The sequence below is a fragment of the Thamnophis elegans genome, chromosome 2 (assembly GCF_009769535.1).
Source record: "Thamnophis elegans isolate rThaEle1 chromosome 2, rThaEle1.pri, whole genome shotgun sequence".
Lineage (NCBI taxonomy): Eukaryota > Metazoa > Chordata > Lepidosauria > Squamata > Colubridae > Thamnophis > Thamnophis elegans.
This window is the reverse complement of record NC_045542.1, coordinates 1,030,979-1,103,067: the sequence shown is the minus strand read 5'-3', so window position 1 is coordinate 1,103,067 and position 72,089 is coordinate 1,030,979. Positions and strand designations below refer to the sequence as shown.

Below are 72,089 nucleotides of genomic sequence, written 5' to 3'. Positions count from 1 at the left end.
CCCACAATCAGTAACATCAAATGTTGGGACATGGAGGAGAGTGAAGTTGGATAAGCCACCCGCTTCTCAAGCTCGCCAAAGGTCAACAGCACATAGAATCAATGCCATCTCAGCATTGTAACCATATCTGAATCCCAAATGAAAGGGATCCAGATAATCTTCCAGGAGCCTCTTGACCTGCAGGTTGACTACCTGCCCAACTCTTTGCCAAGATAGAGAAGGTTGGAGACTGGATAAAAGCTATTCAGATCCACCACTAGCTTTTTGAGAAGAGGGAAGATGACAATGACCTTTCCTGCCAGGATGCATTAACCACTATATGTCATCTCAAGCAACCAGGAGGGACATCGAGCGGAAGATGTCCTCTATGCTTTAAACTCTCCTGAGTCAGTCTTACTCCTAGACATTCACATGACAACTATAAATGCGCGCATCTCCTGTTCTTCCTTTGGGATTGTCTGCTTCTGTCAGGAAGACATGCCACTCTCAAGCCCACCCTATAGACTAGAGCAATGTTCAGATTTATAATTATGTCATTAAAAGAAGAAAATGTGTTAAACTTTGCTAAACAGGCTCAATACTGAGGGTGGGGGAATTTTTGAGGAACTCAAAGCTTATGAAGCAGCAGGGTGGGGTGATGGAAGCATGCGCTTGGAGTCAGAATTATCAATGTTAGAACGAGAAGTAAATGGGTGGGAAATAACATTCTTTACCCTGCAGACAAACCTCTTCCTGTTCCAGTAAGAAAAATATCCCTCTTCATCTGACCATATGGACTGATAGACAGATCTCTGAACAATTGGCAACAGATCAACAAGGAACTCTGACTCCTTAAATCTGAACAAGAGTCCTTACAATAACTCTTTTATTTACCTTTTGAAGCAGGAGAGTTTATTTTCTGTGAAAAGTTCGTTCTTTTGCGCAAACTCCAGTTCCACTATTGAAAGTGAAACCCAAGACAGAGCAATTGCTTGGAGAGACCTCGTGCTTGGGAGGCACCCAGTTTGACGCCTGTCTTCCTCTTTTGCATCTGATGGTAGATTTCTGTCCACTCTGCAAAAGCAAAAGTTGATTCACACAAACCTTGATGCTACCCACGGCTGCCTTCAAATAGAAGGAATGAGGATATGTGTTCTTCTCATTATCTTCCTTAATGTACCTCTTTAACTTGGATTCAAATTCCATGTAACTCCTCCTCAATTTCTTTCGGTCTTAACTACCATCTTTCTTAATGTTTAACATAATTGCACCAGCAGAATGAATGCACACTGTTGGTTTCTAAGAAATATCTTGAAAGGATCATTGGAGTTAAACAATCTAAAGTAGTTTTGATCATCTGAAGCTGTACTGGACTACGCCATTTCTTAATTTATGTAATATAACCGTGAGGTTGGGTAAGAATAATGGCAACATTTCTGGATAGAAAAAAAATGAGAAAATGACATATCCTCTCAATATAGTTGAATTGCAGCATTTGAGTCTGGGGGCTGGGGCTGAAGGTCAACCATCTGGGGAAAAAACAAAACACCAGATTGCACATCCTAGTGATGAAAGAAATGTCCTTCTGGGTTCGGCTCCAAGTGGGGGAAAAGACACTGGAGACACGGAGGCTGCTTGGAAAGATGGTTTAATGGTGGACAGGGCCACGTGGCTTGAGCCCTGAACAGAAAAGGTGATCACATGCTTCAATGTTGGTGGAGAAGAAGAGAAGGGCTGAGGGAGGGGCTTGCTAGGCTTTTTATACCCTGTTCAGTCCCACCTCTCTGTTTCCTGTTCCTGTGTAAGAAAATGTATTCTGATTGGTTGTCAGACTCCCATGGGGCCATGCAGGGGGCTACTCTCTAGGCTGTTTTGAATCCAGGTTTGGTTGAGTTCTCAGATGCCATGTGGTCAGTTGAGTAAAGGGCCAATATTATCATGCCTTTACTCCCATCCCCCCTGAGGCTGCAGTGGAGGTCTTTATTATGTAAAGGGGACTAACTTGGCCTTCTTAATTGAGTAATTGAGTAATTTATTTATATGCCGCCCTTTTCCCTGGGGGGACTCAGGGCGGCTTACAACTCGAAAAGGGGGGAAAACAAACAATTAACACATAAGACAGTACATCATTAAAAGCACAACATTCATACTATTTGGGTGGGTTACAGTCTTTAACCCCAGGCCTGACGGGATAGCCAGATTCTGAGGGCTGTGCGGAAGGTCTGGAGGGTGGTGAGGGTACGAATCTCCACGGGGAGATCGTTCCATAGGGTCGGAGCTGCCACCGAGAAGGCCCTCCTCCGCGTAGTTGCCAGTCGACATTGACCGGCAGATGGGACTCGGAGCCCATTAACAGTGGGGATGGGCAGGAAGCTACAGGCAACTATTCTGTCTTTTAAAACATGTTTCTTTCTTTTCATATCCAGAGAAATATTCTGCCTTTTCAATATTTCCTAGGATATTTCATTTTTCTGGGAGCGGGCTGGATGATAACTTCCCACACTAGTTAAAGGGCATTGAAATTCCATTACCACCACCCCCACACTATTTCTACTTTAGCAACTGATTCATATGTCCATATGTAACCTGATTTGTTGAATAAACCACAGTTGGGGTGGTGGTGTTCCAGAACATGCTTAATTATACAAGACATGTTTACGAGTCAAAATAGCTGAATGCACAGAACACTCTGGTCTAAAATCATTTTATGGCCCAAGTGTATACACTGAAAATGTTGAACCTGAGCAAGATTAGTAACGGCAAAAATAGCAGGTACAGAACAATGATGCAGTCCAGATCTCCCACAAAGACATTCATGCAACATAAATTATTTATATTACGCTGCCTACAATTTACAAAAATATGGATCTTGTGGACGAGGCTTGGTTCTACTTGTTCCCACCTTTGTAACATTTTCAATAAATATTCTGGTTTTTTCCTCCAGCAATGAGTGATTGTCCCTCCATGGCACCTCAAATTGGGGAGGGGTCACTACAACGTATTTGGATAAGAACAACAGTACCTGAGAGACCGCCTCCTGCCGATTACCTCTCTCAGACCGATTAGATCGCACAGGTTAGGTCTCCTCCGGATTCCATCTGCCAGCCAATGTCGGCTGGCGACTCCCCGGGGAAGGGCCTTCTCTGTTGCAGCTCCGGGCCCTCTGGAACGAGCTCCCTGTTGAGATCCGGACCCTTACGACCCTCCCGGCCTTCCGCAAAGCCACCAAGTCCTGGCTGTTCCAGCAGGCTGGGGGGAGCTGAGAAGCATTTACCTCCACGGAAATTGTGAATGTTGGTTTTGTTTTTAATATGTTGTCTTTGTCTCGTTCCCCCATTACCCTTGTCTTTTGTGAGCTGCCTGGAGTCCTCCGGGAGTGATCGGCATACAAGACAAATAAATAATAATAATAATAATAATACTCCAGCTCATTTAAAAGATGTCACAGTTACTGAGGAGCTGCAGACAGCAAGCACTAACTAGAGTTTGTCAGGGGAGTTCAGAAGGGGGAAGAGGGGAGAGGCAGCAGAGAAGCTGTTCGTGTTGAGGGCTTGTGTGCTTAGCTCTGAGTCTGAAGAGCTGCTGATTGCAAGGAATGTGTCTTGAGTGTCCAGGACGAGCAATAAAACAACTTTCTCTCTGCTCATAGGCAAAGTCTGAGTGGGGAAAAGTTACCTTATAAAGTAACCAGGAAAGGCTCCCTGAGCAAGTGAACAATATGTCAGTGGGATACGGCAATGGTGGTTAAGAGAAATTTGGCTAATTTGGAAAGCCTATAAAGAAAAGATGAGAAATATAAGTCTGTCCAGTAGTATATTTTAAGAAAGAAAAGAGGCCTTGCCTGGTGTGAACTGTCACGGGTGTGTCCTTAAGCAAGTATTACCTGCTCCATATTGAAAGGGAAGGGCAACTTAATGGCCAGCAGTCTCCAAGCTACTGTGGTGTCATTGTGCAAATGTCATCATTTACCTAGGTACCTGCAGCCTGACACCTGAGCCAAGTCCATGTTATGGCAGTTGTGTGATGATCTCATCATACAACTATCACTATTTAGCACCATCCTTGACCTCCCATGTTTAAAACAAAAGTCAAAACAAGGACCAGCAAACAGGCACCATTCAACTGATGAGAGGCAACAAAGATTTACGGTGGAAAGAAAGGAGGCACACTATGATAGAAACTAACACTAGAACAGTGTTTCTCAACGTTGGCAACTTGAAGATGTCTGGACTTCAACTCCCAGAATTCCCCAGCCAGCGTTCGCTGGCTGGGGAATTCTGGGAGTTGAAGTCCGGACATCTTCAAGTTGCCAAGGTTGAGAAACACTGCACTAGAAGAAACTCTCTACAGGGATAGCAGTCAAACAAAAGAGAAGGCCCACTGGACAAGAATAACAACCAGATGCCAGAGGCATAGAAGATATTCTGCAAAAGTTGAACTTGGGAATTGTCTCCAGGCCCTGAGAGAACAAACAGGTTCTGAGTGTTCTAGGAAAAGAAAGAAAAAACTCTGTGGAACATGGAACAGGACAGGGATCCCTGAAGGGCAACGGGGATGCATCTGTATCTCACAAAACAACAAAATAGAAATGTCAAGAGTAATCACTAACTCATTGCTATGGGGAATCACAGCAAATAGATACCAAACAGACCCATCTATCAAGTGAGCCAAATCAAGGATTTGACGGAGCCACTTCAAAGATTTATCTACTCCGCACCTACCAAATCTATGACAGAAAACAATATTAGGAAAAAATAGTTTGTTTCATGACTTTGAGAGATTAAGAAGGAAGAGCAAGTTCTTTGAAATGAAATTAGGTTGGTTCTTCTAATCCGCAGAGGAGAACTAATAAGGGAAGGAAGACTACTGTAAATGAATGATGTCGACAGAAGATATTTGGTTTGGGACCACGGATTGAGTTATTTAGACGATAGACTTCTGGCTCAAGAGAAATTGCACCTGTGGGATCAGTAAAATATGTTTACATGATTCAGCCTGATTAAGAAGCCTCTCAACTGAATCTAGTGGGGATTTGGAGACAAAGTCCCTGAAGTGTGGGCCTCGGAGAAAGGCACTGCTTGTGCATTACGGCCAAAACAAGCAAATAAACAAGAAAGCTATGATGGGTCATTGGTGCAAAAACTGCAGTCTTTATAGTCTAGACCAGTGGTTCCCAAACTTGGCAACTTTAAGACTTGTGGACTTCATCTCCCAGAATTCTCCAGCCAGCAGAAGAAAAGATGAGAAATATAAGCAGAGCTGGCTGGAGAATTCTGGGAGTTGAAGTCCACAAGTCTTAAAGTTGCCAAGTTTGGGAACCACTGTTCTAGACCAGCAGTTTTCAAAATGGGGATTGGAGATGGCTGGGTTTCCCAAGAACCTTTCAGGACTGTCTGCAAAATCAAAGAAGTAAATATTTTAAAATGTCTCGATTTTAATTTATAACACAGAATACACAGACAATAGAGGCACAACCCATATAAACAACAGCTCTTTGGGGTCTTCAGTCATTTTTTAAGAATACAAAGAGGTCCTAATGTTGGAAGAAATGTCCTTCTGGGTTCGGCTCCAAGTGGGGAAAAAGACACTGGAGACATGGAGGCTGCTTGGAAAGATGGTTTATTGGTGGACAGGACCACACGGCTTGAGCCCTGAACAGAAAAGGTGATCACATGCTTCAATGTTGGTGGAGAAGAAGAGAAGGGCTGAGGGAGGGGCTTGCTAGGCTTTTTATGCCCTGTTCAGTCCCACCTCTCTGTTTCCTGTTCCTGTGTAAGAAAATGTATTCTGATTGGTTGTCAGACTCCCATGGTGCCATGCAGGGGGCTACTCTCTAGGCTGTGATGAGTTCTCAGTTGCCTTGTGGTCAGTTGAGTAATATCCCTTCCCCCTACAGCTGCAGTGAGGAGAAGTCTTTATTATGTAAAGTGGGCTAGCCTGGCCATCTTAATGGCCCATTAGCTGGGGATGGGCAGAAAGCTATAGGCAACTATTCTGTCTTTTAAAACATGTTTCTTTCTTTTCACATCCAGAGAAACATTCTGCCTTTTCAATATTTCCTAGGATATTTCATTTTTCTGGGAGAGGGCTGGATGATAACTTCCCACACTAAGACCAAAATATTTGAGACCTGCTGGTCTCTAGATTCTAATGCTGGAACTATAAGGGGGGGGGGGACTCAAAAATGCAAATATGACTTAACAAAAACCTAGCAGAATAAATTTTGTGCTAGAAAGACATCAATATAAAGATTCTATTTGTTCAAAAAGGACAGAAATAATAGAAAGGGAGAAGGGACAAATAAAAGCAACACTGTGGTTTGGGTTGACCCCCCTGCCAAGCAAGGAGAAGAAGATGGTGCTTTCTGAAAGCAATTTGCAGGTCTTTCAAGCCTGAAGTAGCAGGGATAGGAAACTTGTATTACCCCAACATCTGTTGGGAGAGAAACTCTGCCAAGCATCGTCCTTCCCAAAAATTCTTGACTCACGGACAACTTTCTGTTTCAGGGAGTTGAGACAGGCAGAAGAATATCTGTTACTCTCAACGATACTAATAGGCGAAGCTTACTTAGAATAGTGAAAGTAGCAGGAACACCGGATATAAGTGAGCACCAGATGCTGGTATTATTGATTTTAAGGAAAATTGAATCCAAGAGTAACACACAGCTTGGATTTTTTTTAAAAAAAAAGTGTACACATTGGACAAACTCAGAAGAATTAACAGGAGGCAGGAAAAGCTCAACATGAATGGGAGTTTCTTTAACAGGACACATCAAAACCACAATTGCCAACAGTTTCAATGTGATGCACCAGGAATTTGAGTCAGGTAAAGGACACAACTGAAGCTGGTGACTGGTAACTAGGGAATACTCCTTATTCAGAAGGATTTCAATCTCCCCAGTCAGATGAACAGTATCACGGGCTACTAAAGAAACTAGCCAATGGTCGGGCTGAACTTTTATCTTTGGAGGGCTAGATGAACAAACTGGAGAACAAACTTTGTCCTTAGGTTTTAGTGTTTTTAAAGGAGGGAGTAGTCAGCTTCATATCCTTATCTAATAAGAGTTTAGAGCAGATAGGAATCCATCAGTTTGCATATAAAAACAAAATACAAACATTACCAGATGGATTGGATTGCTATAAATCGGGGTGTCAAACTCGATTTCGTTGAGGGCTCCGTCAAGGTTGTGTTTGGGGGGGCGGGATGGGTGTGGCTGGGGTGGGCATGGCCAGCTGAACATCCCTTATGTCGGGGGCGTCTGTGGCAGCCCAAGTGCTCTTCCAGTGAAAACAGGCTCCCGAGCTCCATTTTCACCTGCGACAGCCTCCTGCAACCCTCGTCTGGCAAAAACAGAGCTCAGGAGGGCTGCCCACAGCCCTCATAAGCTCAGTTTTTGCTGGCAGCGGCAGTGTGGCAGTGGTGGGATTCAGCCAGTTCGCACCTATTCGGGAGAACCGGTTGGTAACTTTCTAAGTAGTTCGGAGAACCGATTGTTGGAAGAAATCTCCTTTTGTTTTTTCCACACTTCACAGGGCTAATCCTGTAAGGAAGACAGGAAGGAAACATTCTGGTGTTGTTTCTAGCCTAATCTTGATTGACCTGCTTACAGAAACTGCCTCTCCAGTTAACCCTTATTACATTGTAACAGCTAAGGCAAAGCGCCCATCGACCTGAGTGATGTTGAGTTGGCCATGCCCACATGGTCACATGACCACCGAGCCATGCCTACCCAGCTGGTCTTTAGGGCAGAGAACCGGTTGTTAAATTATTTGAATCCCACCACTGCAGTGCGGGCTGGTCCTTTGCTGTTTCCAGGGCCGCCCTGTGGGCCAGATCTCAGCACCCCGTGGGCCACATCCAGCCCCCGGGCCAGGAGTTTGAAACCCTGCTATAGATTTATCACCAAAACGTTTTTTAAAAAACATTTTTATTGAACAGTTTTGTCAGTTTTTTAACACAATTATCGTCTTTGCAACATTTCCACATCGGTATACCTCCATTATACAATTTTTGTCCATATGTGTGTACATATATTTCTTTTATACATAATAGTCTATTAATATATTAATTTATAGACAATACCTCTTCTGCTATACATATGTATTTATATATATTAGTCTATATTAGTATATACTAGTCTATATTAATCTATATTTATATATATTAGTCTACTAATGTACTAATTTATATACAATATATATTGTATATATATACAATATATCTATATGTACATATATTTCTATTATACATATTAATCCCTTAGTGTACTATTTCATATACAATGCATCTTACCTTTTCTACCTTGTTCACTTATGCAGTTTTCTAATTATTTTCTAATTTCTTAATCTTTCTTTCCTTAATGCTTTCTTATTCTTTACATCTTTCCTCTAGCTATTTATACCACATATTCCATACCAAATAATAATTGATAATAATAATAATAATCCTTTATCTTTTATTTCTTTTGTGAGTCTGTCCATCTCAGTGCACTCTAACATTTTTTAAATCGCATTTTCCTCTGATGGTATATTTTTATTCTTCCAATTTTGTGTGTATATGATTCTTGCTGTGGTAATGATATATAATATTATATATTGAATTGTTTTTTTCATAGTTCCCTGTAATTATCCCTATCAAAATAGTTCTGGTTTTAATTCTATTGGTTGTTCAATTATCTTGTCAAGCCATTTTTTAATTCTTATCCAATATTTTCTTGCTACTGTACATGTCCACCTCATATGATAATATGTTCTGTGGGTCTGGCTACATTTCCAACATTTTAAATTTTTAATCCTTTTATTTCCTGTTCTTGTCTAATTTCCAATAGTAGTACCTCTAAGGTTAAAATGAATAATAGTGGTGATAGGGGGCATCCTTATCTTATGCCTTTTGAAATATTGAATTTTTCTGTGACATCTCAATTTATTAGTACTGTGGCCGTTTCAATTGAATATATTGTTTCCACCATCTTCACAAATGTATCTCCAAATTTCATGTTTTTTTTAATTGTGTAGTAATGAATTGCCAATTCAAGTTGTTGAAGGCCTTTGGGGCATCTAAAAAAAATCAATGCCATTTGTTTTCCGGGATGTGCTTCTACTAAGAATTCTAATGCATTTGTAATTATTCTCACATTATTTTTCAATTGCCTTTTTTCACCAAAACTTTTCATTCACAACAATCAAATGGGTGCATAAGTGGCCCCGAAAATGTTACTTGGAAGGTCCTAATCCATGATGTACCCTAAGATTCGGTTCTGAGCCTTCTATTTTTCAAGATTGTGATGGGCTGGATGCTAAAGCAAGGTCGTGGCACACACTTGAAAGTAAATCAGGACGACTGTAATTGTGGGGGTCCATCTGGAAGGAACAAAGAATGCTTATCAACAGGAAATATGCAGGTTTAAAGCGTGTAGCAATTATGTTTAGTTAGACAACTTGCAGATCTCAGCTAAAAGTTAGGGATGGCCTGCAGCAAATGAAATGTGTATTAGATAACTCCAGGGGCATTGATTAGCCAAGGTTTAGGAATAGGGACAGCTAGAGACCAATAGGGTTCCACCACAAAACTGTGGAGGACAAAATCGCGCTCGACGAAAGCGCGCATTTGACGTCATCACAGCACGACGAAAAATGTAAAAATAAAGCGAAAACCTTACCCTAACCCCCCCAAACCTAACCCTAAACCTAACCCTAAACCTAACCCTTAACCTAACCCTAAATCTAACCCTAAACGTAACCCTTAACCTAAAGCTAAACCTAACGCTAACCCTTAACCTAACGCTAAACATAACCCTAACGCTCTAACCCTAACCTTAACCCTAACCCTAACCCTTACCTTTATGTGAATCGGCTTGCTTTAATTTTAATTTTATTTCAATTTTTAATTTTTTTCGTCACGCTGTGATGACATCAAATGCGCGCTTTCGTCGAGCGCGATTTTGTCCTCCGCGGTTTTGACAGGTCACGGACCAATAGAACAAATTGTAGAATTATTGCTAAAATGTTTATCAGAGAGGATATCTCGTATTATTTCACCTCCTCCCGCCTTCTCCTTTAGTGAAAATGTATAAAGTTTTCTTAATCCTTTGTTCTGGGTTTTTCTTGGCCTTTTGGCCAGGAACCCTTTTCCTTGGAGTCCTCCAATAAAAAAGCAATCAGAAAACCTGCACCTCGCGTCTGGCGTCCCTCATTGGCTTCGGCACCAGGCTCAGACCCGAATTGGGAACAACAATTGTAATCAGCGATTTGGGTGAAAAGATGGAAGAAATGCTTGCCTGAAGATGGCACAAAACTGTCATGGGATAAGGAATGCAGAAGAAAGTGGCCACGTGGAGCTCATGCTTCATCTTCGGAATGACGTAAGGAGGATTTTTTCGAGGGCTTTAACACCTGACAGGAGGAAGCTCAGAAGGTCCCTGGACAGCCTGCAATGCTTTAATCTTAAGCGCTACTTAAATAGCACAGTGGACCCGAAGACACAAATGGCCCTTTCCATTCTGATTTTATGGGGTGGGGTGGGGGGGGGCGATGACAATCTGCAATAGACCTGGCTCTGCTACCTACTAGAAGCGCTGAAAAGCTGCTAGGACAGAGAATGTTTTCCTCATTTCCAAAGGAAGAGCGGTTTTTCCAAGCCCCCTTTTGAGAGACAACATTTCCACTAAGACAGTGTTTCTCAACCTTGGCAACTTGAAGATGTCCGGACTTCAACTCCCAGAATTCCCCAGCCAGCATTTGCACATATTCCATTAATATAAGTATTAACATTTATTAGAGTAATTAGCATTCGCTGGCTGGGGAATTCTGGGAGTTGGAAGTCCGGACATCTTCAAGTGGCCAAGGTTGAGAAACACTGTGATAGACATTTGCAGTCCAGATATAGTGCAACTAATACATTGGTGGCACATATTCCATTAATATAAGTATTAACATTTATTAGAGTAATTAGCATTCGCTGGCTGGGGAATTCTGGGAGTTGAAGTCCAGACATCTTCAAGTGGCCAAGGTTGAGAAACACTGATTTAAAGCCTCAGATTGTTACATATTCAGTAGTTAATTTACATATGCATTAACACTAGCCAGCAACAGCCTCAAAACAGATACCTTCATCCTCTTCAGTGGAAAGACAGTGGCTAGGACAGTGTTTCTCAACCTTGGCCACTTGAAGATGTCCGGACTTCAACTCCCAGCGAATGCTGGCTGGGGAATTCTGGGAGTTGAAGTCCGGACATCTTCAAGTGGCCAAGGTTGAGAAACACTGATTTAAAGCCTCAGATACCTTCATCCTCTTCAGTGGAAAGACAGTGGCTAGGACAGTGTTTCTCAACCTTGGCAACTTGAAGATGTCTGGACCTCAACTCCCAGAATTCCCCAGCCAGCGAATGCTGGCCAAGGTTGAGAAACACTGCACTAAGAATGCAACCGATGGGGGGGGGGACATGGAACCCCCCAGGACTCCTTCGTGTAAAATGCAACGGTCGGAAGACGGGAGGATCTTCTTGGGGGGGGGGGTTAGCAACGGGGACCCTGCCGCCGCTCGGAGCCCGCGGAGGGTGGAGTCAGGCAGACCCGCTACTTCTCCCCCTCTCCCCCCCTCCAGCTCGCTTGGCCCAGGCAACGGAGGGGGCGCGGCCTGATCGGGCGGGGGCGGAGTCTCAGCCAGCCGCGGGGTCCCTGCTGGGCAAGTCCGCTTCGTTGGCGAGGAGCTCGGCTGGAGCTGGGAGCGGCGCACCGCCGGCGGGAGCGGCCGTTAAGGTACGCCGGCCCTGTTGACCGGCCCTGCCCGATCGCGGAGATGCTCGGCCGCTTCGCTTCTTGCCCGCGGGCTCCCTCCGCCCCTCTCCCAGCTTAGCGCCGCTTCTGCCGAGGCTTCCCCCGCCTTTGCCTTGCTCTCCCTCCCGCTCGCGGCCGGGGAAATGCCTCCGCGGACCGAGGGTCCCAAAGCGCCCCGCGAAAGGTAAGCCCGGACCCCTCCTCCGCCTCCTCCTCCTCCTGCCGCCGGTCCCGCTGGCTCGCTTGCGCCTCCGCTCCGCTCATCCCGGCCGCCCCTTTTCCCTGCGCTCCGGCCTCGGGCGGCGTTGGAGAAAGCGGAGCCCCTCGGAACTCCCGGGGAAACTTCTCCGCTCGCCTAAACCCTGTGCAAACTCCCTCGGCCGCTTTGGCTTGGCGCTTAATGGAAGGACGTCGCTGCTCCTCCCCGCTGCCCCCCCCCCCAGTCTGGGCTGGGGAAAGAGCCGAAAAGGACCGACATCATCTGTACATCCTCCGCCCGCCCGCCTCCTCCTTCCAGTCGCCTCTCCGCGCCTGTTTTGCGGCTGGAGAAAGGCGGGGCGGCGGTCATCTACAGCTGTTTGCCATTAGACTGCAATTCTGGGAGTTGAAGTCCACAGGACTTCAAGTCTCCCAGGTTGAGAAACACTGCGATTAGAGTGAGTTGCGCGCTCGCTCGCTGCGAACGGGGACGCCGGGGGTTGCAAACGGTCTTCTCCCCTTTTCCTGCTCTGCCTGTCAGGCTGACATCGCCTTGGGACGTCCCAGGGTGGAGGGGAATCTTGGATTTCCCGGAGTTGGCTTGCCCACAAGCGGTGGGGCAGGAAGACCACCATGAGCTCCACGGGTGGAGGGAAAGGCGTAAAATCAGGAGGGAGGGGAGCAAGAGGCCAGGTTCCTTTTAACCTTGCTCAGGGCAGTGAAGGAGGGGAGGGGGGGGTGCCTGCTGGATCCCCCTCCCCAAACGCCAGCTGGGCAATAGGAGCCACTTGGGAAGACTGGGGCTTTTGGTTCTCGGTTAATTTGGGGTAAGCCAGACAACCATTTGCCCCATCCAGTGTGTGACAACAATTTTGGTATTTAGTATTTAGTATTTATTAGGATTTATAGGCCGCCCTTCTCCCTGAGGGGACTCAGGGCGGCTTACAATCATTAGGGAGGGGGTGCAATTCAAAATAAACAATATATATAAACAATATATATATATAAACAATGATATTAAATGCCTCCCTTTGTCCCCGAACCTGGCAAAGGTGCCCAAGGATGGCTTCCTTTTCTAGAGCAGGGATGTCTTGAGCCAGAGCTCCAAAGCTTAGCTATTACTGTAACACACTCTACATGGGGCTGCCCTTGAAGAGTGTTCGAAGACTTCAGCTAGTCCAGAATGCAGCCGCGCGAGCAATTGTGGGTGCAATAGCAATAGCAATAGCAGTTAGACTTACATACCGCTTCATAGGGCTTTCAGCCCTCTCTAAGCGGTTTACAGAGTCAGCATATTGCCCCCAACAACAATCCGGGTCCTCATTTCACCCACCTCGGAAGGATGGAAGGCTGAGTCAACCTTTGAGGCGGTGAGATTAGAACAGCCGAACTGCAGAACTGCAGTCAGCTGAAGTAGCCTGCAGTGCTGCATTTAACCACTGTGCCACCTCGGCTCGGTACACCCACGTTACACCTATCCTCCGCGAGCTGCACTGGCTGCCTATTGGTCTCCGGATACGCTTCAAGGTGCTAGTCGTTACTTTTAAAGCCCTACATGGTATCGGACCTGGGTACTTGAGAGACCGCCTCCTGCCAGTTACCTCCCAGAGACCCATCAGATCCCACAGACTAGGCCTCCTCCGGATTCCATCTGCCGGCCAATGTCGGCTGGCGACCCCCCGGGGCAGGGCCTTCTCTGTAGCTGCTCCGGCCCTTTGGAACGATCTCCCCATTGAGATCCGGACCCTTACCACCCTTCCGGCCTTCTGCAAAGCTACTAAGACCTGGCTGTTCCGGCAGGCCTGGGGCTGTTGAATTATCCAGCCCCAACCGATATTATGACTGTTGTGAATTTTTAAATTGTTGTTTTTATTTTGTACCCCCTTCCCTTCTTATTTGTTAGCCGCCCTGAGTCTTCCGGGAGTAGGGCGGCATACAAGCCAAATAAATCAAATCAATCAAATCAAGTGTGACCCCCCCCTACAAGGACGAGTCCATTAGCCAGACACCTACAGTTCTGTAATCCTTTCAGATGTTAATCATGAAAAGCACCCTGGTTTGCCTTTAAATATGACTTTAAAAAAAAAAAATGTAAACAGCGGCAACACCCACACTGTGTAATAGAGATATTTTTCACCATCCAGTGCAAATTTTTCTCGCAATATTTTTTCATTAACCAGAACACCAATATTTGGTTTGAATTGGATAACAACACAAAGCCTTTGAACTTAATCATCTGAAACTTACCAGGATTTATACCCACAGCAGATAAAATTGTGTTGCAAATTATTTCCAATTCTGCCAAGAAATTAAAAACATTAGCAGTTTACTTTATGGGACCAGAAGGATCCTGTTTTCAATATGATATGTACCACCCGATCATAAAAGGCTGTGATTTCTTCAAATTTTAGCTTAATTTCAGGTTACTCTTAATGGAAAGCAGGCTAAACTTTACTAAAAACGTGTCGCATTGAAGAACAACAATTGCTGTTTGGTGTTTTCTAATTATAGTTAAGAGGGACATTTGGGATTTAGAATTGTAAGGAACAAACCCGTCCTGTCCACAACCTTCTAAGCGTGTGACAGATAGAAAGCAGACAGTCGGAGCCAGAGATTGGGTCTTGCCTCTTAGAAATGTGTGGAAGTAAATAAGGCGGCCAGGTATGGAATGGGAGAATCTGGCCTGTGTGGAGGTCCCCTTCAGGTGCAACTCCTGGGCGACAGGTGTGAGAGAGCTCTAAAAATGAGTAAAAAGGTAGCATCTCTTGGCCCCAGAGAACCAATTAGCAAAGACCACGCTGTCACACACACCCAGGCTGGCCTCAGGTTCTGCCCTCCTATGTGTTGGGAGCATACCCTTCTTCTGGCCACAGTTCTTGCTTTCCTCGAGTGATCAGCCTCTGCTATTGGCCTCCTATTTTCTAGCTGGGGTGTGGAACCAAGCTGGGGGGTGAGTTTAAAGGCACCAAGTTGGGGTCAAGTGAGATTCCTGCTCTCTTCAGTATTAGAATTAAGCTGACTGGTTCTGGCTATGCCTATGACAGCGTCTTAATGCAGATGTAGAAATACAGACACTCCTTGGCCTGCCCAGGTGTGCAGATCCACACACTTCCACAGGATTGGGTAGTTTCTGCCCAGATCTGGTCACCCTTCTCTTAACTGAAGGAGTGAAGCACAAGCCACACCAAATGGGCCGAGGTGGCGCAGTGGTTAGGGTGCAGTACTGCAGGCCACTTCAGCTGACTGCTATCTGCAGTTCAGCGGTTCTAATCTCACCGGCTCAAGGTGGACTCAGCCTTCCATCCTTCCGAGGTGGGTGAAATGAGGACCCGGATTGTTGTTGGGGGCGATATGCTGACTCTGTAAACCGCTTAGAGAGGGCTGAAAGCCCTATGAAGCGGTATATAAGTCTAACTGCTATTGCTATCTATCTATCTATCTATCTATCTATCTATCTATCTATCTATCTATCTATCTATCTATCAAAAATCTATCTATCTATCTATCTCTATATCTCTGTCTGTCTGTCTGTCCATCCATCCATCCATCCATATCTCTTATCTATCTATCTATCTATCTATCTATCTATCTATCTATCTATCTATCTATCTATCTATCTATCTATCTATCTACCTACCTACCTACCTACCTACCTACCTACCTACCTACCTACCTACCTACCTAGCTATCTATCTAGCTATCTATCTAGAGCCGAGGTGGTGCAGTGGTTAGGGTGCAGTACTGCAGGCCACTTCAGCTGACTGCTATCTGCAGTTCAGCGGTTCAAGTCTCACCGGCTCAAGGTTGACTCAGCCTTCCATCCTTCCGAGGTGGGTGAAATGAGGACCCAGACTGTGGGGGCAGTTTGCTGACTCAATTTGCTAAAAATCTGTAAACCGCTTAGAGAGGGCTGAAAGCCCTATGAAGCGGTATATAAGTCTAATTAATAAATAAAATAAATAACAGGGGAGGCTGCAAGTTGCTGTGAGTTTGAGATCCTCCTATAGGTATTTCTTATCTTTGAAATAATAGAAAATACTTGTAACTTGGGTTTTAGATTTTGGCAATGGTTTGCTCTCCAAGCTTATTTCAATTTAGTTCCTGGATGTTTCATTCAGACTAGGTAACATCATGGAGCAACTCCAAGTGAACAACTATCACACAACCCACTGACCAGATTGACACACAAGACATTTCTAAGCTAAGGAAAATAGGACAAGAAAACCCTGTTGTAGATGTTACCACGTCTGGTAACGAAACATTCAGAAACTAAATTGAAATAGGCTTGGAGAACAGACCAATTTCTTACCACTCTTTGTCATAAAGGTTCTGGAGCAGAGAGTCTTGGGATCTGTTTCTATGCAAGAGAATTTCCTTTCTAATCTCTAGGGCAATGCCACTGAGGTCTTCTTCTCCTCCTGGGTTTATAGTGATTTCATGAAAAGGCTTGCCATCTGAATAAGGCTACTTGCTTATTCTGTAGAGACCAGTCAAAACGGCAGTGCCTGCCAAGTATGGAGTGGAGTCTTGTTTCACTCCCTGGTGGAAACAAGTTCCTTCAATGCATTTTGAAGTGACCTATGTGACCATCTCCATACTGAGATTTATCTGTAGGGAGAGTTAAAAAAAACTAGATGTAGTTGTTGCAACCGTATGAATGAAGTTGCAGCCCCTTTCATGAGATTTTGGTTGCATTGCCATGACCACCATCTTGACCTTCTGCTCAATAGACCATGCCACTAGAGCAGTGTTTCTCAACCTTGGCAACTTGAAGATGTCCAGACTTCAACTCCCAGAATTCCCCAGCCAGCGAATGCTGGCTGGGGAATTCTGGGAGTTGAAGTCCGGACATCTTCAAGTTGCCAAGGTTGAGAAACACTGCACTAGAAAGTGCAGCTAGAAACCACTGGAGATCAACCAGTGCTTTATCCAACAGACCCAAAAGAAAAACCATTCCTTAAATGTCTGTCTAACTGAGTAAGGAGTTACAAAAATTCCCTGAACCAAAGGGAAGAGTACAGTGTTCTTATCCCGCTGCTCCCTGTGCTTTTAATACACGGCATGTGCATTTGGTCATTTTCTGGAAAACTGAATCATCGTATGCATAAAAGGAAAACTGACTATCAGGATTGCAATTTTCCTATATATAATTTCCCACTGGAAACTGGGGGTGGGGGTGGCAGGACAGGTAGTTTTGCAGGTGAGTGCTCTTCCCAACACTTGCAACCACAGTACAGGTTTCATGCGGTGTTGCTGAAATTAATCACTTGCCTAAAGGCAGAAATAAAGTCTGATTGTGCATGCTGCACAGTTTTGTTTTGCAAGGATTGTGAAATTATCTAGAAGAATTAAGATTGTGTTGCTGATCAAAGTTCCCTGTGAAATCCACCCGGGAGCTTCAAATTCAGATTATAACGCAAGGGAGGAGTTGCAGGAGTTGTTGTGAATGGAAAAATGGCCCCATCCCAAGCCCACAAGGCTCCACCATCACAAATTGCCAAATTGAAGAGTTGCTGTGTGAGCTGTATTATGTCAGAGCTGGAAGAATGTTGGCTTGCTTACCCAAGGAGGACAATGTTGTAGGAATACAGCAGGGCCATGCCGATGCCGGATTAGGGCAAACTGCTCCTTATTGAGGGGTCCGTGCTAAATGGTGCAATATTTTGTAACACTGCGGTTTTCCCTAAATGGCAGCTTACAGAGTTATAAAAACTTTTACCGAGTTAAAAAAATAAAGTAAAAAACCCATTCAGGGATAATTGTCACAATGAGTCTAAACCAGTGTTTCTCAACCTTGGCAACTTGAAGATGTCTGTACTTCAACTCCCAGAATTCCCCAGCCAGCGAATGCTGGCTGGAGAATTCTGGGAGTTGAAGTCCAGACATCTTCACGTTGCCAAGGTTGAGAAACACTGGTCTAAACCTTTCTCCTCTCCTTGTAAATTGTGTTTGTGGAACAAGGTTACTTTCCTTCTACAGGATTTCACGTTCTTGAAATCTTTGAAAAGAAAACTGGCTGTGCCTGAATTTCAATCTCTCCTCTTCAACCCACAGCATCTGATGTTATAATATATTACATTTATCAGGTAAATTAACAAACAATTATGTGGCTTCATGTGGCTGTAAGATTGTAATTGGACCCCCAATATATTTACGTTAGCAGGAATTTCAGTTACAGATATGCAATCTCCCACCAAAGATTATAACACAGAAAGAAAACAAAAGATTCTCAAGCAATTTTCAACTTAGGTGTTTGCAGAATATTTGACAAGATGATAATAACAAATTAGCAGGGCAGGAAGCGCCTCTTCCCCAATAAGTTTCCTGGGAAGGAGATGGTGGGACCTCAGAATGACATTTGTTCATCTCTGGTAATAACACAGATCTTGTCCCATTTGTAGCCAAGAAGAACCTTAGTGCTGGGAGAGAAGTGGAAAGCTTTCAATCTACTGCTTAGAGGACAGTAAATATCTCACTAACAGAATAGAAGGGAAGAAAAGACAGCAAACTCAAGGCTGTGTTTGGGAAGGATACAAACAAGATACAGGGGAATTGATCATGCTCCATCTCCAGCAGGGTATTATAATAATCAGAGGTCCACCACCACGAATGTCTTCAGGCAACAGCAATTGACCTTCAAATAACATTGTGGGATACACTTTTATTCCATTTCTGCTCAGTATTCAATTATCTTCTGAGGTGCTTGATTGGTCTAAGGCAGTGGTTCCCAAACTTGGCAACTTTAAGACTTGTGGACTTCAACTCCCAGAATTCAACTTTAAGACTTGTGGACTTCAACTCCCAGAATTCTCTAGCCAGCTCTGCTCTAATCTGTAATCTGTAAGAATTAAAAGGCAAGTGATCTTTCTTAAACATTTGCCTTATTACTTGACTGACAATTGCCTTGCCCTTTGTACCTCACCAATCATTAGCTCTTTCCTTGCTAGTCAACCTGGGGCAATGCCACTGCAGGAATTAAGCAATAACGATACAGTTGATATTATTTACAGGTCCATCATTTCCAACTTATATCAAGCTCTGCTGGCTGGAGAATTCTGGGAGTTGAAGTCCACAAGTCTTAAAGTTGCCAAGTTTGGGAACCACTGGTCTAAGGCCTGACTTTCCAAAGTTTGCTGCTATTATTCTCCAGGATGTCACACCTCTTTCTTCTAAAACCACAAAGGGAAAAACTCAATTCTTCAGGTAATGCATAATCTCCATCTGCAGAGCTCCCTCCCCAAGCCTCCCCATGGACAAAGCATGGCCTGCAGTTCCAAAGTTGTTGGCTGAAGGGCCTCATTGTATAAATGCGCTCTGGGAGTTCAGCAAGATCAAACAATTCACTCTTTCAAGCCAGATGGAGCCACTTCTTCAAATCCAATCCTCTCCCACCTTTGGCCCTTCAGCGTGGGAAGAAGTTGGGGGTGGGGCCAGCATAATTTAACCTTTGCTAAATTTAAATTAGCACTTAATCTCACATATCCACTTTAGTAACTTGAAGCATAGAGAAAGAAACATAATGAAAAGTTCCAAGTAAACCAAATTCAAACCTTTATTGTCAGTGCACAACATATGTATGAGATTAGTTGAGCCTCCCTTTGTGCAACATAATACACAATACGACTCACAGTGAAGACAGAAAATCCCTAACCCAATAAATCATATTAACAAACACACAGTCCTATTGCACCAATGTAATCATATTACACATTGTGCCAGTCCTGCAAGTCCATCGTACAACCTAGTTATGATGTTATTTTGCATTCAGGATTCTGACAGCCGATGAATGAAACCTGTTCTTCAGCCTCCTTTCGCAGCTGGCTGTGCTTCTGTATCTCCTTCCCAATGGTAGAGAGTGGTCTGAGAGTGGTCAGTCATCCCTAAGGATTTTCCTCGCTCTTCTAATTGAATTAAGTTCAGCTTCTTTGCATAGCAATAGCAGTTAGCAATAGCAGTTAGACTTATATACCGCTTCGCAGGGCTTTCAGCCCTCTCTAAGCGGTTTACAGAGTCAGCATATCGCCCCCAACAACAATCCGGGTCCTCATTTTACCCACCTCGGAAGGATGGAAGGCTGAGTCAACCTTGAGCCGGTGAGATTAGAACCGCCGAACTGCAGATAACAGTCAGCTGAAGTGGCCTGCAGTACCGCACCCTAACCACTGCGCCATCTTGGCTCCAGGTGCAAGTTGTTTCCTGTGCACCATGTGGATACTTTCTGAACCTCCCCGCTATACACTGATGTGTCTCCACCTGTAATAAGGCCCAATACGGTGGTATCATCTGCGAACTTGATGATCACAGTGGATGGGTCAGGAGATACACAATTCTGCGTGTACAGGTAGGGACTGAGCACATAGCTCTGAGGAGGGTCAGTGCTAAGCTTCAGGGAGGTGGATATGAATGACCAAACCCTCCCTGTGGCTTCTCCGTCAGAAAGTCTTTAATCCAGTCGCAGATGGAAGGGGGGAGGGAATTCAAGTCAGCCTGCACAATACCTTCCGTGTCAAGCACCGTTAGACAGTTACTTCTTCCTAGTCTTGCAAAACATTGGTGCAGTGCTTGTGGCCAAAAAAAAGGGAATTCTTTTACCCATTCTTTCAGTTATTGCTCTGAGCTTTAATCATTTAATTATGGCTGATCAATTAATGCTTGAATTTCAGAGGATGTGGGTCTTCAGAAAGTTGTTCCTTTCATGCCCAGCTACATAGTGCAGATTGTCTATTTTCCCAAATGGCCTCTTACCTTAGGAAAGTCACAGAGTCACCAGTGCTTTAGAAATCACGTGCAGCCTGATTTGTAAGTGACTTTTTTGGGAGAAGGCTATGAGCAGCAGAGCAGGGGTGGGTTTCAGGCGGTTCGCAGCGGTCCCCGCGAACCGGTTGGTCGGCGAACCCAGAAGTAAGTAACTTCCAGGAACGCCGAAGGGTCCACCCGCCCGCCCACATGAGTTCTGCGCTTCCATGCATGCGCAGGACGCATACAGCGTCTGCGCGATCCTCCAGGAGCAGCTGGAGCATCGCACAGACGCTAGTACGCATGCGTGCACTGCACGCGTGCACGAGGACGCCGCCAGCCCTGTTCCAACCGAACCGGTTGGAACGGGGCGAGAAACCCACCCCTGCAGCAGAGCTAAATGTAATTAACAATTATCTTTGTGGTTTTTTTAAAAAGCATAAGTGCTAGGAGAGTAAAGAAAAAATGTCTTTAACTGTGTTGCCCTTGCAATTCCAATCTAGAGCAAATCCTTGGTTGTTGTTTTTTTAAATTACAAAAATTATCAGTTGTCTGAATGACATTGTACCTAGTTTGGCTGTGAGGAACAGAGCCTATGCATTCTTTCTGAGATTCATTTCTGTGTGTATCAACACCAGCCTAGCAAGAAGCTGCCTTCTTCTGACTTGGCATAGTGTTCTGAACATCTCACCATCTTAACCACAAGCCAGAAAATCATTGGCATCCAACATCCAGCCTGTAAGGAAAGGCTGACTTTCTGGAAGACCGCAGAGACTTGAACTGTAAAGCTCTTTTAATTTCTGCTTCTTCTTATATCCCACTGAACTGCAATATAAAATTCATACAATGTTTTATTTGCCATCTATCTTAACAGATCAGCACTGATAGGATACACTGAACTTCTGTACATCTGATTTTCCATCCTCATTTTCCCCTCTCCACTCCTATTCATTTTCCTGACCGTAACAGATCATTTCTTTTTTTAACCACAGGATTCTGGAACTCCAGAAATCCTAGGCTGCAAGTTATTTTCTAATAGCAAAGAAGCATTATTCAAAAATTAGTATTTTGTTAGTTTTAAAAATAAAAAAACTGCTTGTATTAATTATCATGGTTCAGTAAATTAGCTAAGGCAGATTAATTCGTGAAATGAGAAAGAGGGAGAAAGAGAGCGAGCGAAGTGTTTATTTTCTTCAGAATTTGGGCTCACACACAGCATGGAGACAATGAGAAGACAACAAGAACTGTGTATGCAGATACCGAGGTACATGCCTGTCTTAGTAGGTCTAAGGTTTCTGTTTTGAAAGCAAGAGGCGAGACAGACAGTTTCTCTCTGTTAGAGGGTCCTACGGTGTTTTCTGTTTCCCCTGCCAATGTGTACGTCTCATGTTAAGGTCCTGCTGGGTCCAACTGAAGTGTGTTTATGCTCATAGACTAGCTATGGAAGTTGTCCTATATTGTCCTGGTGTTTGTTGGGGGGTAAAACTGACTTGCAGGCTCTCCCCCATTTGTTCATATATATTATATGTATGTATCTATAAGTAGAGGAGCAGGGAAGCTTCAGTTGAATGTTCTCTGTTGATGCTTAAGGTCCCATTGGAAGACTGTAGCGGGGCATGTTTTAGCAAGAGCTCTTGAGAATAATCCTGTTTCATTAAGAATATTAAATGGCTTATTTTCTATCTCTAGTACTTAGCTTCAGACTAGCATTCCCAACCCTAAGAACCAGACAGCTTTAGCAAATGTTTTTGAAATAATCCTCAGTATTATTCAGTATAATAATGAAATAATCTCAGTATATGAAAGCGAGGGGTGGCTTATGCCGTGATCTGAAAGGATAGGAGGAGGCTGATTGAGAAGGGCAGACTTTTAAGGTGAATCCACCTAAACTGCTGGGCTTCCAGAGAAGACCTAATTTCATCCATGTGTATGAGTGGAGCTGGATAAAGCTGCTTTAAAGAGGCTAATACTTCTGCATAGATTTCGAAGTGCAGAGCTGTGCAGGCCAGAATAGCAAAAGTGTGGTAGATGACCTATCTATCTCTTTGTGCATGCCTTCTAAGCGCTTACCCAGGCCCCCCTTTCAGATTAATTGGGAGTTTAAAAAAGCGTAAGCTATTGATGTTCTTTTCGATAACAGAGCTGTACTGATAAGTCTAATAAACAGATAAGTCTGTTTAAGCATTTAAAGGAAATAGAGGAATTGGTGCCTTTAGCACAGTGTTTCTCAACCTTGGAGACTTGAAGTCCTATGGACTTCAACTCCCAGAATCCCCCAGGACTTCAAGTCTCCAAGGTTGAGAAACACTGCTTTAGCATATCTATCTTGCATAATGTCCTGCTTCTCTATTTAAAAGAATTCACTGAAACTCTTGGGAGGGATAATATTCCCATGATATGTATATATCAACTTTTTGTCCTATCATTTGCATATTGCATCAAAATGCAAATTTATGTAAATATTTAAAATAGATCTTATCTCACCCATTCCCCAATAAACAAACTGCATGCAAGTAGTAACAGAGAAATTTTCCCCTTCCACTTTACCTCTGGAGTTGAGGTGGACCCTATGGTAGCGCTTCCTCTTCCAAAGTTGAGCATAGGAGCATGGAAAAAGTAAGAGCTATAGTCGCTCAAGTTCGGGAAAACAGCAAGGAGAGATGGGGAAATCTTCTGAATCCCATAATGCTGTCAGCTTTCATCTGACTATGAGCAGAGTCCAAGGACGAGGAAGACAGAAGTAAATGCTGTTTTCTTTTTTTTACCAGGAGCTCTTCTAAAACGTCCTTTTAAAGTTTAGATCCTTTTTTTTTTAAGTTTGTTTGAAGAAGTATTAATATAAATGAAAAAGGGAAAGCAAGTCAGGTTCGACAAGTAGATAATGTAGACCAGTTAAGGTCAGTTTTGTTTATTTTTTAAAATTATTTCTGAGATAATTGGAATCCTAGATCTAGAATATCCAAAAGCTGAAGACCAATAATGGGAGGCTTTGAGTCTCTTTCATTATTGTCAATCTCTGCTTTCTTTAGATCAGTACTAGGGACACTGGCTTCTCTTCTGGAAAGTCATGCTGAATGGCAAGCACAATGCTCTCTCCTCGTGGAATTCCTAAAGCTTGTTCTTTTTCAGAATCTTCAAAATTCGGAAATCAAAGCTAAAACCAATTATAGCAGTTTGCGGTATATCTCCTTTCAAATGTTCAAGGGTTTTTTGTGCTGGAAAAGTGATTGCATGCATATTCAGAGAACGTTTTTGTCATTTAGAAGTTTGTCTCTTTGTTGGTTTGTTTATATATTTTAGTATTCAGTTTTTATAGCTAGCCAATGACTGTGGGTGGCTTACAGTTCTAAACTTATGAAACTGTAACTCTAAACTTATATCAATACATATATTTTGTAAAAAAAACCAGAGACAAAACCATGGAGATATAGACTTGAATATCATTTTAGAAGCAGACTGGAAAGTAGACAAGCCAGACTGCAGCTGACTACTCCAATTCTTCCACTGCATTGTGCTGCTTCTTGTAACAGAAAGCCACATCTATTGCATAAAATAATGTTCTAGCCTCACTCCCAGACATTAGCCAAATCAATCCTACCCCAGCAAAACAACTAACATGAAGAAATAAGTCGTGGCTTTTGCATCCCTGGCCTAATAAAAGGTTTGCTAATTGAATTAAGTTCAGCTTCTTTGCATAGCAATAGCAGTTAGCAATAGCAGTTAGACTTATATACCGCTTCATAGGGCTTTCAGCCCTCTCTAAGCGGTTTACAGAGTCAGCATATTGCCCCCAACAACAATCCGGCTCCTCATTTTACCCACCTCGGAAGGATGGAAGGCTGAGTCAACCCTGAGCCAGTGAGATTAGAACTGCTGAACTGCAGATAACAGTCAGCTGAAGTGGCCTGCAGTGCTGCACTCTAACCACTGCGCCACCTCGGCTCTTATGGAGCCTAAGAGTGCAGAGGACCCTTGCCTTGGCTCTGAGGCATCCTGCTTGCTACTGTGTTTGGAGGAGCTGTGCGTGGAGCCTCCATCTCGGGTCCAGTCCTATGCAAACACTTTTATGCCATATAGAGAAGGAACCTGAGGAAGATAAGTCACCCGTCTGGCCCCAATTGCCCCGCTGCTTCCCATCTGCCTCTTGGCTCTGTGCCTATCTGTGAGGAGGAGGAAGGAAAATAGGTATCATCACCCCTGGGGCCCAAGCATGAACCCTCACCTTGTCCCATGGGCTGTGGTCCCTCAATAATGCCTCTTATCATATATCCCGTATTTTTCGAAGTATAAGACACCTCTCCCCCCCTCAAAAAAAAAGAGCAAAAATCTGGGTGAGTCTTATACACTGAATACAGCATTTTCGGCCTACCGAAACCCCATCCCCTTTGCAAAAATGGATGTGCAGAGGGTTTGGGAGGCTTGCAAAGCACTGCTGGGGGCTGGGGAGGGCAAAAATGAGCAAAATGGGCCTTTTTTGCCCCCCCAGCCCCCAGGGGCACCCTATAAGCCTCCCAAAGCTCTGCATGCCCTCCCCCTTTTTTGAAAAAAAAATGAGGTGTGCAGAGAGTTTGGGGGGACTTGCAGAGTGCAAAAACTTTTTTTAAAAAATTAATCTCTTCAAAATCATGGTGCATCTTATACTCCAGTGCGTCTTATAATCCAAAAAATACGGAGCTGTGGCTGCTGCTAAGTGTGGTGGCAATGCTGTTCAGTGAAAACCTCTGCAATGCCCAGGGGAACAGTAAAGGAGAGAGGGACACAGCACCCTGCAAGCCAATCAGTCAGGAGAGGAGAATCCCCTGGCCTTTCCCCCTCCTCGCTTTGCCTTCTCTGACACCCACAGCAGCAAATAACAATCACCCGGGATTATTGTGAGGGCAGTGATATCAACACAGCATACATTCTTCCTGTGTTGAGGAGGGGAATTAAACCTACCTTGTGAACAAGCCTTCATTCTTACTAAAAAGTATGATTTGCTGGAATCTCTGGAAATGCAGAATTCCTTGCGTCTCTTAAATGCAATATTTGGCACAGCTTTTTCAGGCACAAGGCTTAATCTCCACTGGATGAAGATGATGCCTGAATAAGATAATTTGGTGCAGATAACAGCAAACATGGCACGTTGTAATATAAAGTCCAGCCCAGCAGTCACAGTGAATATCAATGTGGCTTCAGGGACACTTTTTCACCTCATTGGACTGCCTCAGTTCTTGCTATTTATCTGACAGCTGCCTAGTGCTGGATTTCCTGTGATCTATATATGCACTTACCCTTCCTCATTCCAAAGGGATGATGGGGAATTTCAGGGAACTGGGGAATTAGATCTTGCTTCTTCAGTTATTTGTCCTCCAGCATCTGACGGAGCAAATACATATTTTTACATCTGACATCGGCTCTCTCACAACCATCTCTTTTCCCCAAGGACTCCCAATGCTGCCAGTAGAGAGTTCTCCCATCCTGTTGTGATGGAACAATGTGATGAAGGAAGATGCTCGGTGGCAAAGATTCTTTGGGAATGGGTTGGAATTCATTGTCCAAAATGTTGTACCTACAACGTGTCTCAGTTGCCATAATGATGCAATATAGGGAAGCATTGCTGCGTTTCAGGTGGAAATGACTGGAGTTTAGATGCTGGGAAAATGCAAAATCTGAGTAAACCTTCCAGGCTTATTTTTAAGGAATGGCTTTCCAGATTAAGCTCCTTAGGCAAAGCGGACATACGTGAGGGAGAAAGGCAGCTCAAAAGTGTGATAAATAAAATAAGTAAAATACGAACATGGAATTACTGCTGCCCATCGTAAGATTTCACCTTATGAAAATTTTAGTTTCATTTGCTCATTAGAAAGTATCCAGCTGCCAATTTATCACAATTAAATTGAAAACAAATCAAATTATATCTAGTAGGTTTTGGGGCTGAATCTTACCTCAGATTCTGTCTTTTAATTTTTCACTTTTGCATTTAATTTCATTATATTTTTGTTTCTTGGCCAAAGGAGAAATTAGCATTTCAGGACGACTGTTCATTGATTTTTGGCTGCATGAGACTTGCAACTGCTTCCCTCCTAGATCCACAAAGCTTTCCTGTCTGCTATTAGCCAACTTCAGTATGTTCATCCAGAGAACGACTGAATCTTTGATGTTTTTTCAAGATCTTCTAAGATTAATAGAAAAATCTGTTTCAGTCAAGAGAGGTTCTGAGTGGCATCTTCACAGGAATAGAACTTTGTGTCACACAATGAATTTGGATTGTGAAGTTATAACAATTCTATAAGAGCACCTCATTTCTCCCCTTTGCTTTTGGGAAGAAAATTTGGCTTAATAAAGGGATGCATTATGGTTGCTGATTAATCAGCACAGTGGCGCAGTGGTTAAATGCAGCACTGCAGGCTACTTCAGCTGACTGCTAGTTCTGCAGTTCGGCTGTTCAAATCTCACCGGCTCAAAGGTTGACTCAGCCTTCCATCCTTCCGAGGTGGGTGAAATGAGGACCCGGATTGTTGTTGGGGGCAATATGCTGACTCTGTAAGCCGCTTAGAGAGGGCTGAGAGCCCTATGAAGCGGTATATAAGTCTAACTGCTATTGCTATTGCTATTCTTGAAATCTCACTTGAGCTTTGTTATATCCTGGAGATGCCCTGAAATAGATGACCAAATTAGGAATAGGGTCAGAGCGGACTAGGAGTCTGATGCTCACTAGATGCTGTGGATTTAGAATATCCATACTCCCTTGTCCATTGGCTATGCCACCCAGAGTTGTTGAGAGCTAAGTGGCATACAAGTTTAATTTATTATGGTTGGTCATACAGTCAGCCAGACGTTTCATCCATTTATTAAGTTCTTCCAAAATGTAAAAAACAAGAAAAAAGTCAAAGAAACAAGTGGATCACTAATGGGAGGGGATGACAAGAAGGTGATGGGCAGCAGGGAGAAAGTGGAATTGCTTAATTCATTCTTTGCATTTGCCTTTGCACAAAGGGAAAACCATTGCCCAACCTATTATACCAGTACTGTAAAAGACAGATTAGGAATACAAATCAAAATAGGTAAGAAAATGCTAAGAGACAGCCTATCCACTCTAGATGAATTCAAATCACTAGGATCAGAAGGATTGCATCTCAGGCTTCTGAAGGAACTGGCAGAAATGATCTCAAAACCACTAAACATCTATTTCAAAGATCCTTGAACATGTGGGAACTATCAGAAGACTGGAAAAGAGCTGATGTGGTTCCCATCTTCAAAAAAAGGGAAAAAAGGGATCCAGGAAATCAATATTTGGGAAGATCTTGGAAAAGATAATTAAGCCACACTAAGAAACAAGCAGAGCTATTATTAGAAGTCAATATGGGTTTGTCAAAAACAAATCATGCCAGACAAATCTTTACATTCTTTAACAAAATGTCTAAATTAGTGGACCAGCAAAATGTTTTGGACATAGTATAATTGGGACGTCAATAAGGCATTTGGCAAAGTATACCACAACCTTCTTCTTGATAAGATAGAAAAATGTGAAATGGACGGGACCATCAGCAGATGGATTACAATTGGCTAGATAAAGGAGGAACGCTAGTATAACAAAGAGAAGGACTAGAGATGACATTAACAGTCTTCTAATATCTGAGTGGCTATGACAGAATAGAGGGAGGTCAACTTATTCTCCAAAGCAGCTGAGGGCAGGGCAAAAAGCAATAGATGGAAGCTAATCAAGGTGAGATCCAACTTAGAACTAAGAAGAAATTTCTGATAGTGAGAACCAGAGGTGGGTTCCTACTGGTTCTGCAGAACCGGTAGTGGTTTGGCAGCCTGGATCGCTGGAACCATGCTCCAAACCAGTTCTCCCGGCACTGCAATCTTGGTTTTTGCTTCTGTGCATGCACAGAGCAATTTTTATTGCACTGGCTGGCCACGCCCAGGAACTTGCTCTCCCTCACCTTCGCCATGTGGATTCACAGAACTGCCGCCTCCTGTCTACACACAGGTAAGCAGCATTCACACTAGCCTAGCCCCCTCCCTCCCTGCTGGCTGCAACCCGGGCACCGTCTGGTCAACTGGGCAGCCAGCAGGGAAAGTGGCGAGCGGGTGGTGGGCGGGGCCACCCTGGCTTTCAACGCTCCATCCGGCATGGGTGGCGGCAGCAAGCAATAAGGGAAGTGAGCCCCGGGCTGGCATCCCTGCCTCTTTCCTCTGAGAGGAGGAGGAGAAGCGGGGCGGACCAACCCAGCCAACCCCGAGCGGCTGCTGAGAGGAAGAGCAGCGCTCACTGAGGCAACCTGGCTCACTTTCCCGTCTCCCTAGCAGAAGCTCGGCCTTCTCCTCCTCCTCCTCCTCCTCCTCCTCCCCCTCATTTCTCCCTGGCCCTGCTCTCCTTGTGCTGGTTCTGCTGCTGAGGCTCCCTGTCCCATCACTGACTGACCCCACCTCTCCCTCACCTGGCCTGAGAAGGGGGTGGAGAAGCAGCCAGGGCTGATTCTCCAGCGTCTCGCTTTTGTGAAGCTTCTTCTGGCCCTTGTTTGTGCTGGGCATGCCTCAGTCACTTGGGGAGACGTGCAGCCTGCTTTCTACCCAGAAACACTGGCCTGACTCAGCTGGGACCGACGCCGGCCTTCACACACAAGGGCTGGCGGGGTGGGAATGGAATCGGAGCGGGGGAGATGTCGAAAAGGGGGACAGGCCAGCAGCGCCCAGCCGCAGCTTTAAAAGGTTCAGGGCAGCGGAAAAGGGAGCGGGCCCTGCCGAATCTCGCACGCCCATCCCGGGTGTCAGACTCGGAGTAAGCCCTCACTTGTCAGCCAATCTCCCCGCCCCCAATCTCTCTGTGTCTGTCTGCGTGTGTATCTCGCTCTTGCTCTCTCTCTTTCTGAGTCTCTTCTCTCCCTTTCGAAAAGGCATGGATGGGCCAAGCCAGAAAGCTCGCCTTGGGCTGCTTTGCTCCTTTTATTTCTTCTTTTTGGAAATTGATTGTCAGTTGTGGCAGAGGCTTCCTTTCAGGCAGCCCTCCTCCTTTTCCTCTTGTGACCCCCTGGCTGACTGTGGCAGGGCCGGGAAGGTGCCCGCGCATGGAGACCCCCCTCAAGCGAGCGCCAAAGCACAGCAAAGGCGTGTGCGGGGCAAGTGGCTGTTGACTTAAAGGTATTGTTGCAGAATATAAAATGTAAATGCCTCTTGCAATTGACCAGTCATGATTTTTGTCAATGCCAATGGTGTCCAATGGGTGCTCCAGATATTTTGGATTTGCACCCAAAGCACCTATTACCATTGGCATTTACTTGGGCCATAATCATTTTATTTCTATTTGCATATCTTTATATTTTGTTACTTTGTCCTGTTCTTTCTCTTCTATTTTGCCAACTCCAGATATTGCAATGTCCAGAGTTTTTGCCTTTCTTGTCACACAGTCTACCAGGTGTTCTGAGTAGATTTATCGTTTTTATTATAGCTTGGAATCATGATATCAAAGTCTCAAGTATTTGGAGGATGCCAGGATGCCTGATCCATGCTTTCGTTTCTTATAATGCTAATTTTTGTTTAAAGTCACTTATAATAATATGGATTCAGTGAGAGAAGCATAGTAAAGGAGCCAGAATGGTATTAATTCAGGAGAGATAAATGAGCACTGACAGCTACTTACAGGTACCAGTCCTAGATACAAAGATGGCCAACAATAGTAAAGTATCAAATGGACTATCTCTGCAATGGGCACGTCTTTCTGAACAACAAGAGAAGCAGCTGTCAAAATAGCAAAGGGTATAATTGTTAGGAAAGGTGTGTAAAGGAATTTCCTGAACGTTAATGCTTTCCAGCCCAGGAAAGCACTTCTAATTTAGAAACAAGGCAAAACATCTGGAGATGTGGAAGTTCTTATTATCAGACATTCCAAAAACACAAAGATTCTGAGCTTTATCTACACTTTTGCTCCCTAGAGCTATTGGCCACAGATAGGAATGGATTTTCTTGCAGAGTTCCATCAAGTTGCTTAAGGTCCAAATCAGCATCATAAAATATATACATGGCTGTTACCGTGTACAAATCTTGTTTCTGAATTAGGTCAAGAGAATTTCCATTTAGAGATCTCCAGTAAATAGAGAGTGGAAATTGCAAAAATGTTAATGCCTCTATCTGTTCATAACGAATGTGCATCTCTGCAGTTCTGTAGTTTTAATATTGTGCTGTATTAAGAAACCATGAAAAGAATGGAGATTTTTTTCAAAATCATAGTATCTTGTCTGAGAAACTCATCTGAACTCTAAAAAAAGGGTACTTGGTTTCACAAAGTTTGAACCCTTGATGACCTCATTAACACATCTGTGTGGTCTTAATAAGGCCAATTCTTTTTGAGAGACATCAAAACAGAGCAAGTAGGATAGTCTCAAAGATTAATTGAGGCATGGAAGTAGTTGTGTAAGAAGTTTAAAAGTCATATTTTAAGAAATGCTTTACTGTGGGTCTGGAAATAATACCAATATAAATTAAATGATAAGATACCCATGTGGGCAATTCCTAGACATGCAATTGAAAATATGAACATAGCACAAAAACAGGATAGAACTACCTATAGACAGCTTCTCATTTTGGAAAGGGGGGTACTACAACTAAAATCTTTAGAGGTATTAAAAGAGGAGAAGGTAGTTCAAACATGGTTCCAGTATAGGCAATTACAGGCCAGGTGGAAAATAGATCAAAAAATTGGTTTTATCCAAGCTGAAGATAATTTGTTTAAACAAATAAGAGATCAAAGCTTAATGCATATAAAGAGGATATATAATGTATTAATGCAGATGGATTCAGAAACAGAATTGGAAGTAGTTGTGTAGTTATAATCATGCTACAGATTTACAAAATCATGATGGAAACTTAAATATGGTTTCCAATATAATTTTCTCTCCCAGTCTGACTGCCCTCTGGGTACGTGCTCATATTAGTTCTGTCTTTACCCACGCAAACAAGGCTGTAAACCTCCAAGAACAGCTTTGTCCAAAACAGAAATTCTATTAAAGCAAAAGGAGCTCTTTTTCATATGTAACTGCATACAAACAAAGTTAAAGTTTCAAAGCAGCTAGGAGCGAATGGAGTTTCTTAAAAAAAAAAAACAGGATTAAAAGCAGAAGAAAAAGGGAGAAAGGAAAAGAGGCTGGGAGTGGCTTGAAACTGATCCCTTGGCGATTCTATGAGGTTTCGCTCTTAATGTAGTGGTAGCTTTTCTACATGAACAGCAACTGGATCCTGGTGGGGCAGAGTCAGACTCTGTTTCCCTCTTTCGTAGTGACTTGAGGATCTAATGCTGCTCTTTTTTTAGAGGCCTTTGGGCAAGTCCCGTCTCCAGAAACGAGCCAGAAATGATTCAGAGGAAGTATCTGGATCAGGGAGACTTTTTGTTGGGATCCTTAGCGTGAGACTGCTCTTGATCTCTGCTTTGTAGAGAATTGGTTCCTGATCACCTCCTCCCTTCCTGGGTCTTTCTTCTGTTTTTCTCTCCCATTGTTCCCGAGTTCCAAGCTGTTTCTCATCCCCTCCTCCCCACACAAAACAGGCCTTTGTACTTGAAAATACTGGCTTCATTCCACCCCGAGTTCCAGATGCTAAGAATAGCCCCGAGTTCCTGCTGCTGCAGAAGCTACTAACTCTCAAGACTTGTGAAGTCTGAAGATCTGGTCAGGGTATTCTCCATTCCAGGGGATAAGGATGCCGCTAAAAAAGCAGAATGCCATTTTCCCAGGGGTTCTCTACAGTTCCAAATAGGAATTATCAGGACCATCAGAAATGTAGCTAACCATCATGGAGGTTATATTCCAAAAGCATCTCGCCATTATTTCCTCCCTCTTATATTTTGTGTCTTATATATTTTTGTGAAAGGAGACTGGGGATCCTTGAGGGGGATATTTTGTTGTTCTGATGTGTGAATGAGCTTTTAATACACCTACCGCTATGAGTGCCACAAAGTGTAGGGAAATGGATGGGTAGAAAAATTTGGATGAATGTACCAGAACTCATAGTATCTCCATTTTTCTCATAATACAGGATTATTTTATGGATAAAGCTGCAAGCATAGGTAGATTCGACTTGTGGTGTTGGAAGTGCTTCCAAGAAGGGGAAAAAATGTAAATTTGAGTGTGCTACAAGGAAAATTATTGCTCCTTATGAAGCGCTTTTGACAATTGCTTTCTATAGTGATTTATGTGCAATGCTCATTTATATTATCTTTTATAAATATATGAAAAGTGCAAAGGCTTGGTACTCCAGAAGACTTTTGCTCTTTTCATCCACCTACATGTTTGCTATATAATTTCACTGATACCTCAATTGAAATCAGTAATAATGATCAATAAACCAGAAAGCTTATGAAGGCATTGGAAAGATTCCCATAGACAAAGTATACCAAGCTAGAAACCAGGGGACTGAGTTCTAGCCCTGCCTTTACGACTTTATGCAATTTGGAAGTGGTGATTACACTGGTGCACGGGTTACCAGTCTGCTTCTGAGTGCAATTCAAGATGTTCAAGATCACCTTTAAAGCCCTTCATGGCATGGGTCCAGGTTACTTGAGGGACCGTCTTACCCCACTGGGATTGGCCCATACCACTTGTGCCAACAGAGGAGGCAGGCTGTGGGTTCCATCAGCCTGATTATTGCAGCTGCTGGGGTCTAGGAGGGGGGCCTTCTCTGCTGCTTCTCATGCCCTGGAACATCTTGCTCCCCCCCCCCATGTGATGTTGGCCCCAGCCCTCCTATCTTTTTATAAGGGCCTGAAGATGTGGCTGTGCCAGTCGGCTTGGGGCCCCAGTAGGGGATCAGCTCAATGGAGGTGGTTGATTGAGTAACAGCAGATCCCCCCTCAACCCCCCCTCTGCCTCTGCCCGCCCCATGTGTCTCTGGTTTTAAGGTTTGATTTAACATTTTTGTTTTAACTAACAGGTAACTGTTACCTAACTATTACCTTATCTGTAACTGTTAACTAACTAGCTAACTGTAACAGGCCAATACATTTTATAAATAAATAAATCTTTAGCTCAAATTTTCTTTTCTCCTACATTATGCATTTCCACATAATTCATTTCGGTTCTAAATGTTAGCCTTCATTCAGTTCTTTTTAAAATGTCAACTCTGCCCTGCTTTGGGGTATGAAACTATCCCTCCCCCGCCCCTACACTCTTCCAACAAAAAAGAATAAATAGCTGTCTAAGCTGGAATCGTAGATGTATTCCGAACTTGGTTGCTTGCTTACAGATGTTTCATTAGCCAACAAGATAACGTAATCAGTGCAAATTGCCTTAACAATTGCATTACTCTATAAATTATGAATAATAGTACCATGTAGAGGAAGAGGATATCTATTAGTACAAGGAGAAAATGTTTAAAGCATTTTCTAAATCAGGATTTCTTAAACTCTGAATATACATTTAAAAACATGTCAGTACATGAACAGATTTATTAAAGAAGTAAATTGAATTTGTGTTCCGTATGAAGCAGTAAAATGAAGATAGCAAATTAGTAAAGTACCGCGAGAGAAGACGTGAACAGCACTTGACTTTTATTCCAAAAGAAACATCACTCCCATAATCTTAAATATTTCCTCACACACTATCTTATTGTAAACCCTGCACAAGGTGGGAATTATCCACTGCGTAGTGCAAAAAGGGGCAGTAACTGATATTTTATTTCTCTTAATCAACTGGAGAGTATGGAGAACAGACTTTCTGCAAAATCACAGGGTTATTAGATTTATATTAATTGAAAAATGGTGGTTTTGCATATGGTTTATGGTTTATCATAAAAGGAAGAGGGACATCTCTTATTATATTTCCGTGTGATAGATATTTCTAAGAAAATGGACATCTAAAAAAACAAATAGGAGCATAATTTGTTGCACAAGATGAAGAGTGGCCAGATTTCCTTACTAGTCTTCTAAATATCATGTGTAGGATCGTGGTTTTATAGATTACACTGAATTCAAAACAGAGGTGGGTTCCTACCAGTTCGGACTGGTTCAGCCAAGTAGGTAGTAATTCGGCCTGCCACGCCCCCAAACCGGTTCTATCTTATTTTTTGCTTCTGCGCATGCACACAAGCATTTTTTTACTACTGTGCATGCGTGTGCAGTGCGCATCAAGTGCCCGCGCACCCAAAGCGCGTCCCTGAGTGAACCAGCAGTAGCAGAAACCGGAACCCACCCCTGATTCAGATATATGAGAAAAGTTGATTGGATTCAGATATATGACAGTCCTATGGACTTCCGACATCAAAAAGAGAGGCTTCAATTATTAATTGTGCCTTCACAAGTGGTTTACCATGGCACCCAAACAACATTTGCATTGTTTTTGCTTCCATCTCCCCTTCTAATACAAATGCTACCTCCCATGCTCCAGAAGATGATTTTCATATAAAGGATAAAATCCACTTTAGGTTGAGTTCCTGATAACTTAGTGAATAGGACCATGGAACATTCTCACTGTATTTATTGGTGGAGACCCTCTTTTTTTTTAATTGAACATTTTTGGAAAAAAACACAAATTTTTACAAATGTTTAGTTATTTATGCCTAACAAAAATAACTGAGGGGTAAACTTTATCCTTTTTTAAAGAACATTTTGCATAATCCGCCATATTTTTTATCCAAAATGCTTTAACCTTTTTGCAAGTCCACCCTATATGAAAATATGTAGCGTCCATACAATCACATCTCCAGCATTTAGGTTGTAAGTTCAGATACATAGAAGCCATTTTTTTAGGATCTAAATGCCCATCTATATCACTGTATTTATTTAATCAGTTTATTAGCTGCTTTAATTAACAAAGGAAAGTGTGTAGCTGATAAGTCTCTTGAGGTCAGGTGTCAGATAAGTTCAGGTAGCTGATGCCATTCAACTGGGTGGCCTTCATACAGGTCCAAGTAAGCAAGATATTCAAATAATGTCCATTATGCTTGCTCATAGTAGAGAATCGTATGCTGCCCCATTGAGGGGAAAGCTTTGAGGCCACATTACAAGTTTGATGGGTGAAAACGTAAAAGAGAACAAAAATTAAAGACTTTCAAATTAAGTATCAATTGAAAAGTAGAATTGTGTAATATGTTATGATTGTTAATACATCATTTGCACCATTATTAGGTTGCTTTTGGCTTGAATTTTCTGCAAAAAGATCCCATCTTCGGCAACAGAAGGAAAATCAGGCGGTTGTTGGGAAAAAATGGGGGGAGGGGGCTTTGAATGAATGTAGCAGAATGAAAATCTTGAGCAGGACAAGAGGAAAAGTAAAACCAAATGGGATCTCTGAGAAACACAATGAAGCTGTTTAATAACTTCAGCCAGGGTTTTCCCAGGGTGGGATTTTGCTGTGGAATTACACTTTGGAAAGCAGTGCTATCACTTCCTGTGATCTTTTTCCTTCAATATTTTTTATTTTATTCAGAACAAATGCAAAACTAAATAAAAGTCCAAGAAGAGAAAAAAAGGAAAAGAGAAAGAAAAAGAAACACATGCATTTAGAACATTATAAAGGTGCATCAAAGCAACCACATATTATACTCATATTATCCCCTGTCACTGAACTCTTGTGAAACAGGCACTCATAAACATTTTAATCCAGTAAATCTATTAACAACTTGTGGACCTGTCTTCTATATGTTATATTAGTGACAAAGTAGTTAACAGTAAAAACAATAATAGTAAAACAGAACAAAATTAAAGTTTCAAAATGCTCAAATCGTAGAAAATTTACCACGGCATCTTGACTATCCCTTATCATCCCAAAAGTTATAAAGAGTTTTCTTGGGTCCGAAATCCATGTTGGTTTCTTAATATCCTCTTGCAAGTTGTTTAATTAACTGTAATAAATTCAGTCTCCAGAATGACTCAGTCTTGACTCAGAGTGCAAGCAGAAGTACAATAGTTACCAGTTAATAGTAATAAATCAATACAATACAATAGCAGAGTTGGAAGGGACCTTGGAGGTCTTCTAGTCCAACCCCCTGCCTAGGCAGGAAACCCTATACTCTTCCAGACAAATGGCTATCCAACATCTTCTTAAAGACTTCCAATCTGGTATCCCTCCATCTTTGTAGATGAAAGGATTTTGTCTCCCTTCCTTCTAGCTATAATGCTGGAGACTCAAATTTCAGAACAACAAATGAAATCCATTTGCTGGTTCTTCGGCTGGTTCTTCTGTTTGATCTGGAGCTGGATCAAAATCCTTTTGTATACCTTTATCCAAAGGTAAAACTTCAGATTCTACCATTCTTTGAATAAATATTAAAGTTTTATTATATTTTGTTCCAAATACTCCAGGTATTTTCCAAATTCAAAAAAAATATAGAACCCAGTGATGGGAGTCTGATGTCTCTTCTATCACCCTGAACGTTGCCATGGTTTCCATATGAAAGAGAGAAAGGTTATCCAGAACAACACATATCAAAAGGAAGAAAGGAAAAAGCAATTAGAGTCCAGTGAGGGGGTTGTTCAATCGCCAATCAACTTTTAAAGCAAAGTCAAAAAGTAAAAGTTAAAATTCTTGCCTGCTTAGAAAATGAAGCTGCTTAACAGGAAGGCAGATATGCCCAGTGACTTTTCAATTACTTCCGGAGGGAATTGGATTCTTCAAGATCTCCTTCCCTACTGGCTCCACCATCATCCAGAAGTCATCCTGGGTCACTCCTAAGTGCTCCGGTTCGAAACCAGGGAGCAGCAGTGCCAAAGAACCAGCTTTAGCAGTGAAATCAGCAGATCGTGTGCAAGAGGGGAAAAAAGAAACTCTTATCGTTCAGCAGTCATCTTGAAAGGGGAAAGCCCTCACTTCTTTTGATACAGCCCAAAATCTCACTGGTTCTTTGGCAACTGTGGCACATTGATGGTTGATGCCATGTCTGTGGTCCACCGGGATGGCCCAATTCTTCTCCCAAGTATTACTGCTGAGCCAGCTATTACTTGACTGTTGCCTTTAAGTTTTGCTGTCTTACATTTCTCCCTACAGAAATGCATATTGTCAGATAGGACCCAATATTCAAGTGTACCAAGACCTGTTTAAATCTTGAGCTTGTCAATATCCCCTCGTGCCCAACGCCTCCTTTGCAGCATTGACATCCCTTCTGTCTCCTCATCCAAGTCATTTAGGAAAATGTCAGAGCAATAGGCCCATGAGAGATCTCTGGCGTACCACACTGTATACCACCTCCATGTTGGATCGTTCCAACATGGAGCACCTGTTGGCATGGTTACTCTACTGCAAATCCATGTAGCAGTGAGACAATCCCATCTCACAAGAAGAAAATAGTGGTCAGTTTGAGACATGGTTTTCCTGCCTCTAAATAAAGGAAATAGATTTAGGAACATAATAAGCAAGTAGAGGGTGGTATTATTTGTTATGCAGTATTAAAAGTCTGAGGCTTGCAAGAGACTCAAGAACAAGATTTGGATGCAATTGTGTAGACAAGGAATGCTAATTTTCACAGTACAAGTACTGAAAGAGTATTATGTAAATTGGGGTGATTCAGACTCGAATTTCTTGTTCTGCCCTCTTTTTTGGATATGGCAGCATTGGCAGAATGACTAACAGCTTGGTAATAATTTGAATCTGAATATTCTAAGGTAAATTCATGTATTCTTGAGTGTGTGTGTATGAATGAATGAACATGTGTGTGTGTGTGTGTGTGTGTGTGTGTGTGTGTATCTCCTTTCACACAATAAAATGGAAATTTGGTGGGAAAATGGAAGATCACGTTGCCCTCTTAAATTTTGTTTTGCAGAGTCATAGTTACAGTTGGACTGTTGGATGGAAAAGAAGGGGAAACAAAAGAGAGACAAGCATGTGGATTCAGCCTTCTCTCTCCAGGCAACAGTGATAGGAATGTAGGTCTGATCCAGGTGAGAAAAAAAACTGTATAATTATGTGTATCCTACAAGCATGTGTGTGTAGACATGTGCAGCCACACGCACATTCAGGCACACACAAGCACACATTTAGTATGAGCGGATAAAAATTAACAAACCCAGGTAGAAAATTACAGTACAGTATCCATGATGACAGACCTCCATCTGCTTTGGCAGCAATTATTACCTGTGATCCTTTTGAAGTCCCTAGCCTAGCCATTTGTTAAAATATTCATGACTGGGAGAGACATGGGAACAAGGTCAGCCAATGAATAGGCATAGCAATTAAGTCAGCCAATGGGAGCTTAAACAGATCTGAGTCTGTGCAGAGAATTGAAACAGAAACTGAAGCTTGGAATCTGGGCGTGGCTTAGCTGAAAATTGAAACTTAAGCAGTCTGCTCCTCTGAGAAGTAAACAGTCTATCTGGACTTATCTGCTGAAATGAAACTGATTGTGTTTGCCTGTAACTCTCCTGCCTTGTGTTTACTTGGAAGAACCACCTGTTGGTATTGTACATTGATTCATCTATTCTTTTATGCATACAAAGAAGTTAATTAATCCGGATGAATCAGTTATCTATGTGTGCTTCTGGATTTGAATTTATGCAACAAACTCTTGACACATTCCTCCTTGGACACCGAATCTTGTCAGAATTGAATTATTGGAAGAGATGCAACAAATTCCCATTTGTTTTCCTTACTGCTGCAAAATCCCTCTCCTTCCTTAGCGTTAATTCCAGGACAAAAAGACATTTAACATTTTACATGGACATTGGGATGACGTCTTGCCAAAGTGATAGCTTGATCAAAGTACTGTTGACCCATGTGTAACCTATGCCTCTGGCACAGTTGATGCCATTTTCCACTCAATGTTTATTCTGGCCAGTTGCAGAATTTCTGAAGAAGATAAATTTCACACTTACTATGCTATAAGAGTCAGTTGTGAAATGCTTGTGAAAAGAAACTGGGCACTGTTTTCTCAGCATTGTAAAAATAAGAGATTATGAAATTGTCAATAGCAGATTTTTAAAATTCAGATTGAATTATTAAAGCAGTGTTTCTCAACCTTGGCAACTTGAAGATGTCCGGACTTCAACTCCCAGAATTCCCCAGCCAGCATTTGCTGGCTGGGGAATTCTGGGAGTTGAAGTCCGGACATCTTCAAGTTGCCAAGGTTGAGAAACACTGTATTAAAGTGTCAAAAGGGGAAAAGAGGGTATTTCATAACCTTTGCTTCCCTTCAGTGAGGAGGCTGGATTAATCTCTTAATACAGTATTAAAAAGCAATTTCCTCACCCATTAGGATAGAGGTGGTGAGATACTGAATTTATGGCAACTGTAGAGAATAGGTAAAAGGACTTTACAGGACCTAATTCAGATAACTCCGTGAACTCCGAAAACCACTTCTAATCTACAGTAGTCAAGAAGGTGTCATCCGGACAGGAGGCAGGTTTACAGAAGTATAATATTAAGCACTATGGGGAGAGATTTAAGAAGGTTCTGATTGACTTACCATCTATCCTCAGTCATTGCAAGGATCCAGTGAGCCTGCCCTCTGCCATCATGTTCCCTATCCTACTGACCAGTGGAAGGGACACCAAAATTTCCACTTTCCCAAATTGCTTTTTGCTGCCTCAGTTATATTTCAACTGCGGACCCTTTGTTCCCCTCACCACTTCCTGCTCCAGGAAAATCCTGACTGCCAAAATTCTTGATCCTTGCTATCCCGTTAAGTTGGTGTTTTAGTTTCTACTCCCCCACATCATTGTGAAGATCTCTCTGTGGGTAAGAGGAAGTTCTCATATAACAGCCTACAAAACTGTTTATTTTTGGAGAAAATTGCTTCCATATAGGGGGAAAAGGCCAGTACTGTGTTCTGTCTGTCTGAAGAATTCTCTCATCCTGCTGTTTTTACATAAAGCATCTACCCTGGGCTAAAATTCAATTTCCTCTTGTCCCTCATCAGCCGCTCTTGAATTTACTATGTCATTAGTCCGTGGCTCTTATTCTTGTAACTGTAATTGGCACATGCAATTTTTGGTAACTTTAGAGTGCGCATGCAATTATCTTTGAAGATGCTAAGAAACCAAACTTAGCCCACAATACAGCTTTGGGAACAGTCAACATTCAGAAATGCTTCCCTGATGTTATACCCATTTCCACGTTCAGTCCACAGCTGAACTTGGAAATTCTTATTTTAAAACCTGAACGACTGAATTTGGCTGCCTTATGGCTTGTGTTTTCCATACTAAGCCTGCTTTCACCTTTGTTGCAAGGTTTAGAGCAGTGTTTCTCAACCTTGGCAACTTGAAGATGTCCGGACTTCAACTCCCAGAATTCCCCAGCCAGCGAATGCTGGCTGGGGAATTCTGGGAGTTGAAGTCCGGACATCTTCAAGTTGCCAAAGTTGAGAAACACTGGTTTAGAGCTATTAAGTTGGATTAAATAAGGCATTACTTGAAAAGTCTTTCAATTGTGCCATCCTCCCTTTTGGAATGTCCTCACCAGGAGCAAATCCTCAAAATTGGAGCTAGGCAAAAATGTTTTTATTTCCTCTGGTAGGTGTGGGGGTGGCTATATTTGGCTGCATATTCCGTTTTTGTAAACTTATGTATTTACTGATTTATACTCTCTGATAAAACTATTCCTAGTTTTTTTCAACTATATTATTTTTTAATCCATTCTGAAGATTTCATTGAAAACCAATGTATTATAGTTGTTAATAATGTTAGTCGTATATCTCCAACAATGTGATTCGTAGTTTTATATATCTTACAGAAGCAGATAAATGAATTAGATTTGCTTTAGTCTATTAAAGCCTGTAAAATCCTCATGTCATTTCTAATGTTCCCCTGTTTCTCTCTTTCCATTATCTTTAACATAAAAACAGGGTCAGAAGGGACCTTGGGGGTCTTCTATTCCAACCCTGCACAAGTAGGAGAGCCTATACCATTTCAGATAAATGGCTGTCCCAACTCTTCTTAAAAACCTCCAGTGATGGAGCACCCACAACCTCTGAAGGCAAGCCCTTCCACCGGTTAATTGTTTTGTCAGGAAAGTTCTCCTTAGTTCTAAGTTGCTTCTCTCCTCGATTAGATCCATTACTTCTTGTTCTACCTTCTGGTGCTTTGGAGAATAGGTTGACCTCCTTTTCTTTGTGGCAGCCCCTCAATTATTGGAACTCTGCTACTATGTCACCCCTGGTCCTTATTTTCACTAAACATACCCAATTCCTGCAACCATTCTCTCCTTCTGTTAATGCAACTTAGGATAGCATTTGAAAATTTTTTATTTTAATTGAACAAAAACACAAAAAAAGAATCATCCTTCATTACTCCTTGTAGAAAGCGTTTCGATTGGTTACAGATAACTTCCGTGCAGGACAATGACACCACCCAAACTTTTAAATAAGCTTTGGCCACCGATGAATGGTTCTTGAGCCACAAATCCAGCTGCCTGGTGAATGATAACTTAACTTGGGTGGGAGGGAAGGCTAAAGACTGCCCGTAATGGCAAGGTGCCACAACTCTAAATTAGCTGGACACTTTGGTTTTGTGAAAACTTTACACCTAATTAAAAGACAATTTTGGTGGCCATCACTATAAAAGGACAAATAGGGCAGCTATGCAGTTAGCTGCCCTATTTGTGCGGCAGCTAAAAGACATCAAGGGAAAATCCCAGGACTCTTACAGAAGGTAGCCGAACCTTCAGCACCCTGGAGAGAGAGAGATTGCTATGGACTTTATTGTAGAACTGCCAGAAAGTGCGGGGAATTCTGTCATTTGGGTCGTAACAGACCTGTTTTCAAAACAGGAACATTTTATACCTTGCCAAACGATCCCAACTGCCAAAAGTTTAGCCAAGTTATTCCTGATACACATTTATCGTCTTCATGGAGCCCCACAAGGAATCATCTCCAACAGAGTGTTCCAATTTACCTCCAAATTTTGGAAGGCATTTTTAAACTTACTTGGTACCGCCCAGGGATTGAGCTCTTCGCACCACGCCCAAACTAACAGAAATTGTGAAAGAACTAACGCAGTATAAGAACAATATCTAAGATGTTTTATTAATTTTCAACAGGATAACTGGACTGAACTTTTACCTTTTGCAGAAGTAGCATTCAATAACTCTGTACACTCAACTACTGGTTTTACCCCTTTTAGAGTAGCAACAGGCCAGGATTTCAGCCCCATACCTGAACTACCCACAGAAGAACCCACTATCCCCTTACTTAAGGAGTGGATAGACACTTTACGAGACACATGGCCAGTAGTTAGATTAGCTTTAGAGGAAACTAGAGTGGCTTTTAAAATTTAAGATGACAAGAATGGAACCCAAACCTTTCCATGTTGGAGATAGAGTATACTTATCTACAAAATTCCTGAAGTCACTGCAACCATCAAAGAAATTAGGGCCAAATTTCATTGGACCTTTCCCTATCACTAGGGTCATCAATGTAGCAACAGTAGAACTACTCCTTCCAAAGATACTCAGGCAAGTCCACCCAGTATTTCCCATTAGTTTATTCAAAGAAGAGATAATCTCAACACTCAGACCACCTGCACCTACACCACCTGTTCCCATCACGATAGGAGGTGAACAACACTTTGAAATCAAGGAAATCCTTGACTCCAGGAAGGGAGGAAAATCCAAGCATCTACCCTCATCCCAAAATGAACGGGTAATTAAACACCAGGTTAGGGCCCCTAACTTACTGAAAAAAAATCACTCCCAATATCCTGACAAACCTTGTTAAAATACTATGATGGAATTTTTTCCCCTATCTTTTCACAGGTGGATCCCTCCTTTTTCTAAGGAAGGCAGCATGTCAGGTCCCTAAAAGTGGTACTGCCATTCAATTGGGAGGAGGGGGATCTTGGAGTCGATTTATTAGCAGTGCCTGGGACAACTGATATTTTACAACTGGTTTCCTGGTGCCGAAGCACCTTGAGATCCCCACACCTTTTGGGGAATGTTTATGATGCCCTGTGGGATGGTTTACTTTAATGTCTAATGGAAGATAGCCATGGGAATGTATGCTTATCTGGTTGTCAGGGCAGCTGGTAAAGGAACCACCTTCACACTTGTGTATTGGCTAAAGTCTGCATTCTGACTAATGGGAGGGGTCTCTATCACTTCAATCCCATTTGTATTGCCTAAGGGGATTCAGATGTTGCTTTGGGACTGGATGTTTCACTTCTACTTAATAAAAGCTTCCTTTTGAAATACTTTGTTTCAAGAGTCTTCACTTTCTTAAGCAGAAGGAGAGGCACTCCTTACGGATTGTTTTTTCCCTTTGTGTAAGGACAGATGCAAAAACCGAGTTAAGTAGTTCTACTTTCTCCCTGTTGCTTGTCACCATCTTGCCACTTTCTGCCAGCAATCAATTGTTTCCTTGATTTTTTTTCTTGTTTTTAACATGTTGGAAGAAGTTTTTTGTTTTGGTTATATTTTACTTTTGTTGCAAGACTTTGTTCATTATGAACCTTAGCTTTCCTCACTTCATCTTTGCAGGCTCGGGCTATTTGCTGATATTATGCCTTAGTTATGTGGCCCTCTTTCCACTTTTTATACTTACCCTTTTTGTCTTTCAATTTGTCAGAGAGTTCTTTATGCAGCCATAGTGGTTTCTTTTGAGAGCTGTTGTTTTTCTTCTTCATTGGTATTGTGCTAGACTGGGCTTTTATAATCTCACGTTTCAAAATTTCCCAAGCTTCTTGAGTTGTTTTCCCCTTGAGGATTCTCCTCCATGGAATCCTTCCCAAGCTCTCTCTAAGTTCATTGAAATTAGCTCTCTTAAAGTCCAAGACTCTAGTTTGACTTTATTCTATTGCTTGTGCTTGCATAATGTTGAATTCCAATATTACATGATTACTTATCCCCAAGATTCCTGTAGCTTCAACGCCTTCTATCATTTCATCTCTGTTAGTGAGAATTGGCTGATCTTCTTGTTCCCTTCTCTACTTTTTGAGAAACAAAGTTGTCTGCTAGGTTTGTTAGGAACCTGTTGGATCTTCCACTTGGTGCAGATTTGTCTCCCAGTTGATATTAGGGTAGTTAAAATCCCCAATTACTATTGTGATGTGCTTCCTACACATCTTTAGTTAGTTGACTAGCAAAAAGTTCATCTATTTCCTCTGGTTCGATGGCTTATAATATACACCTATGGCAATGTTGTTTTACCCCTCCTTTAATATTGACCAAAATGCATTCAAGATAATTTTCATCATTGTTGTGCTCTATTTATTTCTTATATATAGTGCAACTCCACCTGCTCTTTTATTTAGTCTATTTCTTTTAAATAATTTAAATTCCTCTAGCTGTATGTCCCATATGTGCGTTTCATTCCACCAAGTTTCTGTAATGGCAACAGTATCATATCTGCGCTCATTTACTTGAATTTTTAATTTGCCCTGTTTATTCTTCATACTGTGCATTGGTGGATAGACATTTGAGTCCATTTTGATTGACCCTCTGTTCATTGTCTACATAACCTGTGTTGTGCCTGACTATCCCTACTTTCTTTCTACCTGTTTGGTTAGTGCACATGGTATGGCACACACTATTAACATGGTATGGCACACACCTTAACAGCAAGGTTGATAATCTTACCCACACAAACATCTGTTACATGCACTGATAACCCTATTAATTTTAGATTGCTGGGGACAGAATTGTTCTGTATCAATTAATTCTCTGTCCACGTTGTTCAGTTTAAATTTCTATCCAGAAAATCTGTGAATTTAATGCCAAGTAACTCAGTCCCTTTCCTTGATGAATGCAAACTATTTCTTTTGTACAGTTTTTCATTGGACCAGCTGCAGACATCATGACTAATAAAACCAAAGCCTTCCTTTTTACATCATGCCTTTAGCCACACATTAAACTCCACTACATGCTGACCTTTCCCTTTTTGCTCCTTATATACTGGTAAAATCTTGAAAAGATACAACCTATACCCCAAGTGTCTCTGCTAGACAGATTATCTCACAATTTCCTTGCCAGCTTTGCATTCAGAGCACTTAGGGTGGGCGGGGGTGGGGGGGTGAAGAGAACCTTCTCAAAGATTGAAGGCGAGCCAGAAAGTTTCAGAAAATGTCTCATATCCAGATTAGTCCTTTCCTAATCCGGGCCATCTCCTTGCTTGCAAACAATTATTGTATGGATATAAGGACTGGCAGGTTCCCAAATTATTTTTTCATGAAAGCTAATCTCGTTCTGAAGAGCCTAAGAATATTTTTGCTAACCTCAGAAAGGCAAATTGAAAGGATCACAAATGTTTTCTTTAAAAAGAATGGTCTTGCTTGTCCCAGCAGTCATTCCAACCAGATCCTTAGATTGAAGCCCCAGCACAGCGATGTTCTTTTCCTCAATTCCCAAGAGAATTGACTCTGGAATCTGGCTTCTTTCTGGTGTAAATAGTGAACTTATACTTCCAGCTGTTTCCATTGCAGTGCTAATGAAATGAACCAGCTGTTCCTTGCAAAGAAGAGCCGTTGAATCAAAACAGTGATCCTATTGAGAATTATTTTTTTTTTCATGATATGCCTCGTTTCAGCTTTGTAGCAAGAGCAAAGTATATGTTAGCGCAGGGGCTCAAAACACCTTAAAAAGTGCACATTGCTATCAAGTAAGAGTTACGATGCATATAAATTTCTGTGCCTGCTAGCCACTGTCCATGGCCACATGGCTGAAAATAAACATTGGAATGTTTGCTAAAACATCATCTTAGAATAGTGAAAACTGACTTTTGCTAAGGCCAGAGTCCTATTATCATTATATTTGAACTGGCAGGTTGGATCCCAAGTTATGTCTTTGAAATGATTTTCTGAATTGTAGCAGTGACTACAATTTAATGATTACTTGACTTGTTGGATTTTAAAACCCATGCCAAGCACCAACTATGGAAATGATTTTGGTTTCTAAACAACTATATATCTATCTTTCTCCCATAAGTAGAGCTTAGTTAAGGTTATGTCCACACAATATATTTTACCATTTCAAAAATAGTTCTGCACCTGTAGGATGGATCTCCTATTCTACTTTTAGGATCTCTGCTGATTTATTTCTGGCTCAGATGCAATACTTCTAGAATCGCAGGAAGATTTTTCATTTCCAAACTGATCTTATGGAAGGTGGTTTTCCCCTTTGACACAGAGATGCTTGTTTCAATCCAATCCTGAATATCTTAGTCACTAGGAAGCATTAACAATAGCAATAGCAATGGCAGTTAGACTTATATACCGCTTCATAGGGCTTTCAGCCCCCTCTAAGCGGTTTACAGAGTCAGCATATCGCCCCCAACAACAATCCGGGTCCTCATTTTACCCACCTCGGAAGGATGGAAGGCTGAGTCAACTTTTGAGCCGGTGAGATTTGAACAGCCGAACTGCAGAACTGCAGTCAGCTGAAGTAGCTTGCAGTGCTGCATTTAACCGCTGCACCACCTTGGCTCTTCCATTAGTCTTCCTTATCTTCTTTCATAGAGCAATACCATTTTTTCCCTGAAGTCTGTCACTGGCATAAGCTTTCATTTTCCTCCACCCCAGGATATTTTCCTTCAAAACAACCTTCTCCCCAACCTTTCTCTTCCAGACAGCAAAGCAGATCCTATTCTATTGAGTAACATTGAAAGGACTTTTGTATTGATATCTAACTACCCTGTATTAATTGGTAGTACCTATGACTTATACATGAAAAAACCCCAAAGTACTACAATGTGCTTTGGCATAAATGCTGGCAAAACCTGTGTGCACTGTTTTAAAAAGACATCAGGAAAAACCCCTGTGGATCAACAGCTGGTTGCAGCATCCTGTTTTCCACAGACACCTAAAGAGATCCAACTCGGGGCAGGGAGGCAACAGCAACTGACATTTGGGGCTTCCCAGCAGGGCCTTCCATACGACTTCAGCCTTCTTTGACACTGAACATTTTAAAACAAGGGTGAAAAGGAAACTCTCTAGAGTAGCAATCTTGTCTACTTACACGTGCAGGTGAAATAATAAGTCTTCAGGAAATTAAGGCATTGCTTGTTTTACAGAAGCTTACTGCATATGAGCTTAACTTCACGTAGATCAGTGTTTCTCAACCTTGACAACTTGAAGATGTCTGGACTTCAACTCTGAAGTCCAGACATCTTCAAGTTGCCAAGGTTGAGAAACACTGAGTTGGAGCTTCTGGAGCAGTGTGTGTAGAAATTGCAAGGCAGACCCAAGGCCAGAAAAGTTATTTAAGGATTCAACCCTGGCCAGTTCCCTGCAGAGGGAGTCACCATGCTTCACACTCCTCTTCATATTCATTTTGCGCCACTCCTCTCCTCTGGCCCAGGCATTCTTCCAGAAAGGGCTTTTGCAATCCTGTTGTTCCCAGGCCTTGGCTGCAGTTGTTGAGGGAGTGTGGTGTTAGAAGCAGGCTGAGGCAGCAGCCCTGTCTCGAGGATTGAGGCTTTGGAGAGAGAAAACCCAAAACTATCTGCTGACCCAGCGCTGGGGAATCTGGAGTGGGTAGGTGGGGGCAAGAGCCAGTGAGTAAGGAGGAAGTGTCCTTCCCATCTGATTTTCCTCGTGACTCTGCTTTGCAGCCAAAGAATGCGGAACCCTCAATGAGAAAACGGATAAGGAGACAAGAATGTTCAGGGCTTCGCCATAATTTACCCATATATTTGAGAGGTTCTCCATGGGAAACAAAGTCCCATTCAGTTCCTCTGCTCCTCGTTCTCCAGCACTCAGGCTCTCTGCCGGATGGAGACCCAGATAGTCTCCATTCTCAGCATTTGCCCAGCAGGATTCAGCATCTGCTTCTGTCAGGGTCCCCTGATTGTTAAGCAGGCGCTAAACATGGCATTTTAAAGGCAACCCGTTGTCACAAAGGCTGCAGCGGTGGGCCAGCCTGAGAGGCAGTTGAAGGCAACCGCCTCAGGTTGGGACTTAAGGAGGGGTGGGAAGAGAGAAAGAACAGCAACAGCTGTCCTGTTCTTCTTGGCTGAGCTATTTGGTTCTCCTGGAGAAGAGAGGGATGTATTCTTCCCAGCTTCTGCCTCTCCAAACCAAGTTTACCTCATCTGGTTGCAATGGAGAATGATTCTCCCCAGTCCAAACTCTGTGGCTTCCCTAAAAACTTGCCTGAGCCATTTTGGTAGATGATTCGAGGTAAAAAGAGACATGTTACATGTCCTGGGAGTTTTCTTCTATGGGAAGAATCTAATCAATTCTTAGATGTGTGGGAGGCAGGACTTTTTGTTCCCAATTCCCCATTGTTGCCTCCAGCTGCTATTTCTCCATAATATGTTAATAGCAAATTTAGGTAAATTGATTGAGTTGCTGAGGCTGAATATGTAGCCCTCCTGGTCATAATTCTATCCTCTTCCACTAAATGTAGAAGAGACATTTTAAAAACCATTCTAGGCCCTGATAGCAATCCTAGTTAGGTAAATTTATTTATTTGTTTGTTTGTTTGTTTGTTTAACAAATTTATATAGCTATCAAAGCCACATAGAGGTGACTCTGGGCAACCCTTAAAAAGTCCACTGCATAATAAACCCACCCCCAACCTCATAAAAGATTGTTCTTTTACTACCTGAATAATCCGCCCAATTACATATTTGGTAGATTAAAAACACAATTAACATACACTTTTATATACCATACTAAGTATATGTACTAAGCACAAGGATGCATAGATCGAATTAAGAGGCAATATAGGTAATACATTATGTAATTGTGACCATGTAGAAGAGGTTAAGTATGTATATATAATTAGTAAGTGATAGCAGGTATTGAATACACAAGAGATCTTTGTTATACGCTGTGTGGCAGAGAGATGGCCAAGATGGTTTCACCATGTCCAACGATTTTTTAAATTTTTCTTTTAACGATAAAAGTTTTTTTTTTTAAAAAAGGCCTTGCATGTTGACCTAATTTGGGAAGAGTTCATTATGAGTAAAATCACAACCCTGTCAATATGACCAAGATTTAGACTTGCATTTTTTAACTTATGTGGAATAATTTTTCCAAAAGCCAGTGAGGCCGCTTATAACATGCCATAGCATACATTTTCTGTATTCTGAACAATTCTCAATTGTTTAATTTTGTATTTAGAATTTTTATTTTATAACTATACTGTCGTAGCCCCAGAACTGAACCTTAGGATGAAAGGTTGGGGGTCTCAACTTGCCTCTCCCAGAAACCTTCAACACCCCCCCCCGCCCCCGAGGTGGGTGGCTGCCAGTTGCGCCCAGTTTGGCCGAACCAGTAGTAGAATTCATGCCTAGGTTGCAGAACCAGCAGTGACCCAGGCCTGACACCCCCCTTCCCCAGAACCGGTTCTCCAGTGTTTTCTGCCGTTGCCAGCATGGTTCTGCGCATGCACAGAACAATTTCTAGTCAAATGCGCAAGCAATGTGTGGCCAGTGTGCGCGTGAGCGGTGCATGAACAACGAACCGGTACTACGCGGTTCAGGAACCCAACCCTCCCTCAAACCTACAGTCTCTACTCCTGGTCTTGGTGCATAGCCTGTGAATTGTTGCTGTCACTAATTATCTTCTAGGAAACACCTTACTTGCTATCCTCCCCCTAACCTGAGAGAGAGAGAGAGAGAGAGAGAGAGAGGGAGGGAGGGAGGGGGAGAGAGGGGGGGAGAGGGAGAAGGAGAGAGAGAGAGAGAGAGAGAGAGGGAGGGAGGGAGGGAGGGAGGGGGAGAGAGGGGGGGAGAGGGAGAAGGAGAGGGAGAGGGAGGGAGGGAGGGAGGGGGAGAGAGGGGGGGAGAGGGAGAAGGAGAGGGAGAGAGAGGGAGGGAGGGAGGGGGAGAGAGGGGGGGAGAGGGAGAGAGAGAGAGTGTGTGTGTGTTAGAGTTGTTTTCTGGCAAATAAGAAAAAAAGAGAGGGGGATCGAATACATTAAATAGTGCCACCTCCTGGTTGGATATTGTCAAGGCATGTGACTAGCAGAATCCCCGTCCCTTGGGAGGTGAACAAGATTGCAGTATTAAGAAGGAAAGAGAGAATGTTAAACTCTTTTTAGCTTTCAGTTATACAAGCAAGACCCTGAATGGCAAAAAGAAAAATAATACAATATAGGGAGACATGCAAATCAGAGACTCTGAAAAGTACAAGTTGTCCTTTAAGCCAGTTAGACCCCAATGGTGGTGAACTATACTTTAAATATTTAAAACATTTTCCACCATATAAGTAAGAACATGAGAAATACAGTCCTTTAAATAACAGAGGCAATATTATTGAAGATGAAGGGTGGAATGGTGTGAAAGTTGTGTTTTAATATTTCTTCTTAGCAGCAAGCAAGCAACATACAAACAGTTTTAGACAGGATGTATTTTTATGGATGAGCTATTAATCATTTGAACTACATTCAGTTTTGCACATTTTTATTGCATAGCCTTTAAAACGTAACAAATCCATTGCAACATTTGTTCTCTGTAACTTGAAGATAATTATAGTGGGAATAACCTTCTTGGGAATAGCAAACATTCTAATCAAGAATTGTTGTCCCACTTTGAAGTTCAATGTGACACCTACCTTGTGTGACAAAATTGGTGGTGATTACTCGCTTAAAAGTGGAAGTAATTATGCCAGAGGGAAGTATCCTGGTTTCGGAAAGTACTGTCAAATTCCTATCAGTCATTCTCACAAACTTTTGAAGCAGCAAGCAGAACCACACTCCCCTAGTGTGGACTGGTTGTTTTAAGAATATGTGAATTAAGATGGCATTGATTTCTATTTTCAGGCAAAGTGGGCTTCCTACGAGCTGTGAGAAGGCTCCTGGGCTGCTTTGAACGTGCACATTGATCAAGTGGAAAGAATGGCCCAGGTTCTGCATATGGGGACTGCTTTCCCAGGTAGGTCTGTATGAAGACTGCTTTTGAACAGAGAGCATCAGCAGATGGCACTGGGCATCCTTTGTGCCAATGCAGATAGTCATCTTAGATCACATTGCCCCATTCAGTTTCCGAATTATTCTCACTGAAAGTTCTTCTTATTTTGTATCATGGGAAGGATTCAGTGGGATACAGTTCTGTTTCTTGTGTATGCAAACATGTTTCCACTTGATGCCTGTAAATACAGTTGGGATTTAGTCATATAACACAGTATTTATAAAATAGAGGCAGTCCTCTCTTAGTGACCACAGTTGGAGCTGCTAATCAATTGTTAAGTGAAACTTCTACTGTGCTTTGGATCTCACTTCAGCTTTCCTTTACCTTACACACCTGAAAAGGTTGTAAATACAAGAATTGATCACAGAGTTACTTTTCGTCATCATCATAACTGAACAGTTACTAAATTATTAAATGAAAACTACCTGTGTATTAGTAGTTGCAAAATATAAGTTTGGAATCAAAGTGTTTCCTGATGAAAAGCAAAAATAAGGGAGGGACACAAGTGGAAATAATTCTGGCCACACCACTAAATTAAGATTTCTTAGACAATAAAAATCTCATTCTAGGAACCCCTGAATGCTACATAGATTTGGCAACTAAAGTGTAGTATTGCAGGCTAACTCAGCTCACAGCCTGGAGTTCCGATCTTCCTAGGGCTCAAGGTTGATTCAGCCTTCCATCCTTCCACGTCAGTAAAATGAGGACCCAGATTGCTGGGAGGCAATGTGCAAATAATGCTTCTGCGTTGTAAACCACCCAGAGAATGTTATAAATCGCTAAGGGGCAGTATATAAAATTATATGCTATTGCTACTGCTACCTGTTGACTTCATGAATGAGGTCCAGCCCCACCCAGATTGAGCGTATGGTGCGTTGTTTTCAAATTGTTTCTTTTTAAATTGTTTCTTTATTTTAACTCCTTATTTTAACTTGCTTCTGTAAGCCGCCCGGAGTCCTACGGCATATAAATTTATTAAGAGTTAAAGTTAAAGCTATGGATTAGAGAAAAGGGGTTGGGAGTAAGTCTCGGTTAAAAGAATAAAATTGTTTTCTTGTTAGAACAAACCAAGTCCTATTTAGACTTCTGAAACCAGCCAGACGCCCAAATATGGCAACTTAAGAAGTGCATCTAAGGTCAGTTTACAAGAAGAGAAAGCTAATAGTATCCATTCCCTGTTGCTATCCAGCATCTTAGAAATACACTCACTCTGGAACACTTTGTATTCTTCTGGAATACTCTATGTGCACGAGCAGAGCACTAACATTTTTTTTTAGCATCCAGTATTTGAATACCTTTTGGAACAAACAACAATGAACAGAACAATGTTTTTTTTCCTGATCATTCTTCTCAGGACTAATAATTGGGACTATGGAAAATAGTTATTGGGGCTGCCGAAAGATCTGTGGTCCCCCAAGAATGGCATAGAGTTCCCTGTAAACTAAGAACGGCCCACACATGGAGGAGCATTATACACGCAAGCTGTATTTCCTTATATTGTGCCAGCACTGAGGTTGGATGAGATGCTGTGACACTTGATATGAGACTATAGAATAAAGGCATCAAACTCTTTAAGATGTAGCTTTGCAGTCAATCAATCAAGGAGGCTTGTTCCTTGGCAGTCAGATCCAAATAATGCAAAATTGGGGAAAATGTAGAGTTCCTATTTAGTGGTTGCTCTATTTCATTCAGAAGTTGTGGGGACTTCATCACTGGAAGCTTTCAAAAATAGACTGCTATCTCGTCAGAAATGGTGTAGGGTCTCCTGATTGGGTGGGGGTTGGACTAGATGACCTTTCTACAGGGTCCCTTACAACTCTGTTATTCTGTTATTTAAACTAGTCCCCCCTTGTTTGAGGAGAGCTATTTTGATGCAATAGGCAGATTTTAAAAAATACAGCTGATTCTAAGCTAATTTTTCTCACAGAATGGAAATAGGAGGCAATTGGAGCGAGGTCTGTAACTACATCTCTCTATGCCGAGATCAGCCAATACATGCCATAATATGCGAAACATTCATTATCCAACGAGGCCATGGTGATCCCCGCCTTTCTGTGGCCAGTCCTTTTATGCACATCCTCAACCCTGGCAGAAAAGGGTTATCAGCTGATCTTTCTTTTTTGTCTTTTGAAGGAAAGGTGAATCCAGCCGCTACTACAATCTTCCATGGGAAGGAGCAAGATCTAACTTACTCGGTGGAGACTCCTTATGGCTACCGTCTTGATCTGGACTTTCTGAAATATGTGGATGACATTGAGAAGGGCCACACTATTAAGCGCATCCCAGTTCATCGCCGACCGCGCTACAACTCATTGCCCCGGGGCTATGGCTACACGGGTTCATGGTGGACATCCACGGAGTCTCTGTGTTCCAACGCGAGTATGGACAGCCGCCATTCCTCCTATTCTTATTGCGGCCGTAGCTTCTACCCACAGTACCCGAATGCCATTCACAGCAATTTCAATGCCCGCGTGGAGAAAACGTTGCTGGATGCTAGAAAGAAGTTAGAAGATCAGGCAGACCTAGATGGGGAAACCCCCACAGCAAGTAGTCTAGGAAGCCTCCACAGCAGCGTATCCGGATCAACAAATTCCTTAGTTGGAAGCCAGGGTATTTCCCAGCCAACGTCTTACAATAGCTCACACCAAGGTGCTCCTGGACAATTGACACCCATCGGTTCTGGGTTATCCACTCCCGTCTCACCAACCCCAGGACATCTTCAGTATGTTCGGGAGCAGATGGCTGTGGCTTTGAAGAAGTTGCGCCAATTGGAAGAACAGGTCAAGATGATCCCAGTCCTTCAGGTGAAGATCTCGGTGCTCCAGGAAGAGAAAAGGCAGCTAAGCGTTCAGCTCAAGAGCCAGAAGTTCTTGGGGCACCCGGGAGGGTTTGGCAAGGGGAAACCACGAGGGGAGCTCTACATAGACATCCCTGAGGAGGGTGTAGGTGGAGACACGGAGGACAGCAGGAACAGGGCTGACACGAAGGGCAAATTGGATAAGAAAGAAGTGAGGTCAGTGGGTGTGGGAAGGACAGTCGAAGATGGAGAAGCGAATGTGAACATGGGAAGATGTGACGTAGGGGTAGCAGTCAAGGAGGAGGAGTTGGGATTGCCTTCTTCCCCAGAAGTGGAGCAGCAATGCCAAGCGATTCAGACCTTATCCACCAAAATTGCTGTGTTAGAAACACAATTGAAGAGAGCACTTCAAGATCTCCAAGCTGCCCATCAGAAACTGGAGCACCTGGACAGGGAGAAGAAAGACAAAGAAACCTCGACAAGAGATGGGGGTCCGATGGAAGCAAAGGGGGAAGGTGCACAGCAGTGGGAGGCCCCCATTCGGGTTGATGCCGTCAAAGTGGTCCAAGTGGAAAGGGAGCCGGAGATTGCAGCCAGCGTAGCTACCGGACCTCAGAGGGCCCAGGCCCTGGAGAGCAAGGAGCCCTATGCCAGCCTCAGGCCGTCCGCAGGCAAAGATTCAGTCTCTGAGAAAGTCCCAAAGGTTCAGTCCCAGGTGCCACTTTGTGCCACGTACCAGAGAAGTGAGGTGATGGAAACCACTTTCCCAATTCACATTGGAGCAGCAAACACAGCAACAACTTTTCACTCTGTGAAGAAGATCAGCATTGTCAACACAGAAGAAGATGGGGATGGAAGTGAAGAAACAAGAGGTAAGGAACAAGGAAAGAGCCGGGGTGGCGCAGTGGTTCGGGTGCAGTACTGCAGGCCACTTCAGCTGACTGTTATCTGCAGTTCGGCTGTTCAAATCTCACCGGCTCAGGGTTGACTCAGCCTTCCATCCTTCCGAGGTGGGTAAAATGAGGACCCAGACTGTGGAGGCGATATGCTGACTCTGTAAACCGCTTAGAGAGGGCTGAAAGCCCTATGAAGCGGTATATAAGTCTAACTGCTATTGCTAACTGCTATTGCTATTGCTATTGCTATTGCTATCTATCTATCTATCTATCTATCTATCTATCTATCTATCTATCTATCTATCTATCTATCTTATCTATTATCTATCCATCCAAGGCTCAGGGTTAACTCAACCTTCCATCCTTCCGAGGTGGGTGAAATGAGGACCCAGATTGTTGTTGGGGGCAATATGCTGACTCTGTAAACCGCTTAGAGAGGGCTGAAAGCCCTATGAAGCGGTAGATAAGTCTAACCCCTATTGCTATCTATCTATCTATCTATCTATCTATCTATCTATCTATCTATCTATCTATCTATCTATCTATCTATCTATCTCTATATCTCTGTCTGTCTGTCCATCCTTCCATATCATCTATCTATCTATCTATCATCTATCTATCTATCATCTATCTATCTATCTATCTTATCTATCATCTATCTATCTATCTAGAGCCGAGGTGGCGCAGTGGTTAGGGTGCAGTACTGCAGGCCACTTCAGCTGACTGCTATCTGCAGTTCAGCGGTTCAAATCTCACCGGCTCAAGGTTGACTCAGCCTTCCATCCTTCCGAGGTGGGTGAAATGAGGACCCAGACTGTGGGGGCGATAGGCTGACTCTGTAAACCGCTTAGAGAGGGTTGAAAGCCCTATGAAGCAGTATATAAGTCTAACTGCTATTGCTATCTATCTATCTATCTATCTATCTATCTATCTATCTATCTATCTATCTATCTATCTATCTATCTATCTATCTATCTATCTATCTATCTAGAGCCGAGGTGGCGCAGTGGTTAGGGTGCAGTACTGCAGGCCACTTCAGCTGACTGCTATCTGCAGTTCAGCGGTTCAAATCTCACCGGCTCAAGGTTGACTCAGCCTTCCATCCTTCCGAGGTGGGTGAAATGAGGACCCAGACTGTGGGGGCGATAGGCTGACTCTGTAAACCGCTTAGAGAGGGTTGAAAGCCCTATGAAGCGGTATATAAGTCTAACTCCTATTGCTATTGCTATTGCTATTGCTATTGCTATTGCTATTGCTATTGCTATCTATCTATCTATCTATCTATCTATCTATCTATCTATCTATCTATCTATCATCTATCTATCTATCTATCTATCTATCTATCTATCTATCTCTGTCTGTCCGTCCATCCATCCATCCATATCTCTTATCTATCTATCTATCTATCTATCTATCTATCTATCTATCTATCTATCTATCTATCATCTATCTATCTATCTATCTATCTATCTATCTATCTATCTATCTATCTATCTATCTCTGTCTGTCCGTCCATCCATCCATCCATCCATCCATATCTCTTATCTATCTATCTATCTATCTATCTATCTATCTATCTATCTATCTATCTATCTATCATCTATCTATCTATCTAGAGCCGAGGTGGCGCAGTGGTTAGGGTGCAGTACTGCAGGTCACTTCAGCTGACTGCTATCTGCAGTTCGGCGGTTCAAATCTCACCGGCTCAGGGTTGACTCAGCCTTCCATCCTTCCGAGGTGGGTGAAATGAGGACCCAGATTGTTGTTGGGGGCAATATGCTGACTCTGTAAACCGCTTAGAGAGGGCTGAAAGCCCTATGAGGCGGTATATACGTCTAACTGCTATTGCTAAAGTAGCCTAGCCTTGATTTGGTTTCAGGGGAGCAGAACCCACTTATCCCGACAAGATTACTCAATTGGGTTTCTTTAGTTGCTTTCATACCAGTTGCAGAGATACTGTCCATATCAAGACAATAAGACAGAAAAATACCAATTAAACAATAAAATAAAGTAAAAATGATATGTCTAGTACTATGAGTACAGGTACTCCTCAACTTATGACAGTTCATTTAAGTGATATTTTGAAATTACAATGGCTCTGGAAAGGCCACTTATGACCGTTTTTCAAACTTACGACCATCGCAGCAGTCCCACAGTCACAAGGTTCAAAATCCAGATGCTTGGCAACTATTCATATTTAGGATGGTGGCAGTTTCTTGCAGTCATGGGAACTTTTGAGAACTTCTGACAGGCAAAGTCAATGGGAAAGCCAGACTCACTTAACAACCATGTTATTAACTTAACAAATGTAACGATTCACTTAACAACTGTGGCAAGAAAAGTCATAAAATGGGGCAAAATTCATTTAACAGTTGTTTCACTTAGCACAGTGTTTCTCAACCTTGGCAACTTGAAGATGTCCGGACTTCAACTCCCAGAATTCCCCATTCGCTGGCTGGGGAATTCTGGGAGTTGAAGTCCAGACATCTTCAAGTTGACAAGGTTGAGAAACACTGACTTAGCAACCTAAATTTTTGGCTCAATTGTGGACTACATCAACAGCCAAAACTTAGACCAAAGTTAATTTGACATTAGAAATCCAAATGTAAACTTTGCCACGAGTCTTGCTGTGACCCCGTTTTCTACCAGCTGGTTTTGTCCTATATTCGCTTTGCAATTCCATGTCAAGGATTCTTTGTCTAAGAGTTGTTGTGGCCTGTCCTCGTTCCCGTGTCAACATCTGCGTAAAGCCCTATGTATGAATTTTGCCTTCAATTTGGTAGATACAATATGTTGAACAGATAGACCAATGTTTCTCAACCTTGGCTACTTGAAGATGTCTGGACTTCAACTCCCAGAATTCCCCAGCCAGCGAATGCCGGCTGGGGAATTCTGGGAGTTGAAGTCCAGACATCTTCAAGTGGCCAAGGTTGAGAAACACTGAGATAGACTGAACAAAATAAGAGAGGTAAAACCTTGTAGCTAAAAATCAATCTTTAACTAGTGTTTAAATATACATAGCCACGTCCTTCTTTCATTTGCCAACAGCCCAGGTCCCAGCCATAGGCTGCACTAGAAACAGGAATTTTCCATGAAGTAATGCACCTTTCTCTTCACTTTCTCAAGCAAGGTTGCATTATAATAGTTTAATTTATTATTTCATTTATCCATTTTAGAGACCGCTTACCCATTCACAGAGCAACTCTGGAAAACGTACAGTCAAAAAATATAAAAACCATATAAATGTGCAGGGAAAACAGGAATAAATTAAAGGTAAAAGCGGGGGCCCTTTCTAGACAATTAGCCAACTCCAAGGTTGCGACTCCCCTTCAAGATAGGCCCAAGGAAGTCAGCAGAGCCAGGTCTTCAAACTCTTCTGAAAGGCCATGAATGTGGGAGCCTGCCTCCTTTTGGGGCAAGTATAGATGTTTTATTTATCTGTTTTCCTTTAACTGGAAACTTACCCTGTAAAAAGTTCATTCTATGAAAGGGAAGATATGTAATGACTATACTATCAATTCATGCGCATAAAGTGACACATAGCACTATATTAAATTAAAGTCAGTTTATATCTGGACCTATTAAAAATAGCCAGGACAAAAGGCTTGGCAGGATTTCCATACTCTTTAGAGAGATAAAAAAAATTCTGGCAGAATCCCCCTGTCAAATCCAGGAGCAAAATATTAATGTCTGCCTTGCAAGTTTATGGCAAAATTCAACTATTTTCTCACACAATTCTAATCTTAAAAGGAGCATTCATTGACTTTTGGGGCACAATTTATAGTAAGAGCAGAGCAGAAAGGCAGTTTTAAAATAGTCTGTGAAATTCCCAGTGGGGAGGTAAAAACAATCTTAGCAAAAAGATTATTGGAAGCTGAAGTTATGATGAAGATAAACTAAAGTCATCTTGGTCCAACAGAACCTCTATGGTGGGCCAGAAGTGCTTCCTCGGGCTCAGAGTTAGATTGAGCATCAAATCTCAGTCTGGAGGACCCAACTATCCCTCACAATTCTTTCCTTAGCTCTCTGCTGGTGCTTGGCATGTTCTTAACTCTGCAGGTGGGAATCACAGCAGAAGCCCCAATGTGAGGTGGAAGTTAACCCTGGTCCCTTGGGATGAGTGGCCTGCATTCTTGGCATCAGGACTTGGATAAACATTGTGAGCTTTTCCAGCTGTTGCAGAGCTGCAACATGAGAGCCAACGGAGCCTCTGTGAATCAATGGATGACTTTAGGGTGTTTCCCTAAGATCTTATTTGTCTGAGCTTCTTCCTGCTGCAGTTGTGCAGTTGAATGCAGAAAGGGCCCTTTTGTTTGTAGAGTCTTGCTTGTGGAATAGCTGCATTGCTTGGGGTCTGTTGCGATGGGTGGTTTGCAGGGGGATAGAAAAGATGTTCATCCCTGCCGTGATGTGGGGTAACAGGGTTAAAGAAAATAACTCCTAAAATAACTCTATATCCTTCCAGCTAGAACAGTGTTTCTCAACCTTGACAACTTGAAGATGTCTGGACTTCAACTCCCAGGATTCCCCAGCCAGCATTGGCTGCGGAATTCTGGGAGTTGAAGTCCAGACATCTTCAAGTTGTCAAGGTTGAGAAACACTGAGCTAGAACCATTGCTTCTTTTAAAACAGCCAATACCTGGTTTGACTAAACGCAAATCCATAGAATTGACTCCAAGTTACAACTTAAGAGAAAAATCTGGTACAAAATGTTTTATTTGTTTAGTCAGTAATTGCCAACATAAACGCATCATACAGTGAAAAAAATAATACTAGAAATGTAATGATACAGAAGGAACATTTTTATCATATGTGATAGACTTGTAAAAAGTTCAAAAATACTGGAAATAAATATACAGAAAATTTTATAAAACAAATTTGCATTAAAACCACATTTTTACTAGATACAATTCCAAGACATTTTAACAAAAAAGTTACAGTTGACAAAGATCCATGTTCATAGCTGGGAGGATAAACCTGCATGTACCCAGTGGTCCATTGAGAACTACCTGTAAACGTTGTTCCCTACTTTCCAGGCCTGGAATATTAAGTTACTTGGCCAGGTTGTAATCAAGCCAGGGGTGGGTTTCAACCGGTTCGCGGCGGTCCCCGCGAACCGGTTGGTCGGCGAACCCGGAAGTAAGTAACTTCGGGAACGGCGAAGGGCCCACCCGCTTGCCCGCGTTCCTTACCCGGTTTTGACGAGTTCTGTGCTTCCACACATGCGCAGGACGCATACAGCGCCTGCGTGATCCTCCAGGAGCAGCTGGAGCATCGCACAGACGCTAGTATGCATGCGTACACTGTGCGCGTGCATGAGGAGGCCGCCGGCCCCGTTCCAACTGAAGCGGTTGGAACGGGGCGAGAAACCCACCCCTGAATCAAGCCATGTATTCTATTGCATGCATGGAACAATATTGCATTTTTAACGTGAGCCCACAAAAACAGCTATATTGCGACTTCATTACCAAAATATCAAAGAGATGTCCAAAGGGCAGCAATCTGTTGTCACTCTCCTGTTTCAGAGGTCGAAGAATCACTGGAGAAAAAGGAAGATCCCCTTCTTTACTCCTTCCAAGGAGAGCAGGTGGTTCCTTGTGTCTCTCAAGAAGCTAAATTGGATGTGCAGAAGGAGGAAGAGGATCAAGGTAAGAAGGTGGGGGTGGAGAAAGGTGCCATGGAATCATTCTCTGCCAGCTAATATGACTACCTTCCTTTCTTTCTTCCTAGTTTCATCCACTGCAGGGATCCGGTCAATTATGAAGAAGAAAGAAGAATCTACGGAAATACTGACTAGCAAGAAGAGCCTCCAGTTTGTGGGCGTCAATGGAGGGTAAATCTAGTTTCAGAATTATAAAGAAAATGGGAAGCTCCCTATTTACCCCTTGATTCCTTAATCGAGGTAGCAAGGCATATAGGTCCATAGCAGCAGACTTCTATCTTCTCGTTTGCTTCCGTAACCTTTAATTTGGAGTTCAGAGAAGCAATATACTATTTTCACCTCAAAGAAACACAACAACTGTACAATTTTGTCAGAATTTGCCTAGGAGTCCTATCATAATCTATCTCTGGGCAGGAGCTCTGCTTACTCTTGCTGCTTTTATTGGAAGTTGCCATTTGTACCAAGATAGGTTTCCATTGTCCCATTGTGGCCTGCAAGATCCCAAATCACACGGCATCCCTGAAGTCCTCCATTCTGAAGTGTAGGCAGCCAGGGTTTGCCATAGTGTCTCCCTGTTCTGAAGAGAATCCAGAGTACCTTCTCGGGCTTCTTTTGGGCTCGCTTCTCAAACCCTGTGTTGTTCCAGGTATGAGTCTACCTCCTCTGAGGACTCCAGCACAGCTGAGAACATCTCAGACAACGAAAGCACTGAGAGTGAATACCACGAGGCAAGTGAGGGCCTCCAGGCCGGGCAGGGAACTGTAGATGAAGCTCTGAAGCTTTCTGAAATGACCACAGAGACATTACATCCTGTCCCTGTCGAGGTGGGGAAAATAACCACAGCAGAGCCAGCAGGCAAAACGAGGTAATCATCGGTTTGGACGTGTTCAGAGCTCTCGAGAGTCTGCGCTGTGCACCGCGTGCTTTAACTCTACTCCTCAACTCTTTAGAAGAAATTTAAAGTTGACCTGCATCTACCGTCATTCTCTTCTGACCCCAAACTCCCCCCCCCCCAAAAAAAACCTGCTGAAATTGCTCTGTTGCTATTTGATAATAAGATACGAGTATCTACGAGACCGTCTTCTGCCGCATACCTCCCTAAGACCGGTAAGATCGCACAGGATGGGCCTTCTCCAGGTGCCATCAGCTGGACAATGCGACACCTCGGAGTAGGGCCTTGTCTGTTGCTGCTCCGTCCCTATGGAACGAGCTACCCCCGGAGATCCGGACCCTTCCCACTCTCATGGCCTTCCGAAAAGCTATCAAAACCTGGCTTTTCCGGCAGGCCTGGGGCTGTTGACCTCTTGATTGAGGTCCAGCCCCGCTTAGACTGGGTGCATGTTATGTTTTTTTTTTTTAATTTGTTGTGTCCTATCTGTTTTAACTCTTTTTAATATTTCTTATTTCTGTGAGCCGCCCGGAGTCCTCCGGGATTGGGCGGCCTATAAATTCAATAAATGGAATGGAAATGGAATATGTTGAGCATCACAAAATGATCTTATATATTCCTCCTCTTCTTCCTCCCCCTCCTCCTTGATTTACAGCACACTTCCAGTGAATTACTAAACAAGATGACCACCAATGGAATTAGAATGCTGGCTGGTTTTAAAATGAACATTTTCCCCCCTTCAGTTGTGTCTGATTTTCAGACCAGTCAATCCCTGCAGTTGTCTTGGCAACGTTTTTCAGAAGCGGTCTGCCATTCCCCCTTTTCTAGAGCTGTGAGAGTGACTGGCCCAGGGTGACCCAGATGGCTTTTGTGCCTAACGCAGGATTAGAAATCCCAGTCTCCTAGTTTCTATTCTGGGGCCTTCATACACTCCTCCACCAAACTGGCTCTCTAAAAGAAGCATAATTTGTTGGTTCGAAGTTAAAAAACAACACAAAATCATGAGAAGTGAAAATGAATCCTGCTTAACTCTTCCTTATAGCCACAAAGAAAGGAAAGTGAGGAGAGGACAAAAACCCAGTTTTCTGCGCATAATAGTAAATAGTAATTAGTAATATATGTAAAAGCAGGCAGGAGTTAAAATGTCCCCCTCTTGTTTTTCTCGCTTTCTTTCGATTACCAGGTTGGGTCTCAGCAAGGAATTGCTTTCAGCTTGTGCAGTTCTTCAGAAATACTTAGAGAGTTCGAATCCACAAATGGATGAAGAAACGGTATACATTTATTTCTAAAGTTGGGGTGGATATAGAGATAAAATAGCATCTGCTGATATGCTGGCCAAATGGCCAGGTTATCAGCAAACACTATTTCAACAATATATGAATGCAGCCGCGCAGGCAATACTGGGTGTACCTAGATACACCCACGTTACACCTATCCTCCGCGAGCTGCACTGGCTCCCTATTGGTCTCCGGACACGTTTCAAGGTGCTAGCCATTACTTTTAAAGCCCTACGTGGTTTAGGACCTGGCTACCTGAGAGACCGCCTCCTGCCACATACCTCCCAATGACCAACAAGATCTCACAGGTTGGGCCTCCTCTGGGTACTATCGGCCGGACAATGCCAACTGGCAGCCCCTCGGGGGAGGGTCTTCTCTGTTGCTGCGCCGGCCCTGTGGATCTGCAGAGATCCGGACCCTCCCCCCTCTCCCGGCCTTCCGAAAAGCCACCGAAACCTGGCTGTTCCAGCAGGCCTGGGGCTGTTGATCAATATCCAACCCCACCTAGACAGAATGGATGTTGTGTAATTTTAATAACTGTATTTTTATTCTTAATTTTTTAATTTTTTTTATCTTGTTTCTGTAAGCCGCCCTGAGTCCTACGGGATTGGGCGGCATACAAATTTATTAAATTTCAATTTCAAATTTCAATACGATGATAAGCAATGGAAATACTGGAAAAGCACAGAGCATTCCACCGTGAAGACAGCATGCAAAAATGGACCCTAACCATTTCTTAACCTGCCTCTCCTGTTATTTCTTTTTCTTACATGTACCCTGGCAGAAATTAGCCTATGGCTCAATGCTTCACTATTGGCTCAAGCTTTCCTGCCACAAAGAAGCCGATTCAGAGTTGATCTCGCTGCACTTGACGGAATTCCGGGCTGTTTCCCCGCAGTTGCTAGAATTCATCATCAATATGGCAGATGCCAATGGCAACACGGCCCTGCATTATACAGTCTCGCATTCCAACTTCCCCCTGGTTGCAAAGCTGCTTGAAACCGGTAGGTGGGGGCAGAAGAAAAGGAAGGAGCCCATTGTCAGGATAGCCCATCTACAGGAACAGCAATAGCCATCCAGGGCAGCCCATTTAGCAGGGTAATTGGAGTCTAGGACAGTGTTTTTGTCAACCTTGGCAACTTGAAGATGTCCGGACTTCAACTCCCAGAATTCCCCAGCCAGCATTCGCATTTCCAGAAGGGCGAGTTTTTCTAATACTGTCTTGTTATTCTAGGTTTGTGTCATGTGGACCAACAGAACAAAGCTGGCTACACAGCCATCATGCTCACGGCACTGGCTGCCTCCCAGACAGAGGGTGACATGGAGACGATTATGCAGCTACTGAAAAGTGGCAACGTGAACGCCAAAGCCAGCCAGGTACTGACATTCCCAATTGGTTCTTGCCGAGGTGGCGCAGTGGTTAAATGCAGCACTGCAGGCTACTTCAGCTGACTGCAGTTCTGCAGTTCGGCTGTTCAGCCGCTCTACATGGGGCAGCCCTTGAAGAGCATTCGGAGACTTCAGCTGGTCCAGAATGCAGCCGCACGAGCAATTGTGGGTGCACCTCGGTACACCCACGTTACACCTATCCTCCGCGAGCTGCACTGGTTGCCTATTGGTCTCCGGATACGCTTCAAGGTGCTAGTCGTCACTTATAAAGCCCTACATGGTATTGGACCTGGGTACTTGAGAGACCGCCTGCTACCAATTACCTCCCACAGACCCATTAGATCCCACAGATTAGGCCTCCTCCGAATTCCATCTGCCGGCCAATGCCGGCTGTCAACCACTCGGAGGAGGGCCTTCTCTGTGGCTGCTCCGGCCCTTTGGAATGAGCTCCCCGTGGAGATTCAGACCCTTCAGGCCTTCCGGACAGCCGTTAAGACCTGGCTGTCCCAGCAAGCCTGGGGTTGAGTTCCCCCCCTACTCGAATTTGCTGTGCTTGCTGTGTTTTTTAAATTGTTTGTATCACTGTCCTGTTTTTGTCTTACTTTTCTGTATTTGTTCCCCTTCCCTTGGTTTTTGTTTAGCCGCCCTGAGTCCCTTCGGGGAATAGGGCAGCTTACAAATCGAATAAATACCAAATACCAAATCTCACCGGCTCAGGGTTGACTCAGCCTTCCATCCTTCCGAGGTGGGTAAAATGAGGACCCGGATTGTTGTTGGGGGCGATATACTGACTCTGTAAGCCGCTTAGAGAGGTGTGAAAGCCCTATGAAGCGGTATATAAGTCTTAACTGCTATTGCTATTGCTAAAATGGGAAGGGCCATGATGAGGATGAAGATGATGGTGACAACCAGAAAGTAGTAACGATACTCTCACATGAGTACATGGAAATGGTTCAAAATCATCTAAAATGCTGTTAACTGGCTGCAGTAGATACGCACAATCTTAATAGGATTTGTGTGTCTTCAGTATTCCAGATTGTTCTGAATACACATGGTTTTTAAGAGCTAGGCGTTGCAACACACTTTCCCCTATTCTGCATTTGGCAGCCCCTCAACTCCCGTGGTTTCCCTCTCCACTTCCACAGGCTGGGCAGACGGCGTTGATGTTAGCGGTCAGCCATGGACGACTGGAGATGGTGCGCGCCTTGTTAGCAAGTTCAGCAGATGTCAACCTGCAAGACGATGATGGCTCTACTGCACTGATGTGTGCCTGTGAACATGGCCATGCTGAGATTGTCCGCCTGCTGTTGGCTATCCCTGAGTGTGATGTTGCCCAGTCAGACAATGTAAGTTCTACTTATACTTTGTTTATATATATATATTATATATATGTTTTTTATTTTTTCATTTTCATAACATATAATCCACATGTATACTATTACATAGCCAATATCGTACTGTATTATTCAATGTTTACATCAATTCATCTTACTATCAACTCCCAAAAACAATTATTGGCTCTTCTGCTCTCCATACACCATATATTTCACCTTCTTCTCCCTCTCTCCTCCCCCTCCCTACCTCCTTTCTTCCCTCTGTCATCCTTCCCTTCTCAACTTCCCCTTCCTCTCTCCCCTGGCTGGGGAATTCTGGGAGTTGGAAGTCCGGACATCTTCAAGTTGCCAAGGTTGAGAAACACTGGCTTAGTAGTTATTTCTTATCACTGAATAACTACAGCTCAATCTTAGAAAAGAAAGAGAGAGGCAGGACATATTGAGAATAATATCATCAAATCCTTCCACATATGATTGTTAAATTCAAGTGATTCTACCTAACCTTCCACACACACACAAACCTCCTTGGTCCTATGTTTGGCTGAGCCTTCTACTGTAATTTACCATAGTTTTCCTATTATCTAAGTGTGTGATTGGAAAATGAGAATTGTGTTATTCAGAGGTGTCAAACTCGATTTCATTGAGGGCCGCATCAGGGTTGCATTTGACCTTGAGGGGGGACATGGCTGGTGGCATGTCCAGATCAATAACACTCGTGCCAGGGGGCCCTGTGGTGGCCCGAGCACTCTGCCAGCAAAAACGAGCTCCTGAGCTCCATTTTCATCTGCGACAGCTTCCCACAACCCTCTGCCAGCGAAAACAGCCTTCCCGAGCTCTGTTTTCAGCTGCAAAGGCCTCCTGCAACGCTCTGCCAGCTGGGATCTCCATTTTCACTGGCAGAGGTGCTGTAGGCCTTTGCTGTTGGTAGGGTTGCCCCATGGACCAGATCTAAGAACAATTAATGTTCCAGTTAGCACTGTTGGAGGATGGTAATATATTTTATTTATTGCATTAATAATATTTTGTCAGGGAGCTCAAGATGGGATACATAGGGGTACATTTCCTAATTTTACCCTCATAATCACAATCTTGTAAAGTAGATTGATTGAGAGGAAATGATTGATTGATTTGGAGTCAACCAACTATGGTAAAAAAACAAAACCTGGTCTCTCTGATGCAAGTCTAATACCGTATCTAAACTACTTCCCTGTATTAATGTTCAAAGGGGGAGGGCCTTCTCTCTTGCAGCTCCGGCCCTCTGGAACGATCTCCCCGTTGAGATCCGGACCCTTACTACCCTCCCGGCCTTCCGTAAAGTTACTAAGTCCTGGCTGTTCTGGCAGGCCTGTTGAAGTATCCAGCCCCACTTTAATTATGAATGTTGTTGTATTTTAAATTGTTGTATTGTCTTATTTATCCCCCTTCCCTTTTTATTGTAAGCCGCCCGGAGTCCTTCGGGAGTGGGCGGCATACAAAACTAATAAACTACAACTACAACTGAAGATCTGTATGACTCAGTCCCAGATGGCATTTCCTGGAACCCCAGGAAGAGGGAGGGCAACCAAAATGATAATTCCTCTTTGGCAAAAACAGTGACCCCCCCCCCCCCATAAGGCCCACCATCGCTGCAGCCACCTGTGTCCCTTTTTGCCTTCTTTTATAGGATGGCAGCACAGCTCTCTCCATCGCCATAGAAGCAGATCAAAATGACATCGCAGTCATGCTGTACACTCACTTGAACTTTGCCAAAGCCACATCACTGGTGAGTTGCTACCTATAATTGTAAAAGCATAAAATTACTTGTGAACCATTTTCTCTTGAAATCCAGGAAACTTCAAGAGAGAGCATTTCCAGTAAATGACTCTCCGGTTTTTCTTTATGAATCTCTGTCAAAGCCTGTAAGGAATGGGTTCTTCTGTTCTTCCTAGTTTCCAATCAAAATCTGCCTCTTGTAATTGAAGCCCATTAGAACAAGCTTTCTCACCGCCTTCTGTGTGATAGTGCTAGAAAGAGTGATTTTTTTCTCTAAGCTAAAGAGGTTCCTTAAGCTTTGCTCATAGGACTCCCCCTCCCCAATAATCCTAAACATAGTTGGTGATGTCCTCTTTCATTTGGTCCACAGCTTTTTTTAAGCCCGAAGATAACAGCCAGTTACAGTTCCAGAGAAAAACAGGTTTCAGGCAGAACAAACTAAGAAATGATTCTAGGTAATGCAATTGCCATTTGGTGTAGTCTTAATGCATCAAGCTGGAAACTGGACTCCATCTTGGTCACAAAGTCAACTGGGTGACCTTGGACCAGAGGTGGGCTCCTACCGGTTTGGACTGGTTTGACAAAACTGGTAATAGTTTTCCAGCCTGAGTTGCTGGAACCATGAATTGTAAGCCGCCCTGAGTCCCCCCAGGGAAAAGGGCGGCCTATAAATAAACTTTCCAATTTCCAACCAGGCCTGCCACGCCTCCAAACTGGTTCTCTATTCGGGGCGACATGTTTCTCCACCCCCTTTTTTTGGTTCACCCACAAAAGGATGAACGACAAAACCGCGCCTGACTAAACCGCAGTGACAAAACTGCGTGTTCTAAAGCGCTCCGATGAATGAGCGCTGAATTGCGCCGACAACAGCGCGGCGACAGAAGCGCGCTGTAAAACTAACCCTAACCCTAACCCTAACCCTAACCCTAACCCTAACCCTAAACCTAACCCTAACACTAACCCTAAACCTAAACCTAACCCTAAACCTAACACTAACCCTAAACCTAAACCTAACCCTAAACCTAAACCTAAACCTAACCCTAACCCTAACCCTAACCCTAACCCTAAACCTAAACCTAACCCTAACACTAACCCTAAACCTAAACCTAACCCTAAACCTAACCCTAAACCTAAACCTAAACCTAACCCTAAACCTAAACCTAACCCTAACCCTAACCCTAACCCTAACCCTAAACCTAACCCTTACCTTAACTGAAATCGCCCCTCTGTTGACTGAAATCGCCCTTCTGTCTCAGCGCTGTTGTCGGCGCGCTGTTGTCGGCGCGTTGATGATGTCGCGGTTTTAGCAACGCGGTTTAGTCGGGCGCAGTTTTGTCGTTCGCCCTTTTGTCGGGTCACGCTTTTCTTAGGGTTCTGCATGCGCAGCTCTATTTTTGGGCAACTGTGCATGCATGTGCACCGAACCAGCAGTAATGCTGCAGCAACCCACCCCTTCCTTGGACCACTTTTTCTCAGCTGTTGGGAGGAGGCAATGGGAAATCATCTCTGAAAACTCTTGCACGTTACTTAATCTGCAGGGACATATCCAGACAGCGTCTGAGAATGGGAACATGATTGAAAGGAAGAAAAAGTAATATTAGGTGGCTCTAATGTAGTATTAATGCGATGTCAGTTTTTGCAATGTAAACACAACCAAGGCAGAACAGGAGCAACATGATTCAGAGACTGACCTGGAGGAGACTGACAGGCATTTGGTGACAATAACAGAGGATGGGTAACTTTCCTGTGGATTCAGTTTTCTTTAAAAAAAAGTTCATTGATGTTTGAGAACTGCAAGAATCTTAGCTGTGATGTTATAACATCACATCGCTGGATAAGACCCCCACCCCCATTTTGGAGAGTTTAACGTGCCCTATTTTGGTGAAAATCAGGGGAGAATCTGGTTTCCTGAAAACGGCCAACAGTTTTCAGTGAACTGACACGGGAAGTTGGGTAACTGATGGAGAGAATTCTAAGATCTTATTTAATCCATTTTGCCACATGCCCTGAGGGCAGGTTGCTTATCCTTCCGTGTTCCCATATTCCAATCTTAATATAATTATATCTACCACAAATGGCTGTTAGGGTCGAAATGACGTGATAAGTGAGCGGGGGATGTATGCCTATGGATTCTCATAGATCAGTGTTTCTCAACCTTGGCAACTTGAAGATGTCCGGACTTCAACTCCCAGAATTCCCCAGCCAGCATTCGCTGGCTGGGGAATTCTGGGAGTTGAAGTCCAGACATCTTCAAGTTGCCAAGGTTGAGAAACACTGTCATAGATTGTTGGGTTTTGTAGCTGTTATCAGTTAAGGGAAAGATTAATTAAAAATAGTACGCTCAAATGAGGTTGGAAAAGTGTGGTTCTTTCATCAAGAAAAATAATGAGGTCCTTTTTTTTCCAGGATACCTTGGAGCAGCTGGAGCCTGAAAATGCAGATACAACACTCAGTGGTTCTCTATAACTCCAAATAAGATATTGTTATCCAAATGTTTTCTTACTTCTGCTTGAAACTTTGGCAGTCTGGATGAAGGAAATATATATATCAACAAAACCATATCAATAGCAGTAGACTTATATACCGCTTCATAGGCCTTCAGGCCTCTCTAAGCGGTTTACAGAGAGTCAGCATATTGCCCCCAACAATCTGGGTCCTCATTTTACCCACCTCGGAAGGATGGAAGGCTGAGTCAACCCTGAGCCGGTGAGATTTGAACCGCTGACCTGCTGATCTAGCAGTAGCCTGCAGTGCTGCATTTAACCACTGCGCCACCTTGGCTCTTACTTAATATCCATTGCCAATGTATACAATTCCTCTAGAAATGCTTCCTGTCCTTAGCTTCTTCGTGCCTTCATCAGCTGAAATCTCACCATCCACTCTGCCTCGGAGGGAAGGGAAGCGGACCTTCCACGCGATGGGACTTTGTGAACTTCATTTCAACCATGTGGCCATGTTTCCAGCTACGCTTGATGAGATGCTGTTATGTCAGAGAGTGAGCCAAAGTGAAGATAGGAAGCTTAAGGTCTCTAGATCAGTGTTCCTCAACCTTGGAGACTTGAAGTCCTGTGGATTTCAACTCCCAGAATCCCCCAGCCAGCACAGCTGGCTGGGGGATTCTGGGAGTTGAAGTCCACAGGGCTTCAAGTCTCCAAGGTTGAGGAACACTGCTCTAGATGTTCCTGTGGCTTTTCTGCTTCATCAAAACTAACGTGCCTTATCTTTTTCCTCCCAATTATTCAAGAAGCAAGAGAGACTGCAGAGCATAAAGGAGGCCAGAGGGAACAATTGCAGTCCCCCTCCCCAAACATTCAAAAGTAGTGTGACTGAGACCCAGAGGCATTGGCCTCGCTACTAAATTCAAACGGCTCCATGCTTCCTTCCGATTATCAAGAAGAAGATGCAAAAGCGATCCAATCGCATGGACACCCAGGAATGGAAAAGGTCGAATGGGGAAAGGGGCAAAGGAGCGATGGCCGTTCCAGAAAATAGCCCTCCCTTCCTCCTTGCTCTTTTGTGGACCTGCGTCGCCAGGCGGACAACTCAACTTCCGGCAGCTTGAAAACGCACTGCAGTCAAGTTGCCACCACCTTCCTGGCCCCTTTCTCGGCGATTCCCACTCAGGGGTGGGAAGAAGAGGCAAGCAGGCTTTTGAGGGAGTTATCCTCACCTGGCCGCAGCTGAGAGAGCCCGCCCATCTGGCAATGGAATGGGATGGAGAAGGTGGTGAGCCAAGGTGGCGCAGTGGTTAAATGCAGCACTGCAGGCTACTTCAGCTGACTGCAGTTCTGCAGTTCGGCTGTTCAAATCTCACCGGCTCAGGGTTGACTCAGCCTTCCATCCTTCCGAGGTGGGTGAAATGAGCACCCAGATTGTTGGGGGCAATATGCTGACTCTGTAAACCGCTTAGAGAGGGCTGAAAGGCCTATGAAGCGGTATATAAGTTTAATTGCTATTTAATTGCTAACTCCCAATCCTCCCTCCGCTGAGCCATTTGTCAGGGCACGAGAGGCACAAGCGCACACTGGCCAGCTAACTTTAGCCTCTTTTTTTGAGGCCATTTTTCACCCTCCCCAGGCTCCAGAGGCTTTATAGGAGCCTGGAGAGGGCAAAAACAGCCTCCGCTGCCCCCCCCCCCCCCCCCGGCCCTCCATAGGCTTCAGGAGCTTCCCTGAAGCCTCCAGAGTGCAAAAAAACAGCCCCAAGGCCAAACCGGAAGTTCGGAAAGTGACTTCTGGTTTGCTTGTAGGGTCGTTTTTTGTCCCCAGAGCTTTCTGAAGGTTTCTGAAGGCTCCGGAGCACTTAAACCACACTGGCCAGCTGACAGGGCAACACCTCATGTGCCCTGACAAATAGCGTGCCAACTGTGGCACATGTGTCATAGGTTTGCCATCTCATATATAGGGTCTCCAACTCAAGCAAGAGTTGGACGAGAAGGCCTCCAAAGTCCTTTCCAACTCTGTTATTCTATGATTTATTCATGTTCCATTGCAAAAAGGGCAAAATATTTCGAAGAGGCAAATGAAGGAGTATCTCTCTAAATCAACGCCATAGAGAAGAGATAATCCTTTCATTTTCTGTTTTAAAGCTATGGAACCTCTGTATTTAATTCACCTGAACTAATTTTTGAAATCCCTAACCTTGTGTGAAGCAGAAATTATTTTT

General features: G+C 43.3%; 1 protein-coding gene across 2 annotated transcripts; it reads left to right on the top strand.

Moving 5' to 3' along the window:
- The first annotated feature begins 11,640 nt into the window (after window positions 1-11,640).
- KANK2 (KN motif and ankyrin repeat domains 2) lies at window positions 11,641-69,987 on the top strand. 2 transcript variants are annotated; one of them, XM_032211434.1, is made up of 13 exons: window positions 11,641-11,735; window positions 38,415-38,532; window positions 51,281-51,392; window positions 53,562-55,097; window positions 60,647-60,769; window positions 60,852-60,954; window positions 61,430-61,648; window positions 62,856-62,943; window positions 63,734-63,953; window positions 64,184-64,326; window positions 65,484-65,684; window positions 67,336-67,434; window positions 69,831-69,987. In XM_032211434.1, exons 3-13 carry the CDS (start codon window positions 51,356-51,358, stop codon window positions 69,888-69,890), a joined length of 2,829 nt encoding a protein of 942 aa, XP_032067325.1. In that variant the 5' UTR covers window positions 11,641-11,735; window positions 38,415-38,532; window positions 51,281-51,355; the 3' UTR covers window positions 69,891-69,987. The 2 variants fall into 2 exon arrangements, with proteins under 2 accessions (XP_032067325.1, XP_032067326.1); XM_032211435.1 differs by lacking the exon at window positions 11,641-11,735 and adding an exon at window positions 11,750-11,937.
- Window positions 69,988-72,089: the final 2,102 nt, after the last annotated feature.

What these genes read in the sequence shown, in the direction of transcription:
- KANK2 (XM_032211434.1), top strand. Translation starts at nt 51,356, where the DNA reads ATGGCCCAGGTTCTGCATATGGGGACTGCTTTCCCAG. An exon ending in CACAAATGGATGAAGAAACG is followed by an intron (nt 62,944 to 63,733) that starts GTATACATTTAT and finishes GTACCCTGGCAG; the next exon opens with AAATTAGCCTATGGCTCAAT. An exon ending in ATGTTGCCCAGTCAGACAAT is followed by an intron (nt 65,685 to 67,335) that starts GTAAGTTCTACT and finishes CTTCTTTTATAG; the next exon opens with GATGGCAGCACAGCTCTCTC.